Raw genomic sequence first — 72,089 nt, forward strand, 5'->3', positions numbered from 1 at the left:
ACATGGATAGATGTGGTTATACACAATTCTACATATATATAAGATCATAAGGATGATGTCAATGAGCTCACAAAATCTTAGGTTGCAGGTGTGAAAAAATTGTGAAGAATACGAGTGAACAGTGTTATGCAATTATGAAAAGATGTAAAGTAACATGTATTATTTTATTTTGATGAGGTCTCATTGTTATTGTAAATTGGGAAAGCCTTGAGGCCACCTCAATTAATTAATTTGAGGACTTAGCATAAAGGAAGGTTATTTTCCTTGTGATTAGTAATAAAGTATGGGATACTTTGGAATATAAATTTTTTAGTGTAAATAATTAATTATTATTACACTTTACTTAAGTTTACTTTGGAATATGCATAGTCATATGAGTTGTCTTGGTGACAACACAAGAGTTAGCAACTTATTAGAGCACATGATGTCTACAACATCTCTTTATGAGATGCACCTATGTAAACTTATCCTCCCATCATCGCACAAACTTCTATGCTCAATGGAGGATAATCCACCTTTGGTGGACATGTGTTGAGTTGTAATCCTTATCTCTTGTGTGACTTCTAGACATATCGGTTGCCCTTATATAAAGGCACCCTCTATGATGTATTTATGCAATATCCAATTATTTGATATCCTTCATCATTTTGATTATTATTGAGATTCTCATTTGATCATCATTAGTCTCTCTTGTGCTATCTATTGAGCTTCTTGATCTTGGTGTTGAATTATTGCCATAGGAAAATTATTACATGATATCTAGGGTAAACTTTAAGAAACTCCTCTCCAAAAAAAGATATAAATTATTGGCAAATCTTTTGTTATTTTGAAAACCCAAATTATTTTTATCCATTAATCTCTAATTTTTTTTAATTTTAAATATTATTTACATTGGCAATTATTTTGGAATCATAATTTTTTAGTAGAAAATATTGGCGAACCTCAATAATAATAGGAAGTTTGCTAATCGTCATGGAATATTACAAATCAAAATTGAACATGTTTTATCTCATGGAAATTATGAGAATAATTACATTATATTTTAAATGAATAGTGAAAACTAAATATTGGTGATATATCCCTAAAGTAGCCAATAAATATGATAATTATTGGTGAATTAATTTTAATTTCTTGAAAATATATAATATTTAGGTGAATCAAATCTAATCATGTATTGAATATTTTGGGGAATCTTTGAGTTTAAATTTTTTAATAAAATAAAATATTGAGCAATTTTAAATATTTTAGAACTAAATTTAATAAAAATGTGGCGATTTAAGTTGCATTAAATCTTAAATTATTAGCCAAATTACTTGTAAACTTTTTTTAAAATTAGCCAATTTATGAATATTAGCCACTAAAAAATATCTTGATGGTATCAGAGCTATACCAAATTCTCACATAGTATCAGAGCTATACCAAATTCTTACATGGTATTAGAGCCATAGAAGTTTCATTGCATAGCCATTGCAAAGATTTTTTTTGTAGATCAAGATTACAGCTTGCTGGTGCAAATTAGATATTGGTATCACATTCAAAAGGTCAAAAAACCACCAAATCGACTTTTGTTTCATCAAAATTGAACATCTGGTGTGGAATCTAGAGTCATTTGTTTTTTGGAGGTGCGACAGTGGTGATTTAGGAAAAATAATTACATAGGTGATTTTCAAACAATGATATCTCCCTCATATGGACTCCTTTTTTTGAGCAATTTTTTTTTTTTTTTTGTTTTGGGGTAGAATTTCATGATCTACACATTCGTGTAGGTTGTTTGAGATCTCTATTCTTGATTTTTTTTGAAAATTTCCAATCCTGATTTTTGAAACTTCAAAAGCTTAGTTCAGCCTCATTTGGACACATATTCAAGTGCTATTTTTTGAGAGTGCATGATTTTTTGTCTACTTTCTAGATTTGGTATCATTTTAGAGTAATTTTGAGTAGACATAGTACTTTTAATTTTAGTCTCATTTTGGCCTATTAGCACTTTTAATTAATTAGATCCTTGAGAGGTCTTGAGTTTTATCTTGTTGAGTCTGATATAGCTTCATATTTGTTGTTGTAACCATCAGAAGTCCACCCTAAATTGACAAGTGGCTATTGCAATCACACTAAATATAAAGTGCCAAATCATGCATTAGGGGGGTTTCTTTGATTTTTTTTGCATTTTGGGGGTGCATACATTATTTGATCTCATGGAGTCATGTCAAAAGTGTCACTTTGGTTTAAGATTCAAATTGACAAAAAGGAACTATTAGAAATGGAATGCTTTGATGATTGATCATCTAAGAGAACATAAGGAAGTGTTTTCTTATCTATACTTGAAGATATTTCCACTTAATAATAATCGGGAACATCTTTCTCTTCTTCTTTGCTTTATGTATAATAATATGAGTAAGGAATATTTTGCTCCTCTTAGTAAGGCAAGTAGTCCTCATGATGTTTAGATGTGTCTTTGGGAAGCATATGGAGATCCACGAGTCCCTCCATTAACAGATGACATTCTACCTCAAGTCACTCTAGTTGTGGTACCTACAATCAAGTTGAGATCATACCTCCTGATGCTCCTATTCCTTCTACTGATCTAGGTCTGGCCATAGATGATCCTGATTCAGTGCAGTGGGAAACACCATGTCTTCCTATTTTAGTTTCATGGGATGACTTCCTTCCAGAAATTGTAGTTTTGTTTGTGGAGTCTTACATTGAAGATGTGGGAGAGATTATTGATGACATCCATCTTCTCTTTGTTGAGAAAAATTCCCCTTCACTTGTTGCGAGGGAAAATTTTGACCCTCGACCACTTGATCTTTCTTTTAAGACTGACATGATTGTGGAAACTTCTTTTTAGCAATTGGAGGAGGACTCTTTTACTTCAAAGGAGACATGCCAATATTTGGAGATTGTATTCTAGTTTCCTTAGACATCATATCTTTTGAGGATTCTTCCTACTAGCTGGGGAACCTTCTCTACTACATCTATGGTACCACTTCTTCCTATAAGGAGGAACATCATTTAGTTTTCAAGGTGTAGCTTCTTTATTCATCAAGGAGATTCTTTCATGAGTTTGTATTCATCATTGAGAGGAGGCTACATTTCTTCTCTTCCCATATCTTCCTATAAGTATGATTCCTTATCTTTGGAGTTTGATTCACTTTCATACATGGACATGCTACCTTGTTTTCCAACTTCTTTTGGATATCCACCAGATTTTCTTGTGGCATCTACATTCATCAAGAACTTGTCAACATATGAGTAGACTCCAGAGGAAACATTCATAACATACTACATATAGATTCGTCATCCATCTTCCTATCCTTAATGGAAAGTATACTTGCACCTATACTTGGTGTATCTTCTTCCTAAAGAGAGAAATGTCATTTGTAGTCATTGGATACTTTTTTGTCTTCATGACATCCTTGTAGGAGATTATTCAATATGAGGGGATAGTAGTTGGGACCCACATTGCATCTTGCATTTAGCTTTGTGAGCTTAAGTACATTCCCCTAAGTTGCACTTAAGGGGGGGTTTTAGTGTAAACAATTAATTATTATTACACTTTACTTAAGTTTACTTAGGAATATGCATAGTCATATGAATTGTCTTGGTGACAACACAAGAAACTTATTAGAGCACATGGTGTCTACAATATCCCTTTATGAGATACACCTATGTAAACTTATCCTCTCACCATTGCACAAACTTCTATGCTCAACGTAGGATAATCCACCTTTGGTGGACATGTGTTGAGTTATAATCCTTATCTCTTGTGTAACTTTTAGACATATTGGTTTCCCTTATATATAGGTACCCTCTATGATGTATTCATCCAATTATCCAATTATCTGATATCCTTTAGCATTTTGATCATTATTGAGATTCTCATTTGATCATCATTAGTCTCTCTTGTGCTATCTATTGAGCTTCTTGATCTTGGTGTTGAATTATTGCCATAGGAAAATTCTTACATGGTATCAGAGCTATACCAAATTCTTACAAAAGTGAGTAATAATGTGAATTATATGTAAGTGATCTAAGGAATTATTGTGATGTGAGTTTACAGATATAGTATTGAGATCTAAGAAGTATTTGGTGTACCAGAGACACAATGAATGAGTGAAGTGATTATATTTTGTAAAAAGTGATAGTGGACAATCGATCATTTTATATTATTCTAAAAGGAACAATACATTAGCTAGTTGAATAATGAATTTGGTAGTCTTTCCCTTGAAGCTTTTTGGCTAGTGGGTCCTTCTACCTTCCACAACTCCTAATAGGGTTGGAATCTCCTCACAAGGATTCAAAGTCTCCTAATAGAGATTGATATGTACTAAATGTATTTTATTGGCTCATAATAGAGATCATCCTCTTACAAGGAATTTATATATTATTACATCATTTTGTGGGTACCATCTCCACTAGGGTTTTCCCTGTAATCAAAGGTTTCCCTAGTTAAAAAATTTGGTGTTATTGTGTATTGCCATCTTCTTTTGGTTATTGTACTTTTTGATTACATGTTTTAGTTTTAATAAGGATAATAGTTTTATTTATTTATTGTATAATTGATTCAACCCTCCCCTCTCAATTATCTTGGTGGACATTACTTTCTAACAAATAAATTTAATGGTGATCGGTATCTCATGATGAGAAGCTAGAGAGATTTTACTCATTGTGACATTGCAAATGAATGACACATTTCCTGGGAAGCTAGTTCATAGGTGTGGACAAATATAGTAAGAAGGAGATAGATCTATGGCTAGCGTGATGTCATGATAAAAATTTGGAAGGTTTTTATCCATCATGAGAATGCAATTGATAGAAGTGTGTCTTGGATGAGACCAAATGATAGTAATAGAAGGGTAGTTCCATCAGTGACTCAATGAGTTCCATGTGTCACATACCTAGGTAGTATATTGAGACACAAGAAGAAAGTAAAAGGCTTGATCTTGAGTATCCAAGTAATTTTGACTTGACGGCCCATGTGATGTCACAATCAAAAGATGCAAGATTTTTATCTATCGTGATATTGTGAAATTTTGAAATGCATCTAAGGTGGGGCTAAAAATAGAAAAGATAAGGTGGACCTTACAACTAATAAGAAGCTACCACATATCACATATAAGGTATTAAGATAAGCTATGAAAGATAAATAAATTGGATATTCCTAAGAATGAGATTAGATCAAATCTGAGGGTGGTCATGATGGTGCAATCAAAAGTTGCAAGTATTTCACTCATTACAACATTATGACACATGTCAAGGTTATTGCGAGGAACAAAGGGTGGGCCAAGGTGGAATATAGTTGTCATTTTCTATTTTGTTTGACTTCCTCATCACCAAAGAAAAGTGGACTCAACACTAGAGGACTAAATTTGAACCACTGATCCATGCTTCTATAAAAATTAATCAACAACCTAAGTTCAAAATCAATCTATGGTTCCTTTCACCCATTGTCTCCAATTTTTTAGGAGTTAATTCAAATTCGTGTGACCATTGATGATATAAAATTACTCTTTGCATAAGATTTGACTTGTCATAAGTACTTCCTAAGCTTGTAGTGTGATTATGGAAATGAGAAGAAGGCTCTCTTAGAGTAATTAGATACTTTCTAATTAACTCTAGTTTGCTTAAGCTAAACTTTAATAATATAATAATTAATTCTTTTATTAATTATATGATGCAACCTAGGTTAGACCTTTTTAGGGTTTTGATCTCCTTTATAAGGATGATCTCTCTTTGTAATTATTAATTGATTTATTGTTGATAATATCAATTTCTCTTTTTTCTCATCAAGAATGTCTCATCTATGGATCTAGGAATTCTAGACTCCATAGCTTTTTCTTCTCTCTTTCTGTGATAGATGTTTGCATGTAGGTGATTCTTGAGAGCTATGAGGTTGATCTTACATCAACTCCAAAATGGTATTAGAGCTTCAGATCTTAATGCCTATGTTCTATTCTTGAGAGATTTGGCATCAATTTTTAACTATGAGCTTTTAGCAATTTTTTACTAGATTTGGGAGATCACTAATTTTCAAGGCACTTTGAGCTAAAACAAACATCACTGTTGATCTCAGAGTGCTCAAAAATCTTTATTTCTATATAAAATACATCCAATTTGGACAGTGTTGAGATATGTGGAAATTTTTTTCACCCAAGTTGTTTTGATTGAGGCACACAAATTGAGAAGACAATTTTTTTGAAATTTGTTTAATCAAAAAATATTCTACCATACTTTTTGGTTAAAGAAATTAAAAGTTCATGGTGTCAGTTTAATGAAAAATCTCAAAAGTATTTTTTTTCAAAGAGTGCATGTGTTAATTTTTTAAAGAGGGCATTGGTTTTTCAAAAAATTGGATGTTAGGTATGAAAGATCTTGGCCCTCACTACAAGGACAATGCTTTTTTGTCAAATCTCCATGCACTCTTGACAACTCTCCTTCAATATTGCTCTTCTTTTGGTTATGCCTATGTGACTAGTCTTTTGGTTGGTTTGTTGGGTGCAATTCAGTGGATTTTTGGCAGACTTGTGGTGTAGATTATGAATCATTTATGGTGTTGAACCGTCAAAGTGCCAAGAACAAGCCCTTGACCCCTGTGCTACCCAAATTGTTTGTGTCATGACTTGTACTACAACCTCCTCATTCTTCACACATTTTTTAGATCTTGTCTTTGAGTTAAGGTTACAACTTGGTCTTCAATGATTCTTTGTTGATATTGACAATTCCTTTTGTATTTGCTCAGACTGACAAATTTTTTCTGCCATTGGTGAAGTCTCTTTGTGTTGGGTGTATGGAATACATTTTCTTGGTCTATGTTTCATGAAAGAGGGTGACATATTTTTGTGCTCCAATAGTTCTTTGGTATCATTTGGCCACTATTGCCATTGTGGATGTCCATATTTATGCATATAGACCCTACCTTGACCTCTTAAAGCCTTATGCACCTTGGATCAAAAGTCTCTAGAGGCATGTCTTTGGAAGGATAGGTTCCCCACCAGTCCTCGAGCTGCACCTTTTTGGAATTAAGGGAGGCTTAGGGGTCTTATAAGGAAGAAACACTATTTACTCTAGTGCACTTACTTGAACCAAGGTCACATCAACCCATCTTTTTCAGTTCACATCTGCCATTTTGGAAACTATTGATTCAACATTAGCTTTTGTGGTATTTTGGGCATGGGTATTTTCTTCTCCATGAACCTAGGACACATTTTTTGGCATGCCTTCTGAGCTACATGATGGCCTACCCTCAATCACCTAGCCACCTTAGTGTGTAGGCCCTTTTTTGTGAAGTTTAGAGTTTCTAAGGTGGTTTCAAGCCTTTGAAGGAATTTTTTATTTTTTAAATAATGGTTGGGAAATTTTTTTTTGGAACTGTGGTTTGAGAAGATTTGGTGCAAGACGATGTTCATGGGAGGGTGAATTAATGTGCTTAATGTTGGGTATGAGAGGGTAAGTACCATATTTGGTTTGTTTTGCCCATATTTTTTGAAATGATCTATTGTTATAGTCCAAGGTTCACCTATAGGCCTTCCTTTCTCACTACCAACCATTTTAGTGGCCCCAACCAAGGTGGATTCATAGTCAGAGGACCCTATTTGCTGGCTCACTATTATTGAGAATGAGCACTCTTATTTTGGCAATTTCATGACATTTTTTTGGGCCTTTCCTCTTGTAATTTTTGATGTTGAAGGAGGTTTGGATTTTTTCATAGATGCTTGATCATTTTTTTCTTAGTGGCAACTTGAATTTTGGCATCTCTCTTGCGAGTTGTTGTGATTGGCATTGATTGTGTGCCCCTCTCCCATATGCCAAGTACATAGGCCTGCATGGCAATATGTTTTTCCAATCTTTTGAATGTAGGTTCATATTTTTGGCACATGCTTTATTGGCCACCAGATTTTTCTTCCAACATAAGCCCTCTGATCTAGTGACAGACCTTTTTCAACATCCTATTTTTTTTTGCCGATTGGATTTTTTTTTGACAGGGCTCACTTTTCAGGCATTTTTTGCCTCTATGTCCATTTGACCATCAAATTCATGTTAGAAATAGGAATTACTAAGAGAGGGGGGTGAATTAGTAATCTACAAACTTTAGTCACCAACTAGATATTATTTCTTACTTTAAACCATACATAACAAAGTAATAAAGTAATGCTGAATAGTAACAACAACCATGCACAAAGATAACTCACAACTCCATATTTTGTTAACTAGGGAAATCCTGGCCAAGGGAAAACCCTAGTGGGGATGATATCCACAAGATAATATAGTGATATATAATTTCCTTGTTAGAGGATGGACCCTATTAGGAGTCAATGAGAAAATTTAGTATAGAGAGTCCTTTTTAGGAGACTTTGAATCCCTATTGGGAGATTCCAACCTTGTTAGGAGTTGTATTACTGTAGATGCAAGATGATCCCAGTGCCCAGACATGCACTTCTAATTACAAGAAGAGCTCACTACCCAAACAATTAATTAGACCTTTGGAATATATATTCTTTCTTAGTTCGATCTGAAATCACCAAATAGCTTCACAAACTTCACATATATCGCTTCCAAAAAAGTTTGCATACAATTTCTCAACATAACAACTACACCTTTCATTGCAAAATGTCCTTTGCATAAATACCATGCCTTTACACAAATTGATTCTAGGTTGGATATGACCACAATACACTTATTAAACTTAGAGTAAACATTTAGGATGTTGGCCCTAATTGGAAAAGTAATTATTTTCTAAACAAAATAATCCTTTCCTTTAACTCCATTGTCCTATTTCACTTAAAACATGAATATCTATTTTCTGTATAGTTTATACTAAAATTTGAGGTTATAAACATCATCATCAACATGTATACTATCCCTATATAACTTTTCTATTCATAATATGATATCAGAAACAAGTTATAAATAAAATAATATACTATTGTATACCAAATTCATACTTAAGACAATTTTCTGATTACCAAAAGCTAAGTATCTTTATTTTTGAGGTTTCCTGTGAGCATGTACATCATGTGCTTCCATAAATGACAATAAATACATATCTCCATTAGCCAATTGTCAACAATCTCCCCCTTTGGCATTGATGGCAACAAAATAGGGAAACTTGGCTAAGTATCAAAACTTAAAATAAACAACACATTCACATTTCATTTATTACAATTTTGTCCATCTTACTTAAGCTCCCAATTACAATATACTTTACAATATTATTTTCTCCTCTTTACTTGATTAAATTTTTTCCATTGTATCTCCCCCCTTTGACATAATGACAAAGGTCAAAATGTTAAAAAAACTATTCAAAAACTGTCCATCTATTGTCAAAAATGTCATCCTTCTATCTTAAGCTAATAGAATCTTCATGAAATCATCAAAAATTTCCTTAAGACTATCCATACCTTTAGTCCATGTCTCCTTGGTATATTTAGTAGAGGTGATAATTGCACATGAGGCATATGATTCAATCTCAACTGTATTAAGGTTTGAATAAAAAAAGTTAGAATAAGTTTCCTTGGTCTTGACACATTGCTCTAACTATTACTCAAGAATAGATATTTCAAATAAATAAACTCTCTAAAATCTGACACTCTCTTCAAAAGTTGTTCCTTCCAAAGTTTTAGTTTTTCGATATCATTGTGAATACTGGCCAATTGTACTTCAAAATCATCAATCTTACAAGATGGATGTTGTATCTGGCTAGTTAGAACCTCTACCTCATCATCTTTCCTACAATCTAACTATCAATGTCTTTAGTCAATTTATGAGATATAGTACACTTAATGTACATTATCTTATAATCCTATTGGAACTTTTAGTGTTCCTTGATACAAGTATCAAGACTTATAAAATCATTCTTAATATTTTGACAGATGGTGCTAAACAAGTTAGCACCATGTGAAATTTGTGCCTTTGCTTCTACAATACTCAAAAAATTACTAAATTCTTCATCAAATGAATTTAGCACTACTTGTGGTCTTTATTCTGGATCTACCTTTGTGTGCTATAATACCAGAGTACTATGTAGTTTGTCAATAACCTCCATTAGGGTTTTCTATAGGCTCCTCATGGTTCTGTTCTTCTGAATGAGTTTTGATAGGGATGAGATCAATTCAGATTGGTTATCATCATCAGTTGCTAGGCTGGCAACTGAGAGTAAAGTAGATGAACTAGAAGGTTTATTGTCATCCTCTATTTGCTTCTTGGCTGCCTCTTTAACTATTCTCTCTTATTCTTCTTTCTTTTCTCTTTCCTTCCTTTCATTTTCTCTCTTCTCTTCCTCTTCCAATCTCTTCTCATCTTCTTCTATTTTCCTTCTCATTTCTTCTTCTTCTACTATTTTCTTTCCTCCTCTTCCTTTCTTTTCATCTCATCCTTGTTGAGATCTGATTGAAAAAGATCATTACTAAAAGAGATTATTGAAAGAGGAAGATTGTTGAAGTAGAAAATGTGTTTCAATCATTGTTTTTTCACTCATGTCAAACCTACTATTTGCTGGTAAGAAAATTTCTTATAAGATTCAAGTATTATCACTTTGTTGATTGATGAAGAGGATTTAATCAATAAGATGTAACAATAGCACCTAGAGGAAAGGTTGAGTTATGGTTATGTAATGAAGTAAAAGGATCAGTTAAGACAATGATGAAATGATGTATTGATAATCTACTTAAGGTTACAAGGTTGGCTACACTTAAAAATATTAGAAGAAAAAATTACACAAAGATTATCTGCCAAGCTTGACTGAGTTGATAGTAGGTGCTAAGCAAAGTTAGTGCAAGCCAAGTAGAAAATCACTTGGAGTTGAGTAAAAGAAAATTCTAGTGCAAGCTGAGTAAATTAGTTGATACCAAGCAACACTGTATGTGCCAAGCATTAGTATAATTTAGTTGATGCCGAGTGAACTCATAGTTAATGCCAAGCAACACAATATTTGTTAAGCATTAGAAGATTGATAATGCTGAGTAGTTGCATTATTAGAAAAGTCAAAGATTCACTGAATCTGACCTAAAAAGTTTGTTTTCTTGAAGTCTATGAACCAAGTGGAAGATAAGGTTGATGAGCTGGTGGCATGGAATTTGAGGTAATTCATTTCTAGGAGAATTCAAATGGATTCTAGGAGAATTTTCTAGAATAAAGATGGAATATGAGGTAGATACATTGTATCCTACCTAATCTATCCAAACCCTAAAATAGATGATGAAAAATGATGAAGTATCTTAATTTTCTAATTATATGAATGTCTATTCATGAAGAAAAAAAAAGGAGAGGAGAAGGTTAGAAGATAAGGAAATAATAGAGAAAAATATGAAGTCAAGGACTCTACTTCATCAAGTGACCAAAAGATGACTGCATTGGCAAATTAAGCAAGAAGGGTTAAGGAAATATATGCTTGAAGGGTGAACAAGCTGTCAGAACTAAAAAGTATAAAAGCAAAGTAAAATTGAGAACTAAACAATAATCTAAAATTTGCAAGAGAAGTTGTAAGTTGTATCAGATCAAAGCTCTATTGTTACTCTCTAACAACTGTATTAGTTTGGGGTAAAATCCTTTGGACTAAGGTTGACTTAACAGTCATTTGAAAATTGTTTAACAGGGTGACATTCCAAGTGAATGGCCTAAATTCCTCTAACAAGGCCCACTTTTAATAGGGTGATTGAAATCCCTTAATTGGGTCACATTTAATAGTGTGTGTTGTAACCTTTAATAGGGTTGGTCTTTCATAAGGCATCACTTTAGAAGAGTGAAAAGGAGTAGCATGTTACTCATGGTTTTTTCCAAATTGGGTTTCCACATTAAATCACAGTGTCAAGTGTGTTGATGAATATTAATGTTTCATGTTTATATTTTTGCAAGTTGATTTAATGGTAACCGAAAAGTTTTAGTGATAAACTTGGATGCATGCACAAATATGAATTTTTAATGGGTTTACTAAGCTAAGTGAAAAGTTTTATTTGTACATTTGGACCTTGAATAACTGATTCACCCCCATCTCAGTTAGTCTAAAGAATTCTAATAGTTGGTATTAGAGTCATCTACTAAATAGGATTAGTTTGAAGGTACTAGAAGCACAAAGATCAAGATGTCCAAAAGAGAAGTACCCAAGCTCAACAGAGACAACTTCCCTGCATGGAGAAGTCTAATGAAGATGCATCTTGGAGGAATGAGAGATCATGCACAATCTACCATCTCAGTGGAATATGTTGATCCTATTGGAGTTCCTACTACTGAAGATATGAAGAAGAAGAAATAACACAATCAGGTGATGTTGGAGATTGCCTCTACCCTAAGCTATGCAAAATTTGAAGACATCAAAGGATTTGACACTACAAAGAAAATGTGGGATGTGTTGGTGTTTGAAAATGCTGGAGGGTTTTCAATTATCCCAATGAGAATATGACATATCTAGGGGTAACTAACTCCTATTTTCAAGATGCCATTTCAGACATCGAGCCAACTATAAGGCTTGACCCTTCTTCTACTTTAGACTCTGCAAAACGTAGGAGGGTGGACCTTAGATTCAATCAATATCATACCAGTGAAAAATATATCCCTGAATCTAACAATGCAGATAAAAACCCTTATATCTCCTAATAACTCATGCAATTACACAGATCCATAGTAGCAAATTGAAAATCTAGGAAATTCACAAGCTGAGGGAGGGTTAAACTATTCTAGCTCTTCAACATAAAATGTAAAGATGATTTGAATTTGATTTGATTTTATGTTGGTGGAGAAAGCGGATGAAAACCAAGTATAGAAAAAAAACTAATGATCCTGTAGCTTATCAGTGCTTGATCCATTGGGCAATTAATGAATCTCCCTCATGCATTTTTGATATCTGATACTTATTCATATATTCAAATATATGATCTATCCATTCATCTTGTAAATAGACATCAATGTTCGATCTAAATCTCATTCTTACTTGATATCCTCCTCAAAAAACTTGCAACCCTGTTGAATCTCTGAAGCATTTACATAATTCCTTGAATTACAAGCAACAATGAAGCAACATACAACCTTAATGGACTACAACCATGACCTAGGATCTTTGTTCCAAGACCATAAAACATCATAGCTCAATTGAGAAAGGAGACAAGATTTAAACTGAAACTAAACACTTGTTGTTCCTTGTATTGATTTCCTTGAAATAATACATAAAAATGCATGAAATTACCTCACAAAGAAGCTAATAAACCAGACTATACAATAACATATACTACCATACAAGAGAGAAAATGGCAGCAATGAGAAACTGATGGGATGGGAAGGGAGTATCATAGCCAAAGAAAAGCTTCATGGTCTGGAACCAGCACATCCCAGATTTTCCATTTAGAATTCATCAATTCCAGGGCTAGTTCTACTAAATGCCTTCATTCCAGAGAAAGCTTTCCAAAATTCCAACCCCTACAATGAATGGATGAAAGAAAGATATAGTAAGGAGTGAATTCCTAGATTTGTTATGCAATTGACACCTGTCCACTTGAAATTCCTTCTCCCAACAAAGAAAAGACTCTCTCTAATCTCTCTCTTCCATGGGTGAATCAAATCCCACAATTGCTAATCATATCCTTTCTATTTTTCCTTGCAAAATATCTCAGAAAAAGACAAAGATCTGTTAATGAACCCGAATATGTGCCAATTTATCAAATTGAAGCCAAAACATCACAAAAACTCAAAATAATCTAATACCAGAGTCACTGAATACTTTTATGATGTTTTTCTGCTGAATTCTACAACAGGTGACTTGAAACATGTGACAAAACATGTAGATCAATCTCTAAGAGAAAATCTCCTGTAGCATGAACTAGTAGCGTTACTCCAGAATCAGAAAGTTTGGTCTCTCATGGTTTCGACGATATATAACATCACATATCTAGCCTTCCGAAAACCCCCTAAAAGCTAGTTTGAAAAATACTCCTCTGGTAGAAATGTCAGGTCTGTCACTTTGAGAGATTAAATATTCAAAAATTTAATTCAATCCTAAAGTTCAAACTTTATATTGAATACTCTTTTTGATTTAAAATGATGTCTATTTCATTTGAAAAATACTTTAAATTCTGACATTTAAAATATTTTATTCCTTTTCCCTCTCCCTTCAAATTCATGGTCAACCCTCTATTGATCGACTGCCATGTGGCAGTGTTTGATTGGCTACTTGATTCCTTATCGTTCATCATGTCAGCACCACTTGGGACCTACACCACATGTCACCATCCCACAATTCCATATTATTTAACCTGTGAGCACTTTCCTTTTGTGGGCATGCACCCACCATTAGATCTGCCATGTGGCAACATCTTGTGCATCCATGTTGATCTTCTCGTTTGGCACCATCTCATCGTGTGTAGGACCTTCTTGCCACATGTCAACTGCCTGCATTCCTACACTTTTTATCCTTCGCTCAACTCCATTTTGTGGGCTTGCACCCACTGCATGATCAATCCACATGGCACCATCTCACACGATCTCTGTTTTGCATGCCATGTCATTGCTCTTGCTTTTTCATTTAAAATTTCTTTCCACATGACCCTCCAGCTGTTGTCATCAAGTAGGTCAGCTATAGGGGCCCACACATATGAGTGCTACCTTTAAAAGGCCATTATCTTCAAGAAAACTTACATGTTGAGTGCTGGGGTATTTAAAATATCAAAAAGTCTATTACATGAGCAATGTGGGATTTACAAGTTTCAAGTTTTCTTCCTCTTTGATTGTGTTTTTCCTAACATTCAATCATGCCTGCGGCCTCTATGGAGTTCATATCTAACTTATGAATATTCTTAGATTTGTTCTTCCTTCCTTTCAATTTCTTCCTTGACACCCCACATGATGTACCATCTACATAATCTGATCCACATGCTTCCTGCTTAAAAAACATGGGGCTCTAGTGTTCCCTGTGCGTGGATCACAAATTTTCCATCACTCATTCTGTGGCCCCCTCCTATGCATTGATTCCTTTATTATGTTGGGCTTCTCCTTTATCAAATGCTAAGTGTGGTTCTTCCTTGCAAAGAAACTTTGCAATTTGTGTGAATGTTTTGACTCAACCATCGTGCCCTCTTATCCTTGCATGGTGGCTTTATTTTGTAGAAGCTCCTCTGTTAAAACGTGGATTTCTTCCTTGGAATTGACTATTGTGTGCACTATCTTTTGTGCAGGTTTCTCTTTATGGAACCTTTCATTTTCTGAGTGCCCTGGCATGAGGGACTCCTCTCTGTAGCGGCTGGGGCTCTTTTTTTATATTGGGCGGTCTTTATTACATTGCAGCAAACTCTGTCTTTATTGTGGTCGACTTCTTTGCTTATACATGGGTTGCTCAGCTTTCTTTGTCAATAAAATAATCTATGTGAGCAATGTTCTATGTCTCAACCATGGAACAGTCCATGCCTGAGTTACAAATTGATCCTGTACAAGCGCTATGTTCTTTGCCTCCTGGTGTGTGCATTCTTTAATGTGGTATTCCTCAACTTTTTGGCTTCATTATTGCCCCAATCGAGCTCCGCACAAGGCTTGACAGAACTTCAATCATAAATGAAACACCAATGACTTTCCACTACACCAGACTGCAAATTTTATACATCACAAAACTATATTCTGATGACAACATGTCACTCCAAAATGGCACGCGCCTTTCTCTAAATAGCTCCCCTATTTTGCACAAGTTTATTTGCATCTTTAAGACTTGCATATCTAGGTCCACTTCCAACATGACACCCAATTTTAACCTTCTCCCCAACTTTAGTTGCAAGAGATTCAATTGTTGAGGTGACTTTTGTTAACGCACTAACCATGGTCAACTTTTGGATTTTCTTTATTCTTAGGTTTTTCTTACACAAACATCCATATCCAAATTTTTTAGGCAGTCACTAAAATATCATTATTTTTGAAATTAGTATATCCTCCTTGAGACATTATTTTAGATGTATCAAGTGCTTTATAAATGTGACAGGAATACCCAAGCTGTGGAATTAATGATTACATCTCAAAATAATATCTTTTACTCAAACATTGGCATCTATTTGGTGTCTTCTCAATGTCATGAAACTCGAGAATCAATACCAATAACAATTCCACAAAATGCAAATATGCCTGACCATGCCTTTGCATATCAATGTGATAACTCAAAACTAATCCCTTTAAAGATGGCATGTCATTTAATCAGTAAAATGGCACATTTATAACCACATTTTCACCCCTACCTTTTCTATTTAGTCTGATGCAATTAGTTGGGCCCCAAAGTGGGTCTGGCTAAAAATATTTTGTTTCCCAACAACTGAACCTTCAAACTAGCCCGTTGATTGTCTTGAAATGATTAGAATCAAGTTAGATCATTGAACTAACAATTAAAGCTCATTTTATCACTTTCTGTAAACTGTCAAATTTGCATCAGGAGGTCCACTGACTAGCCTTAAAAATTGACCCAAACACCTGACAGAGCTCTGAAAATTGGCATACTAATTCTTTGCTCCACAAACTTGCACCATGTCAGATCTCGTTTGGTGATGAATTTGACGTCAAAATAAATTCGCTGTCAAAGTTGACCTCTCAGAACTACCTACAAGAAAACATGTCAGAAAGCAATAAACTGTGTTTAGATTTGGCCTTGAAAACTGGGTAAACTGACACTTGGAAGATGAAAATTGGGGCATTGGTTCTCTATCATGACGAGAGTATGAATCTGCAATTTGGGCTCATGAAGAATAATTGGGTGCAAATGGCGAATAGTTAAAGTAGGCTACTTGGATTTTGCAGACTAGAAACAATGGTAGAAAGTGATTTTTTGTGAATGGAATTGGCCTGGAAAAGTGTGCAAATGGATTCGTCATGACTTGTAGATTGAAAAAATTGAAGTATATCAGAGAATAACATAGTGGTACAATCCATTTTATTTGACCTATCACAGATTAGGAGTTATAACATCATGAACAAGGGTTCCAACAAATCTACAAATGTTGACACTAATAAAAAATTATAAATTGCATTTGGAATCGCATTTGAAAACTGATCAAATGGATTTGTCATGAAGTGAAACTTGAAACATAACAAGTTTTTGACATCTATAATGCAACAAAAAAATAATTTTCACATTTTGGTCAATTGGGTCAAAGTTATAGCTCGTCAAACAGGACTTCCCAGAATTTAGAATTAATTATAAAAGCATGAAAACAATAACTGACCAACTTTGAGGGATTCAAAACCTAGTCAAATGGACTCAAAATAACTTGAAATGTGAAACATAAGTTCTCAAGTATGGATACTAAACACTCTCAAAGTGGCAAGTCACAAAATATTTTTGGGTGCGAGATATTCAATGAAAAACATGGCCGTCTGTCACTGTTTGACACAGGTGAAAATGCAGATTTGGAACTAGCTCAAAACAAGACTTCACAAAATGGCTCGGAATGTCAATTTACCATCATGGAATATGTGGATGGGCTAAATGGAAAGTTTTAGAAACATTGAACACCTCTTAAGCCTCAAAGGTACAACCAAGTACAATTACATCAAAAAACATTTATAGGGCTCAATTTTCTCAACAATACTCAAAATTGACCATGCAAATTTTTAGTCCCAACAAGATGCCTTGCACACCATCTATGGAGGAGAAAAAAATGTTCAAAGAGCCAAATCTGAGAGCCTTAGAGGTAAATTTGATGACATGAAAATGGAAGAAGGTGAGAAAATTGCTCAATATGTTGATAGAAATAAAGAAGTTGTTAGTGCAATAAGAGAAGGTACTGGTCATATAGAAGATGATACAATTTTAAGAAAAATCTTAAGAACACTACTACCTATTTATGCTATTAGAGTCTCTGCACTCCAAGAAATGAGATGTATTCCAGGAAATAATCTAACTCTTAAAGGTCTGGTATGTAGACTCACTACTATTGAGCTATTTAACTTTGACAATTACAAACTAGAGAGTCTTGAATCTACTTTCAAGGCTAAGTTGCTATTGAAAGATTTTGATGAGAAGAAGAAGAAGAAGAAAAGAACGATAAAACATGGTCTAGTGACAGTGATACTGATGAAGAAGATGTAGAACAATTGGAAGCACTATTGGCAAGAAGATTCTACAAAGGTAAAGGCAAGTTACCCATCATTTGTTTTAATTGCTATGAGATTGGTCATATTGTTGCTAGATGTCTAGAAAATAAAAAATAAAAAGGAAGTGACAAATACAAAGGTAGAAGAAATGAAGACAACAAGGATTACAAAGACAAAGGCAATAAGTGCTACATTGCTGAAGAGGATGATTTTGATGAACATGATGATGAAGTAGTTTATGTTGTAATGAAGGATAAATCTGATGAAGATGAGGCAACTGCACTTGTGACTTGTGTGAACAAAAATGCTAGATGGATCATTGACAGTGGATGCTCACATCACATGACATGAGATAAAAACAAGTTTGTTACCTTAAAATATTATGATGGAAATAGTGTTAGATTTGGTAATGATGCTCCATGTTTAATAAAAGCAAAAGGTTCCATCAAACTCAGAGAAAAGATCTCATGTAAAAATGCTTACTATGTTGAAGGACTGACTTATAATCTATTGAGTGTGTCACAACTAAGCAATTTGGGATGCAATTTTCAATTTGGAAACAAGACTGCTAAAATATATGATGCAAATGGGAAATTGATAGGAAAAGGGGATCAAACTAGAAGTAATCTTTTTGACCTTGATATAGAGGATGCTACTTGCCTCGTTGTGAAATTTGATGATGTATGGAAATGGCACAAAAGTTTATGTCATGTTAACTTTGATAACTTGATTAGTATCAGTAACATGGAGAAAGTTAGAGGATTGCCCAAGTTGAAAAGGCCTAATAGTGTGATATGAAAACAATGTCAACTAGGCAAAATGACAAAGTCAAGCTTCAAGAGCAAAACTTATACCTCTAAAGAGATACTAAATATTGTTCATACTAACTTGTGTGGACCAATAGAAGTTCAAAGCTACAAGGGAGATAAGTACATAATGTTATTTGTAGATGATTATTCTAGAATGATTACAATCATTTTTCTAAAGAAAAAATTTGATGCTTTTCAAATGTTTAAATGGTTCTTGGCAAGAGTTGAAAAAAAAACTGGTAAAAGTTTGAAATGTTTGAGATTAGACAAAGGAGTAGAATTCACATCAAAAGAGTTTGAAATATTTTGTAATGATAGAGGAATTAAAAGATAGACATCAACACCTAGAACCCCTCCACAAAATGGAATTGCTAAAAGAAGAAATAGGTCAATAATGGACTATGCTGAGACACTTTTGATGGAAAAGAATGTTGCTCTGAAATACTGGAGAGAAGCTATAAGCAGAACTGTCTATACCCTAAATTGAGTGCAAATCAAGAAAGGTACTCATTCAACACCTTTTAAATTATGGTATGGGTACTCACCCAATGTGAAATAATTTAAGGTATTTCAGAGATAATGTTATATTCTTAAAGATGTTAGAAATGGAAAGCTTGATGCAAAAAGTGAAGAAGGTATATTCCTTGGCTACTCCACAAGAGGCAAAGCATACAAGTGTTTGAATATTAACACTAACAAAATTTTGGAAAGTGCAAATGTAAATTTTGATGAATATATAGAAGTTCATGATGCTAAACCTATCAAAATTCCAAAAGAATAAAAATCATTTGTATACTTCTATGAAGGAAAGCCTACTGAGGAAGATGTTGCAAATCAAGTTGAAAAACAAAAACAAGTTTCAACAACTATTGAGTCATAGCCTGTGAATGCTGAATTGAATTCAAGAACCGAGCTACATTCAGATGCTGAGTTACATAATGAAAGAATTACACATTGTGATTTTGAGGTTAGTGTACATGAAAGAGATGCTGAGATACCTAAGAAAAATATACATAGTGACTCTAAAGATGAAAGGCAAAATGAATAAACAAGAACTATGCCAAGACTGTCCAAATATCTTAGAAGACACCATCCTACTAACCAATTCATTGGATACAAAGATGCTAGACCAATGAAAAGAAATAGACTAAGAATTGAATCATGTTTCCTGAGCATGAAATAACCCAAGACAAAAAGATGCATTAGTTTTGGAATTACAAATGGGAAACATATACTTCTGAGACGGGGGGTGTGAATTAGAAGTTCAAAATTAAGCGCTTAAAACCTTTTCACCATTCATTAGATGTATGCAATAAACTTAAATGAAATGTAAAGAAAATGCATCAAACATATAAACATACACACATTTGACACCTGATATGATTACCAAGAAACCCTCCAATGAGAAGGTAAAACTGGGGTGGGGATGACACCCACAATTCTTCATCACTATAGTAATAAAGTGTCACCTATTAAGGTTACAAAAGTGTTGACTATGAAACATGATCTGTCCTATGAAAAGCTTTCCTTGTTAAAAGCTTACAAGAGACTATTAAGTCCCACCCTATTAAAGGATTATAACACCCCATTAGACGTGCACCTGTTAAAAGGACTTTAGAAAATTCACTTGGAATGTCACCCTATTAAAGGATTTTTCAATGATTGTTAAGTCAACCTTAGTCCAAAGGATTTCATTCTGTTGATACAATTGTTAGTAAGTAACAGTAGAATGTGTGATTTGATAACTTACAACTTTGTCTTGCTAATTTCAAATCTCATGTCTGTCCTACTTGATCCTTTCTAATCTGATATGTAAATGTTGTATCTTTGATCCTTTTTTCTTCAAACTACTTCTGCAATTATTTCACTCTGCTAAGTCACCTTGAATGATCATTGATCAGTTCACCCCTTTACTTTCTTTTTCTCTTTTCTCGCATGTATTACATTCCCTTTTAAATTTTGGGGCTTCATCTTCCTTATAAAGACTTTGGTGGCTTAGGATTAGGTATGAATCTAAGATTGAGATTCATCCATTTTTTAGCTTAATCTTTCCAATTTTCTCATTGGCTGCATGATGATTACATAGAGAATCCAAATAGATTCATCCTTATCTTCAAATCTTCAAGATTCATCCATAAGTCAGCATAAAAATGGTTTACATAGTTGTTTGTGCCATCACAAACAACTAGGTCCAATCTGTGTTGCTTGACACTTGATAATACTGATGCTCAACATTTATTGTAATTGTGTCTCTAGCTCGACATCTAAACTTGCTCAACATCAACTATATGCTTAGTACTTGAATCACTTAGCATGGTATATCTACTCAACACTTGAGAGACACGGCATGTGAGTGACTCAACACTCATTACAACTCGACATCTATACATATTATACTTGGTATATATTACTAGCTCGACATGAACTTAGTAAATAACTTAAGTGTGCTCATCCACTCAATTGTCAAAATCAATCTAAGATGAATAATCTCCCCCTTTTACATGAGTGTCAAAAATACTTAAATGTACAAATCTAACCTCCTTGAGTACAATACATTGACAACTTGATATATATACAAAACTTCAAAATTATTAAAATTCTATAATAGACTATATACCTCAAAAACTTTGTAACTCTCCCGAGTTTATGGGCCTATTTTGTATCCAAAATCTATTCTCCATAGATTTGTCTCTTGTTGATGTTCTTTATACTCTTTGTCTTCAAAAAATACTGATACACTTTATCTGACATGTACTCTATTTCTGTTGTTTTCTTTTACTCCCCCTTTTTGTGTGCTCTCCCACTTTTTAGTTATCTCCCTCTATTTTTTAATCTCCCCGTTACATGTTTTATCTCCTCCTAATCTTTATCTCTCCCTTTTTGACACTTATGTCAAAGAGTCTATATACTAATTGTGTATTTGTCCAAAAAGTTCTTGTGGACTTCCATTATGATCTTTAGAGTAGGATTCCAGTTGTCTAATGCAACATCTAATGATTTTATTTGGATGGCTATCTCTGCTACAAGGTGAACTAGTCCATCTAATGTTGAGAGATTAGGATCTTTCTTTAACATTTTTTATACATATCCTAGTTCCTTGTGGAGTATCTCCATGTGAGGGGTAAGGGAGGCTTGAATGTTAATCAACTTGGCTCTTACACTAGCCTCTTCTGTTGTTAACACAACTAGTTGAATTTGTGTTTGAAGAAATGAATGGAAATGCTTCTCATTTTGAGTTGGGTTATTAGGTAATTGCATACCTGAGAGTTTAAAATTGTTCTCTGGACTTAGAATTTTATGGTTAGTTTCTTGTGTGAAGAGTGTAGGATCACACAGTTTAGTATATAATGAGAATATGTTCTCAAGTGTCTTCTTCACTTTCTCAATTCTTGTAGCCAATTCAACTTGTGATAGTGCTATATCACTGGATATCTTCTGATTGAATTTTACTTGAAATTTTCTTTCTAACCATTCCATAATTTTTACATTGGTTTCCTAGTCTTCATTATTCACCTATTCTACAAATTCTAATTATTGTTCTAATATTGGTTTTGATTCATTAGGTGTTTGCAAGCTAAAAGAATTTAAAAAGATGTCTTTAATATCTTGTAATGTTTTCCTTTGTTTGTACTCCTTTTTGAGTATCTCTTGTTTTTCTTCTTCTCTAAGGCTTCTTGCATTATTCTTATTTGTTCAAGTGCCATGGTTGCATAATCATATCTAGGTATCAATATTTATTCATCTAGAATTGCATCTCCATAGTGAAACACCTTGGCAACCTTGGATGAGCTAGAGCTTGGTGCTGAAATCTGCAATGGTATTACATCAATGCTTGGCCTCTAAAGGACTTTTTTTGGAGTGCCAGATGTTGGTAAATTTACCAATTTATGTATGGATTTTTGCTCCTTCTCCTTTGGTATGTCCTTTTCATTAATTCTTCCTTGATCAATTACAATTATTTGACCCACTCCTTGTGTTTGTGTATCAGGTATAGATACATTAGTCTATCCTATTTGTGCTTCTGTGGCCTTCTCTTCTTGAGCAATCTGAGTTTGTTGTTCAACCATGAACAATTTGACAATTGTGTCAACCTTTGCAAATGTATAATCTAATGTTTGCACTAGAGGTTGAGCACTAGTATCTGGAGGGATGGAAAAAGGTGGTTCTTGTGTATTCACCTTATCCCTTGTTATATCAGCTTCTGCCTTCTGAAGCTCTTCAACACTAACCAATATAGGATTCCCACACAATCTAGCTTGCAGTATAGATTGGTTAAGGATATTATTAAGGTCCTCTATAGTTAGTGGATTGATGTTTTGAGGTGAGCTATCAAGAACATCTTTCACTGTTATGGTTTCTACAGATTTGTTTGTATCATGTGGAGGGCTCACGTTGTCATTTGTGTGTCTTTCATGCTTTGTTCTTCTTGTTGTTCTTTAGCTGTAGCCATTTCATCTAGTTTCTTTTGTGTCTCCTCCATAGTGGTGTATTCCCTTTCTTTTTCTGTCTCTTCCTCCTTGTCTTCCTGTTCATCTCCATCATTTATTCCCTTAAAGGGATCCTTTTCTCCTACTTTGACAGTCATTAAGCCATATATCAATTTCCACATTAGAGTGGATTTCTTTGCAACATCTTCAATGTTGTTTTGAAGTATGCTGAATGCCTTGTATTTTGGTAAAAATCTGTTACCATACTTCTTATTTGCCTTGACAATTTTCCCTTTTTCCTTGACAAAAATGACAAGTGGGTTTGGAGTTCTTACATTTTTCATTCCTTTCTTTAGTAGTCTTGGATGATTCTCTTTCTTCAATGCTTGTGTAGCCTAGTCCTGATGTATCATTGTTAGATCTAGTGGATATTAGTAGTTTCTCAAAGTACTTGATGACTTTATTGGGCTTGTTAAAGATTTCAACAATCTCTCTCTCTCTCTCTCTCCCCCCCCCCCCCTCTCTCTCTCTCTCTCCCCCTCTCTCTCTCCTCGGATTATTTTGCAATTGTTCATTTTGCAACTTTAATACAGTTATCTCAATGTCTTTGACATTCAACTCATGATGAGCATTCATCATCTGGCTTAGGGTGTCCAATTGCATGTTGAAGATTTTGGAAAGCTTAGTTGACTTTTCTTCTAGTCTATTTGATTGGTTTCTCTTATCTTCTTCAATCATGACCTTGTCTTCTATGGATCATTTCTTTTGTTTAGTCACTTCAGACAACATCATGGCTTGTGTTTCTTGCTCAATCTTGAGATTTTTGATCTCCTCAGCTTGTATTCTATTCTTTTCCATCAGATATGCAATTTCTGCATCAAACACATTTGAGTCTCCATTAGCAAAGAACTTGGTGGTATCAATCTCTTTGTACTATGTGTCATTCTTTGCAATGACAATCTCTTTCCTTCTCTGTAAGGATTTCCTTAACTCATCTCTGGCTTCGTCTAGTGAATGCTGAATGAGTTGGATCTTAATTCCTTGGTTCTCAATGATCCTTCCCAATTTGTAGACCTCCATCTCAAGATCTTTTCTCTAAGTTGTAAGGCTTTTCCTAATGAGAACTTAGCTTTGATACAGATTGTTTGAATTACACATGGGAAACACATTTTTTTGAGAGGGGGAGCGAGTCAAAAGTTCAAACTTAAGCACTTAAAACCTTCTCACCATTCATTAGATGCATGTAATAAAATGAAATGAAATATAAAGAAAATTCATCAAACATATAAACATACACACATTTGACACTTGATATGATTACCCAAAAACCCTCTAATGAGAAGGTAAAACTGGGGTGGGGATGAAACCCACAATTCTTCACTACTGTAGCAATAAAGTGTCACCTATTACGATTACAAAAGTATTGACCATGAAACATGATCTACCCTATGAAAGGCCTACCTTGTTAAAGGTTTACAAGAGACTATTAAGTCCCACCTTGTTAAAGGAATTTAACACCTTGTTAGAAGTGTTCTTGTTAAAAGGACTTTAGAACATTCACTTGTAATGTCACCCTGTTAAAGGATTTTGTAATGACTATTAGGTCAGCCTTAGTCCAAAGGATTTTGTTCTACTGATATAATTGTTAGAAGGTAATAGTAGAATGTCTGATCTGATAACTTACAAATTTGTCTTGCTGATTTTAGATCTCATTTTTGTCCTGCTTATTTTTTCTAATCTAATATGTAAATGTTGTATCTTTGATCCTTTTTTCTTCAAACTAATTCTATAATTTTTTCACTCTGCCAAGTCACCATTAATGATCAGTGGTCAGTTCACCCTTTTACTTTCTTCTACTCTTTTCTCACATTTATTACATTCCCTTTTAAACTATGGGGCTTCATCTACCTTATAAAGACTTGGGTGGATTAGGGTTAGGTATGAATCTATGGATGAGATTCATCCATTTTGTCACTTAATCTTTCAAATTTTCTAATTGGCTACATGTTGATTACATAGGGAATCTAAATAGATTTGTCCTTATCTTCAAATCTTCAAGATTCATCCATAAGTCAACATAAAAATGGTTTACGTAGTTGTTTGTACCATCACAAACAACTAGGTCCAATCTATGTTAGTCGACACTTGATAATATTGACGCTCGACATTTACTATAATTCTATATTTGGCTCAACATTTGAACTTTCTCGGCACTTGAATCACTTGGCATGGTCTATCTGCTTGACACTTGAGTGACTCAACACCCATTGCAACTCGACATCTATATACATTATACTCAGCATATATTACTAGCTTGACATGAACTTAGTAAATAACTTAAGTGTGTTGACACTCAATTGTCTAAACCAATCTGAGATCAGCAATAAAAAGATAATGACTAGTGCAAAGCCATGGAAGAAGAAATTGAATAGATAGAGAAAAATAAAACTTGGAGTCCAGTTCCTAGACTAGAAGACAAAAATGTGATTGGCACCGAGTGGGTGTTTAGAATAAGCTAGATGAAAATGGTGAAATCACAAGGAACAAATCTGAACTGGTTTGCAAAGGATATGCACAAGAGGAAGGAATTTACTATGGAGAGACGTTTACTCTTGTTGCAAGAATGGAAGGAGTAAGAGCTCTATTTTCTTATGCTGTAAACAATGGATTCAAAGTCTATCAGATGGATGTTAAGTCTATATTTCTGAATGGCATACTAGAATAAGTTTACATGGAAAAACTAGAAGGATTTTTTGATGAAAACAATAAGAATATGGTATGTAGACTGCACAAAACTCTTTATGGTTTGAAACAAGCACCAAGAACATGGTATGAAAGACTTCATAAGTATCTTGTGAAGATTGGATTTGAAAGAACTGATGATAACAACAATCTGTACATAAAGATAGAAAAAAGCAAAGGTATTCTATTATCTAAAAGTTTTGTTGATGATATAATATTTGGAGGACAGGATGCTTTATGCAAGGATTTTTCTAATAAAATCAAATATGAATTTGAAATATCAATGTTTGGGGAGATCAAATTCTTTGTGGGACTACAAGTTTATTAGCTGAAGTATGGTATATTTATCACCCAGTCAAAGTACATCAAGGAAATATTGAAAACATTTGGACTGGAAGATTCAAAACCATTAAGCACACCAATGGTAATAGGACACAAACTATCAAAGAATGATGATTTTTCTGAAGTGAATCAAACACTATATAGGTCTATGATTGGAAAACTGTAACATGTTGTACATAACAGACCTAATAAAATCTTTATGGTTTGAAACAAGCACCAAGAACATGGTATGAAAGACTTCATAAGTATCTTGTGAAGATTGGATTTGAAAGAACTGATGATAACAACAATCTGTACATAAAGATAGAAAAAAGCAAAGGTATTCTATTATCTAAAAGTTTTGTTGATGATATAATATTTGGATGACAGGATGCTTTATGCAAGGATTTTTCTAATAAAATCAAATATGAATTTGAAATATCAATGTTTGGGGAGATCAAATTCTTTGTGGGACTACAAGTTTATTAGCTGAAGTATGGTATATTTATCACCCAGTCAAAGTACATCAAGGAAATATTGAAAACATTTGGACTGGAAGATTCAAAACCATTAAGCACACCAATGGTAATAGGACACAAACTATCAAAGAATGATGATTTTGCTGAAGTGAATCAAACACTATATAGGTCTATGATTGGAAAACTGTAACATGTTGTACATAACAGACCTAATATTGCATTATCTATAGGGATAGTTGCAAGATTCTCTACAAATCCTAGGGAGAATCATTTAATGGCAGTGAAAAGAATAATGAGATACTTGAAAGGAACATAAGAGTTTGGCCTATACTACAAGAAGAATGAGAAGTTTGATTTGAGAGCCAACACTGACATTGATTGGGTTGGCAATATAGATGACAGAAAAAGAACTAGTGGAGGAGCAATTTTTTTAGGCAAGAGACTAGTTAAAGATGAATATGTTGCTGATACCACAAACTGCACAAACATTGTATGGATCAAACAACTACTTAAAGGAATGAGGGAAGAAATAATAGAACCTATGATACTTTATTGTGATAACACTAGTACCATCAATATATTAAAGAATCCAATGATGCACACTAAGACAAAGCACATTGCAATCAAGTATCATTACTTCAAAGATCTAATTCAAGATAAAGAAGTGAAGATGGAGTATGTCAACTCAAAAGAACAAATTGATGATATCTTCACAAAACCATTATCTAAGGATGCACATGAATATCTAAGAGGTAAATTAGGGGTGATACCCCTATCAAAGGCTACCTGTGTAACATGAGCACTTCCCTACATCAAAGAAGATGAATTCCAAATGTCACAAATTGATGCATAGCATCTTTCTTTTGGTGCTTCCCGAAGTAATCAAAATTTTGAAACTCCAAAATAATCACAAGCAAGGTGATAGAGAGAGAAACTAGAGATACTGCAAAATTCTATATCTATATGTTGAGATGAAAAGATGATGTCTTTGGAATTGTTGTCAAAGAGGGAGAAAGAGCATTAAATTGATCATCATTAGAGAAAGAGCATTCTAATCATCATCAGAAGGAGAAATAGCTATTCTATTGATCAGAAGGAAGAAAGTATATTAGAGGAAGATATCAAGAGATTTCTATCTTATAGGGAGTTAATTGCTGGACAACTCGTAATCTACCTAGTAAGAGGGAGTTACAAGAAGAAACTTAGAGGGATTCTCAAAGGGAGTCATAAGAAATAATATTTGTAACCTAATAGAAGCTACTGATAGAGGGAGAAATTTTGATACAAGTTTTTATTTTTGGTATTATCTTACTATTTTAACTTAGTTTGGTCAAACAAAGTGTTTTACCACTCAGGTTACTTAGTTGATCAATTTGGTTTTCCATCAATGCCAAAGATGGAGATTGTTGAGATCTAATTGAAAATATTATTTCTAAAAGAGATTATTGAAAGAGGGAGATTGTTGAAGTAGAAAATGTGTTTCAATCATTTTTTTGTCACTCATGTCAAACTTGATATTTGCTATTAAGACAATTTCTTATAAGATTCAAGTATTATCACTTAGTTGATTGATGAAGAGGATTTAATCAAGAAGATGTAACAATTGCACCTAGAGGAAAGGTTAAGTTATGGTTATGTAATGAAGTATAATGATCAATTAAAACAATGATGAAATGATGTTTTGATAATCTACTTAATGTTACAAAGGTTGGCTACACTTAGAAACTTTAGAAGAAAAAAATACACAAAGACTGCTTGCCAAGCTTGACCGAGTTGATAGTAGGTGTCGAGCAAAGTTAGTGCAAGCTGAGTAGAAAATCAGTTGGAGCTGAGTAAAAGAAAATTCTAGTGCAAGACAAGTAAATTAGTTGATGCTGAGAAAGATAGTATGTGTCAAGCATTGTTAAAATTTAGTTTATGCCGAGTGAACTCATAGTTGATGCCAAGAAATGCAGTTTGTGTCAAGCACTAGAAGATTGATAATGCCAAGCTGCTGCATTATTAGAAATGTCAAAGATTCACCGAATCTGAGCTGACAAGTTTGTTTTCTTGAAGTTTGTGAACTAGGTGGAAGATAAGGTTGATGAGATGGTGGCATAGAATTGGAGGTAAATTATTTCTAGGTGAATTCAAATGGATTCTAAGAGAAGTTTCTAGAATAAAGATGGAATATGAGGTAGATACATTGTATCCTACCTAATTTGTCCAAACCCTAAAATGGATGATGGAAAATGGAAAAGTGTCTTAATTTCCTATTTATAGGAATGTTTGGTCATGAAGCAAAAAAAAGGAGAGGAGAAGGTCAGAAGATAAGGAAAGAATAGAGTAAAACAAAAATTCAAGGACTCTGCTTCATCAAGTGACCAAAAGGTGACTGCATTGGTGAACTAAGCAAGAAGGCTTAAGGAAATATATGATTGAATGGTGAACAAGCTATTAGAACCAAAAAGTATGAAAGCCAAGAAAAATTGAGGACTAAACAGTGATTTGAAATCTACAAGAGAAGTTGTAAGTTGTATCAGATCAAAGCTCTACTATTACTCTCTAACAACTGTATCAGTTTAGGGTAATATCTTTTAGACTAAGATTGACATAACAATCATTTGGAATTCCTTTAATAGCGTGGCATTCCAATTAAATGGCCTAAATTTCTCTAACAAGGTTCACTTTTAATAGGGTGATTAAAATCTCTTAACCAGGTTAGAATTAATAGTGTGTGTTGTAACCTTTAATAGGGTTGGCCTTTCAAAGGGCATCACTTTAGAAGAGTTAAAAGGAGTAGCATGTTACTAGTGGTTTTTTCGAAATCGGGTTTCCACTTTAAATCACTTTGTCAAGTGTGTTGATGAATCTTTATGTTTCATGTTTATATTGTTGCAAGTTGACTTAATAGTAACCTAGAGGTTTTAGTGATAAACTTGGATGAATGCACATATATGAACATTTAATGGGTTCACTAAGCTGAGTGAAAAGTTTTAATTGTACATCTAGACCTTGAATAACTGATTCACTCCCCCTCTCAATTATTTTAAGGAATTCTAACAATCCTCAAGAAATTTTTGATTGACCTCTTCTACTTTCCTCTTCTCTTCTTCTATTAATCTCTCCTCTTCTTCAATTTGCCTTAGTTTTTCTTCAATATCTTTGGTATTAGGTTCATTCTATTTGGAAATTTCAAAAGGATTAATTTCACCAATGTTAATGGTAACATTGGTCTAATCTATCTACATAGTGTCACTACTTACTGATTCTTGTAAGGTTCTAGGTGTAGGTGAAGATGTTGTCTTAGACTTTGTCAACATCTATCTTATTGTTTCCATAGTCTCACTTCTTAACTTGTCTATCTCACCCACCATAAACAAAAATGGCTTTAGTTTATTTCTTAGATAAGGTGCAAGATTATTCAATAATATCTTAATTTCTTCTTCATCATCAATCTTGCAAATAGTTCTTAGCATAGACTTCTGAAGTTATAAATCTTCTTCTCTTATTAGTGCCTTCTTCTTAATAAATCTATCATATAATTTCTAGTTTACTATGCCCTCAATATCCTTCAATTTTAGATTGTTAGCTATAATGTATCTCATAGTAGAGATATCAATTTGATCTTTCTCAAAATTGTTATACCGATCATACAATTTTTTCATCTAAACAAAGTTACCCTCAATAGCAATAGCTAATTTTATCTTTTCTATCGTTAGCTTCTAGGGTTACCAAGATTTTCATGCCAATTGCTTTGACATTGTCACCTTCTCTGCTTGCTTAACTTATTCTTCTTCTCCTTCTTCATCACTAGACTTGACAATTTCCAATAATGTCTTTTGTCTCTTCACTTGTTCGATGGATTTTTTCTTGATCCTTTTAGTCTTTTTGGTCACTGCTTCCACTAATCTCTCAAATTTTATCTTCAGTTCACTAAGTTGCACATCTCATACTACTGCATATAAAATTCTTTATTTTGAAGATATCTCTCCAAGAGATACTGAAAAGGGTTGTATATTCAGTATACCTTGCTTCATGGTTTTCCTAAATGCCTCAGAATCACTCTTAGTCATACTAGCCTCTGATAAAGATTTTTTCGTAATAGTTTCTATTTTCTTGTGATAAGCCTTCTCCAAGGATGCCTAATGAGATGATTGGGTAATCTCATCATATGTTCCAAATTTTTATTTAGCTTTGTCCTTTTCTAATTTCAACAATAAATCGATGTATCCAACTATTGTTTCATAATTCAATTCATAACCTAAGGGATCAAGAAATGTTTCTTCAGGTTCTACTACTTCTATATAATATCAACCATATCACAAATGTCTTCCTTAAATCTTTCTACTATTGCAGGTGCAATTATAAATCTCTATCTCATTTCATTATGAAATGTCTTGATTATTAGGTTCCCACTATCCAATATCTTATCTACAAGATGTCTTCTACATGCTTTTGTGATCTTCTCCATTGCATATTTATCAATGCTTATTATCTCTATGAATCATAAATATGGAAATCTTTTAAGCACTTGAAAGAATATATGATTGATTAGTGACTAAATTCTAAACACACCATTCTTAGTCCTCTTGATCTTTTTAAGGTTTTCAAGTAGTTGCATTCTCATAATTTTATTGACGTTTACTTATTCTTTCTCTATACATATTTTGTAGGCTACATAGATGAATTTGGCTGAAAATTCATCAATCTTTGAACTTGAACATATAGAATAGGCAATAATTCTACTTAGAAATCTTACATCATCTTTCTTAATGGTGTTGATCAGTATGGCCTTTCCATTGTGCACTACTTTGGTATAGCTTTCAACTATCTTCTTATCCATTTTCTCACTTATAGGTACACTGCCTTGTTTTCTAAGACTAGTTACCATATGAATTAGGTTGGTAGAAATATCAACTACACTATTCTACGTTCATAGTTTCCCATCATGTATTCTACTTAATATGATTTGTGTCCACTCATCCATGTCCAATTCATGATAGAAATGATATTTGAATAGGTCTAGTTCCTTCAAGTGTTCAAATCTAGGTTTCATAGTCATATCATGACTAAAAACTAATTCGATATCCTTGTTCATGTATTCACTCCTAATAAATTTAAATTTACTATTAATATAACTTCCTATGTCTTCCAAATATACCACATTGTTTAGAGTAATCGATAATGTTGAGTTAGGGTTTCCTTCTATAGGTTTCATGAAAACAACTTTCAACTTAGGTCTATCCTCATTCTCAACATTATGCACTATTAACATATCCATGATTCTATCAAATATGAACTTTTATCAAATAAATTCTATTTAAAAATGATAAAATACCTCTTTTAGAAATAAGGTTTGCTTCAAAATCGCCTTGACAAGTCACTTTTGAGTGCTTTTTGCTTTGGATGTATTCATATTGAAGTGAAAATCAAGTCTATACTCCATTTATTTCATCAACTTGAACTTTCATTAATTACGTATTTTATAAATATGAAAAAAACTATTAATTACATATTGTAATCAAATATCTTCTCAAGATCATCTATCCAATCTTCAAATGCCACCCAAGGTTTACTGTAGCCTCCTTTTATCTCGACAATGTTCCATAAAACTTCACTTTACAAAATTCTCTATAATAACATAGTTTTCATCTTCTGCTATAGAATTAACTTTCTCTACAATGTTAATAACTCTTAATTCCTTTGTAATTTGTTTAGATAAGCTCCAAATTAGCAGCGAGCTTAGGTATCATCTAAACTTATCTCGATGCACCTTTTCCCAACTTCACAACCTCTAATTTGATTTTTGAATGAAGTTTTCAAATTTTGGTATTGTGAACAAGCTTAAATCAACTTAATTGTATCAAACTCAATAACTAACTTTGATCTTCATGTCTCATAATCTAACTTATCCTTTGAGATGTCCAATCCTTTTACAAATGCCTCATTGAGTTCTTTACAAAGTTCATTGACTATATTCCTTTGTTCCTTATTGTCTTTTTTAGTTCCAAATTTTCTTTCATGGCTCTTTCTATCATTTCTGACATTTCTTCCATCATTCCTTCTATTTTGGAAATTTCTTCCATTATTCCTTCTATCTCCAAAGTTTTTTTCCATTCTACAATAATTTTTTGTATTTCCAAAGTTGTTACATAATTGACATACTGGTGTTCTACTTCCAGGATTCTTCTGATCATCAGGTGCATGAAAATTCTAAGCTATGTGTCCAAAGTTGTTACACTTATAACATACAATCTATCTTCTGTCTTCATAAGGTCTTCCTTCTCTCAGTGTTCTTTCATTAGATCTTCTTCTATCTATAGGATTAGTATTTCTATACATTATACTATTTCTTATATCATTATCATATTTAAGTTTCCTACCATCAATTGCTTTATAAACCATACCATGGAAATTATGACAATAAAAATCCTTAACATGATTAAACGACTTATTTGTACATTCTCTTTTCACATGACCTATTTAGTTACATGAAAAATGCTTACCTCTAAATTCATACCTAGTTTCCTTAGGAGATTCCACCTTCTTTGGTTGATCCAATATTTCAAATTCCTTATATTGGCCAACTTCTTTAAGTTTATTAGAAGATTGACTAGATTCAAACTTATCACCAAATTTACCCTTTTCTTTTTGACCTGATCTAATCTTAAGTTTCTTTGCAAACATGTTAAATAGATAACTAAGACCAAACTTATCATAAGTAGGTCTCTCTATTGACATTGAATCGTCAATCTTTTCTCCGCTAGAATAAAACTTCTCAAGTTGTTGCTTGCACTGAGTTAATTCACCTTTTACAATAGTATTGTATTTATGATGTTCTTCATGATATTCTTTCAATGTTTCAAATTTAGATGCCTTATTTGCCAGACTTTCTCTTAGATCTACATTTTTAGTCTTTAAATTAGACTCAACTTTTGTAGGATCATTTCTCAAAGTCAACTTTAGATTCTTAATTTTGATGTCATACTTAACGATCTTGTATTCTGTCTTTAGCTTTGAATAATCATCATCACTAGTTTTATATTCATGAGATTTAGGCTTGGATTTGAGATGTTCAATCTTTTCCATCAATTTTCCTATGTATACTTTGGAGTCTTCATATCTGTCTTTTAGCTTATCTCTTTCTTTAGTAAGGAGATCCATTTGTTCAAGTGCCTCTTCAAGGTTCTTTATCAACTATTCCATATCCATAGGGATCTTACTCAAGTTGTTAAGACTCTTCAGAGTTATTGTACTCGGATAACAATTTTTTCAAATAGGGATTATTGGGTGGGGGGTGAATCAGTAATCTACAAACTTTTGTTGCCAACTGAATATTATTTATTACTTTAAACCATACATGATAAAATAATAAAGTAATGTTGAACAATAGTAGTAACCATGCACAAAGATAACTCATAACACCATATTTTTTTAACTAAGAAAACTCCGGTAGGGGGAAAACTCTAGTAGAGATGATACCCACTAGATAATATACTGATATATAAGTTCCCTATTAGAGGATGGACCTTTTTAGGAGTTAATGAGAAAATTTAGTATAGACAATCCTTGTTAGGAGACTTTGAATCCCTATTAGGAGATTCCAACCTTGTTAGGAGTTGTAGTACAATAGATGCAAGATGAGCCCACTTCCAATTACAAGAAGAGCTCACTACCCAAACAAGTAAATAAACTTTCGGAATATAGATTCTTTCTCAATTCAATCTCGGATCACCAAATAGCTTCACAAACTTTTCATATATTGCTATAACAAAAGTTTGCATACAATTTCTCAACATAACAACTACACCTTTCATTGAATTTTTTTTTTTGCATAAATATCATGCCTTTACACAAATTGTTGCTAGGTTGGCTAAGACCACAATACACTTTTTCAACTTTGAGTAAACATCTAGGATGTTGGCCCTAATTGGACAACTAATTATTTTGTAAACAAAATAATCCTTTCCTTCAATTCCATTATCATGTTTCATTTAAAACACAAATATCTCTTTTTTGTAGATTTTGTACTAACTTATGAGGTTATACACATCATCATCAACATGTATGCTATATTCATCTAACTTTTCTAGTTATAATATGACATCAACAACAAGTTATAAACAAAACAATACACTGTTGTATACAAAATTCATACTTAGACAATTTTTTGATTACCAAAAGCTAAGTATCTTTATTTCTAAGGTTTCTTGTGAGCATGCACATCATGTGTTGCCATGAATGATAAATATTACATATATCCATTAGCTAATTGTCAACAACTCAAGCTTGTGACTTGTTGATGTCAGTGCCATGTTAGTACTACATAAATATATCTTGTCACCTCTTTAGGCTTTGTTTGGACCTACCTTGGAATTTTTACTCATATCTCAGGCATACAAACTCCATTTTACAAACAATATATCTATAGAAAGCTAGTTTCGATCTTGTCATAGTGGTATAGTTGGTTTTAAGTTTTTATGCATTTTTTATGGCATTTTCTACTATAAACTTAGTGGTACAATTTTGTACTCTAGGAAACATATCTTGAGAATTTGATCTTAATTTTGGGAATTCTTTATATCTTGGAAAGGTATTTCTAAGATCTTTCTAGTGATGTTGTTTGTGTTTCCAGATTATACTCTAGGTACATTCTATTTAATCTTTTTGATTTTTTCATTCTGGTGGATATCTTGGTTGTTTTAGCTTTGAGGATCAATTTCTTTACTTCTGATGATTTGTCATGACTTGTAATATCTATTATATTAGTCTTATGTCTCTTCTAGTCTATTTAGACATCATTTGTATGCATTCTTGCAAACACACTGAAATAAAGTGCCATATTGCATGTATATTTTTGTTGTAGTAGTTTTTCCTTGTTTTGTCTTCTAATTCAAGTAGTATCATCTGATGACACTCATACATACTACTATATTCTTAGGATTCATCATGTCTTGTGCCTTATTATAAATGCACTACTCTAATTAAAGTGCCATGGGGGGTTGATGTTTTCCTTTGTTTTCCATCTTCCTTTGTCTAGTTATTTTCTCTTGTGTGACATTTGCCTCATGACATGTTTGAGATTGCCCACCTCAGTACACACATATGTACTATTTTGTGCATCTTGATCTTAATTCCTTGAAATGCAATTATTTTGGCCCACTTTTCTAGTTTCCTGTCACCTCTCCCTTATCTACAGTATGGGAGATTCTTCTATTATTTCTCATGCTTCCTTGGTTTGATAGAGTAAGCTATGTATTCAATATTTGTTCCTATGTACTAGGTAGATGTAGTGGTTGGATACCTCTGCATTTTGGTGAGATGGATCATTTACCATATAGTTGTTTTTTTATTCCTACTTTGGTTGCAAAATTCCATGCTTGATTGATCAAATCTTTAGGCTTTGATGTTTCATGCCATTTTTATCTTTGAGTTCAATTTTTTTCCTTTGTGTGCCTCCTTATTTGATCTAGATTATAGTCTTCTCTACTCGTCCAACTTCTATTTTAGTGGAGGCTCTTTAGATTAGCAGTTACTTTTGATAGAGATTTGCAATTTCTACATTCTTTAGTGGTGTTCTTCATGATAATATTTTGTTCCTATCTTCTGAGACATTCCCTAGTTTGGAGGCTTCTTTAGTCCCTCACTAGTTCCGTTCAACATATTTTCCATCTCTTTTTGGAGTAGGGTTTTTCCCATGTGGTTTTTTGTATTTCTGCACTTTGTAGAGATTTGGTTGTGCTTGGGTACCTCATTAGACCTTGTTTGTTAGGATCCAAATCTACTTTCTATAGTAGTTTCTAAGTTTTTAGCTACTACCTAAGTTTATCTTAAGGGGGGTTGTTAGAGTAATTAGATACTTTCTAATTAACTCTAGTGTGCTTAAGCTAAACTTTAGGCATCTAATAATTAATTATTTTATTAATTATTATGATGCAACCTAGGTTAAAACTTTTTAGAGTTTGCATCTCCTTTATACGGACAATATCTCTTTATAATTATTAACCAATTCATTGTTGATATTAGAAATTTCTCTTTTTTCTCATCAAGAATGTCTCATTTATTGATCTGGGAATTTTAGTCACCATAGCTTTTTCTTCTCTCTTTTTGTGATAGGTGTTTGCATGTAGGTTATTTTTGGGAGCTATGTGGTTGATCTTTCATCAACTTCAATAGGCACTATGTGGATAAGTTGTAGAAGACTAGGGTTTTCACAAGAAGATATTGCAAGCAATTAGGAGCTCAAAAAAGTAAGTTCTTTTTTCCAGCCTATAAAATTTGTGTTTGCAAAGAATTAAATTGTTAATTACCTATATAACTATATTATCATAAATCTTATAGTAACACTTAGGAGGTATTTTACCAGTAAAAATAGATTATTAGGAAAGGGTTGTGTGTGATGATTTTTTGGAAAAACTAGACATGTCTACTAATGATTATTCAAAAGGAAAAAAGTTGTTTCCTTCTTCACCTCATCTCAAGTTGTTGAGGGTCTATATGGGAGAAAACTAGGTATATGATGCTCAAATAATGATAAGTAGTTGGTAATTATTCAAGCACTCATTTTCATATAGAAATCCATTTCCCCCATACAATAATGTTTGGAATTTTGATTTGGGGAAACTAGTTGTACCTAGTGTTTTTATGGATACATACCTCTTAACCCTAATTACAAAGAGATATGATCTCATACTTTGATTTTTTAAGATAATAACAAGAACTATTTCGTAAATATTATAGTGGAAGAGATTTGTAAGTTTTTTGGGTTGGATCCACCTTTTGATTTCCATGAGCGGATCAACTTTAAGAAATTGCAAGAAGTGTATGAAGCTCAATGGGTTTATCTTAGAAATGGACCTTTGAAGAAACATTTTACAATTTTTGGGGATTTGACTTTGGTTGCACCATCTACCTCTGAGCCATTCTTATAGAAATATTTTAATTTTCATGCTCAAGTTGTCTATCTATCTTTGTGTAAGGCTTTTAGTGAGGATGAACAAAATCCAATGCTTGCCCATTATATGTACATGATGGTGCAAGTTATTTATTATGGTGTTGATGTAATTTTTTCTTTTGCCTCTTATATTTATAAACAAATACACCATGGCCTGGTGGGAATTGAGAAATCCAAGGTTGACAAACTTTTTTGGTGGTACTCTATGCTTAAGCATATGTTCCTTTTTAAAGGATCATCTTATTTTTGAAGAGAGATAGAGATAAAAAAGGAAATGGATGGGGAGGTATTACCTATCCAACTATGGAGTGTAGATATGTCATGGGATTGGGAAGGTTCTATTTTGTCAAATTTGATAAATACTTTTCTTCCAAATTGAGAGTATTTGTTAATCTCATATTGGTTTTGACAAATGAGTATCTATACACTTAAGTCATTTACTTAGTTTATGTTGAACAAGTAGCATATACCAAGCACAACATATAAGTTAGTGCATGCCATGTAAATAGTGAGTGTCAAGTCACTCATATGTCGAGTCACTCAACTATCGAGTAGATAGTATGTGCTAATTGATTTAGTATCCGATAAAGAAGTGCATGCCAAGTCATTCAGGTGCTAAGTGAAAGTATTAAAGTCATAGTTAGTGCCGAGCATCAGGGACTTTAGATGTTGAGTAACATAGTTTTGATATAGTTGTTTGTATTAGCACAAACTATTATGTAAACCATTTTTGAGCTGACTTAAGGATTAATTTATGATATTTTGTTGATAAGGATGAATTTTAAGAGAGAATTCCTATGTATTACATGCATCCAATTAGGTAAAGGGAAGGTTAAGTGACAATATGGGTGACTCATAGCTACTAATTCATACCTAACCCTAAGTCACATAGGTATTCTTGAGGACAAACCCTAAACTTTTTATGAGGGAATGAATGAATGATTAGAGAGAGAGAAGGAGAGTTTTCATGTACATATAGGACATTCATGTTGACCAAGGTGTTATGATCTAAATTACATTGCAAAATTAGTTAAAGGAGAATATAGGAAGGAAAAAATGAAAAATAGAGAGACATTTGATCAAGAAGGATCAAGTATACATCAGTATAGAGGTGACCTAACATCAAGCAATAGAGGTTTAATTGCAAGATCATTGCCGAGACATTCTAATAGGTGAATCAGTTAAATCTCTTAAAAGAGTAGTCCAAATAGGCTATATTGAAATCCTCTAACAAGATGCTTACTTAATTGTGATTGAAGTCCTTTAACCATGCACACTTCTAGTAAGGTGTTGAAATCCTTTAACAGGGTGAGACCTAACAGTCTTTGTAAGCCTTTAATAGGGTAGAGCTTTCACAATGTAGATCATGTTTCATGATCAAATATTATAACCTTCATTAAATACACTTTATTATTATAGCAGTGAAGATTTATGGGTGTCACCCCCACCCCATCTTTACCTTCTCATTGGATAGTTTCTAGGTAATCATATCTTGTGTGATATATGTGTGAATTCTTACTTGTTTACATACTTTAGATGCATATGCTTTACATGGTATTTTAGTTTACTCATTGAATATGTGAGATGGATGTGTGGTGAATATTTTTATGTGTTAAAGTTTAAAGCACTGATTCTCCCCACCTCAAATTTCACCTTTCCTATTATAATTCGAACAATTGGTATTAGAGCTTTGTTTTTTGAAAGTAAAGCTTTACATCTTTGAGGAAAGATCTTGGAAATGGAAGTCTATAAGTTAGAAAAAGTTATTGAGAACCAAGAAATTGAAATACAACTCATTATACATCAGTTGAATGAAGTAAGAAAAGATCTAAAGAAATCATTGAGAAGAAGGAATGAAATTTTAATTGAGGAGAACGACACACAATACCAAGAGATGGTAACTACCAAGATATTTACAAATAGAAAATCCAATGAATTTGATGTAGTAGTTGCAAATCTAATGGAAAGCACTAAAACCCTAGTGAAAGAGATCAAAAATCTTAAGATAGAGGAAGAATATCAAGCCATATTACTATGTGAGGTGACCGAATAGAAAAAGAAAGCTATGGAAGATAAAGTCATGATTGAAGATGAAAAAAGAGTTTTGACCAATAGAATAGAAGAGAAATCATTAGAAGTAAATAGGATCACTCACATACAATTGGAGACAATGAATCAAGTCATTATTTCTAATCATGAAATAAATAGTAAAGACATTGAGATCACAACACTAAATTTGCAGAATGAACAATTGAGAAATGATCTGAAAAGGGAAAAGGAGTTTGTAGAAATTTTCAATAAACCAAATGAAGCCATCAAGTACTTTAAACAATTGATGAGATCTTCTAGATCTAACAATGATACATCTAGACTAGGATACACTAGTACTAAAGAAGGAGAATCATCCAAAAGTGATGAAGAATGAAGTAACAAAGGCAAGAACTTCAAACCTACTTGTCATAATTGTGGTAAGATAGGAGACACTACTAATGTGTGCAGGAGAAAGAATGTTAAGTAGAAGAACATGGGTCACAACCATAAGTGCAACAAATAAGTTCATCAGACACATGGATGTAGAACCAAGACCATGTACACTTAAAGATTTGAAGGATACTATTATAAATATCAAAAGTATGGACATAGAGCTTTCCAATGCAGATCCAAACCCAAGCAGTCATCAAACAAGCAAACAAAGGTAAAGAACAATGACAACTCTTATAATTGGGATTATAATACAAGGTATAGTTGTCATTACTATCAAGAGTATGGACACATTCCTAAGAATTTTATTAGAACACATTTAAGAAGTAATTACAAAAGATGGTTGAGTCAAACCACATGTTTTAGCTATTTGAAGATTGTTCACATTAGTAGATATTGTCCAACAAGGTCAAAGGCACCAAGTTGTGAGTTAAACAAAGGCAAAGGCAAGGAAGATGTTAAGAATGTTAGAAATGAGATGAACAAGACATGGAAGAGATAAGAAGATTTCAACACATCAAGTGTATATTGGATCACTTCACCCAATGGGTTAGGTGATCACACCTCATCAAATTAAGCAATCAAGAGGTATGTGGGACTGATATTTAAAAGATACACCATACATTAGTTACAAGGATCCAATTTTGAAAAGATTACATATGCGTAAATAAACATGCAAAGTGTTTTTAGAAATCAAAGATAACTTTTTAAGTTTTGACAATTTTTCATGTTACTATCGAGCATGAAATAGTTTCATATGCTTGTTGAGAGAAATGTAGTGGATGCCAAGTTGGAAAATTTTCTAGTTGAGACTGAATTCATAGTGGTTTCTAAGCTTATTGAAAGACATGTGGATACCGAGTGAGCCAAAAATCAATTAATGCTGAGCTTACTGTTGTATAAGTACTTAGCATTAATTGTAGTAGTTTAAGGGATATTTGATTGATTTCTACTTATTTAACATTATTTGAATTCAAGAAAGAACATGAAGAGATAAAGGCAATTTGGCAAATTTGATCTAAGCATTTGCAAGAGATTTGAATAGATGTTCAATACCATTTTAGTAGGATTTATAAGGTATTTATCATGTGCCGAGCTATACAATTTCAAATTTTGCAAACCCTAGATATATGTAATGGAATCTAGTTCTTCTAAAGAAAAAGGTGTAGAGGGAAAATAGGTTTTAAATTTTTAGTTAATTAGCAATGAAATCAAACAACGTATTTTCAAGGATATTCCATACATAGCTTATAAGAAGGATCCCTCTAGTGCATTGTCTATGATACCACTACGAGTCTTGATGATTTAAGATGTCAAGAATTGCTAAACATGTAAGATTGGAAGCATAAGAGACATGGAAATTAGAGAAGAATATGGGAAACTATTCAAAAATGGAGCATTAAGGGAAGAATACAATATTGTTGAGAAGAAAGGGTTAACTCATGCCTTAGATTTCCTCAACATCTTCAAAAAAAATTGGATTAATATTGTCTTAAGAAGAATTCATGATAGCTTTGTATGGTTAGAAAATGGGCTAGTTAAAATCTCAAAGAAGATTGTTCATAGGGTAATAGGGTATCCGACCCTAAATTTTCCAAAGACCATGAAAATTGAGTCAAAGGAAGTTATTGAAAAGAATATAGGGGCTATATGGAATAAAAGGGGAATGACCATTGACACTATCATAGATCCCTTGATAGCTTTTGTAGTGAGGGTGAAAGCACACAAGTTTTATCAGTCTAGCAGATTAAATAGTGTACCCTACATTGTAGTGGAAATGGGCTACAAAATTGCAAAGAAGGATCATACTTATGAACTTGTCAAGTTGTAGTTGCAATAATAGATTGAAATTTTGGGAGCTATAAGGAAAACCAAGAGTGCTCAATGTAAATTTGGATATATTCTAGTATGTATTTTTTTATGTGTAGAATACATTTCCTACATTTGGTAAGGTTGCATAGAAGGTGAATAGATACGTTGTAGTTTAAATAGGATAATTTATTGAGAAATTAAGTGATAACTTTGAGTTAGTGATGACTAGTTATTTTTAATATTTTAAGCAAACCATGAAGTAAAGACTGAGGATACCAGTCTCACTAGTGAAGAAACATTATGATGATGTTTGTTTCCTAGTTGATACTGATTACACATATGTACAAGAAGCAATATCTACAGTGATATGGCTAAGGCTATTAGGTTATGAGATCAATATTGATGAGGCCTCTACAGTAATCACACCATTACTTGTAGAAGAAGTCGATAAGAAAGCCAAAGCATTTGGTAATTATGACTTGGCCAAATCAAAGATCATTATAGATTTGATGAATACTTTAGTAATGAGGAAGAAGAATAAATTGGTGAAGAAATTAAAAGAAATATTAGGTGAAGGAGTTGAGGAAGAAGAAGACGAAGATGATGATGAAGAAGAAGACACATAGGCTTAAGCACCATTGGCACTAACACAAGGTCAGTGAGAAGATCAACAAGAGAAGGAAGTAGAAACTATAGAAGGTGTCAAGGAAGAAGAAGCTGGTGAAGCATCTTTATCTACTAATAAGAAGAAAAGAAAGGAAAAAACTCAAGCAGTTAGCAAAACAAATAAGGTTGCAAAACCTAGTCAGCCCAAACCAAAAACACTTACCACAAGGGCTAGTGCAAGAGTTACTGCACATAAGGGTAAAGAAGTAGCTGAATTTAAAGAGAAGGAAGTTGGAGAATAGAAGAAACTGAGGAGAAAGTATGTTTCCCAAGCTGAAACTAATGAGGAGATGGCTGAATCGAATGACGACAACCAATTCCAAGTAGTGAGTTATGATCCATCCTTAGATTGAGACAATTTATGTGAGAATGTTAGAAATAATGTTGTTTTGTTAGGTTTCTCTCACATTGAGTTTGATAATATTGGAAATATTGAGAGGAGACACGTAGAGGAGATAGTATATGCCATGATAGTTACATTTAAAAAGGCTCATCTAGAAATTTCCAACTCCATACCTAAGAGTTTATATGATAGAGTTGAGCAAAAATGACACTATTGTTTAAACACTGAAAGAAAAATTAGGGAGACGTATCTTGCTCAATTTATGCTAGAAATTAGTAAGGCTGAAATTTCTAAAGCCATTAAGAAGTATGCTATAAGATTTGTACCTAAGTATAGGTCATTTATCTTATTACAAAATAATATAGAGGATGTTGTGAATAAGTCCATACAAATGTGGAAGCTAACATATAGACTAACAACATCAAAAGAGGATGATTAGACACTTATTGAGGTAGGAGAAGATGAAGAAGATAAGAATGAACAAGGCATAGAACAAGGAATAGTTGAGAGAGGCACTAATATGAATATTGATGATTAGGCAACAACTAAGGAATAGCAACAACTAGAACAAAGTGTACAAGATACATAAATGTCGAGTGCCAACATGCAAACACTTAAACTATCAAAGTAAAGGATGTTTATGATACTACTATTTAAAAAATCAATTCCCTTACAGAGAAAGATTTGAAAAGGATATTTATCTAGTCCACTCTCTAGGTCAAATTATGTGACAACCTTTTACTGGTGAGTGTAGATGAAATTTACACAAGAAAGACTATAACTATAGGGGAGGAAGTGAAAACACAAGAAACACCTATAATCACTACTCAAGTTACACATGTACAATCTTAACAAACCTTAGTTTTATATCAAATGAAGGAAACAACAAGTTGTACTATCAATACACTCATTGAAGGCATTCCAGTCTCAGAAAAATTACAAGAAACTAAAACAAATACAGTTGAGATAGTTGGAGAAGATAAGATGAAAACACCAGTAAATGAAGTGACACAAAGCCAAATAGGTTAGGTAGATACACTTGCACCTATAGCACAAGATCAAGGTGCAAGTGAACCCAAAGAGATAGAAAAGGACAAGCATGAATAGACAAGTTTGACACCCAAGCCAAAGGAGTTAGTAGTAATCCGAGCACTGGTGACATTACCAAAATTTGGTAATACTTCTAGTCAAACTCTTCAGAAGTTGAGCACAGTTGCTACACCATTGAAATTCTTAGTACCAAGTCCTAACTCATCTAAGGAAGAAGATTTAATTACTCCTAGAGATGTTAGCCTGGATAAAGAAATTGTATTTCCAAAATTTGATTATGTGGTAATCACAATTGAGTAGATTGGTATACTACAAGAGGCCCTAGGAAAGAAGAAACCTAAAGAACTACTTAGAAGCTGGCATAGGTAGAAGCAATCTTTGAATAATATCAAAGATATTTTCTTAGATGCATTGAGTCTACCTACTCTAGATGAAACAAAGCCAATCATTGAATAATTGACCAATATAGTGGAAAGAGTTAGTGACATAAACCAGGATACTAATTTCAAACTATTAGAATGGTCTAAAAAGAAGTTTTAGAACAAAGTAAATGAGAAGATATCTAGTGATATTGCATTAACACAAGTTATGTTGGAAACTAAGATAGATAACTTGTGAAGAAGGTACAAGAGAACATTTTCTCTCTATACACCAAATTTTGTATTCTACACTCATCACATAAGAGATAAGGAATCACATCCTAAGTTTGGAGAGATAAATGCTGTCATTTGGTGCAAAATTTCCCAAGTCTCCAACTCAAAGTGGGAAACACTTTAGGGCCCTATTGCAATGTTAGAGTCTGTTAGCATCGTTACAAGAAGATGAAGCCAATATAAGGGCTGAACTGATCAACATTCAATTGAAATTGACTCCTCACGTGGAGATTTTACACAAGGAACTAGGCTGTGTAGAAAAACTTATGAAGAAAGACCCAATCTTTCTACATTAGATGACTTAGTCCACCTTGCTACCAAGCTGGCCATCCAAAATAAGTCTTTGGAGGTAGCTTGTGATAATTGAGATGCATCTCTTAAAATTATACTTGAGGTCCATAAATCTTTTTCAAACAAATAGATTATTAGTGTATAACCCATTGACATCAATGTCAAAAAGGGGGAGTAAGGGAAAAGGGGGAGCAAGCAGAGAGAAAACAAAGAGCAAGCAAGAACATCAAAATGCAAAAATTAGTTTAGACAGAAAATAGAGAAAGAGTATCAGTTGATGCAAATCTACTCAGTAGGAGAAAGATCTTGATACAAAAATATAGTTCAAAATAGATCAAACAACTTAGGGGAAGTTAAAAAATTTTGAGGTATAAATCATATTACAAAATTTTGATATTTTTGAAATTTTGTATATAAGCCAAAAAACCATCTATGTTATGCTCATAATAATAAGATTATAAATGTATGACCAAGTCTTTTTGACACTCATGTCAAATGGGGAGATTTTTAATCTCATATTGGTTTTGAAAAATTAGTGTTTATATAGTTAAGTCATTTACTTAGTTCATGCCAAACAAGTAATATATGCTAAGCACAACATATAAGCTAGTGCATGCCCAGTAAATAGTGAGTGTCGAGTCACTCAACTACCCAATAGATAGTATGTGCTGAGTGATTTGGTAGCTGAGAAAGTAGTGCATGCCAAGTCATTTAGATGTTGAGTAACAATATTGAAGTCATAGTTAGTGTCGAGCACTAGGGACTTCATATGCTAAGTAACACAATTTTGACATAGTTGTTTGTATTGGAAGAAACTATTATGTAAATCATTTTTGACCTGACTTGAGGATTAATTTATGATATTTTGTTGATAAGGATGAATCTCAAGCGGGAATCCCTATGTATTACATGCATCCAAATAGGTAAACGGAAGGTTTAAGCAGCAATATGGGTGAATCATAACTATTGATTCATACCTAACCCCAAGTCACCTAGGTCTTATTAAGGAGGACAAACCCTAAAATTTTTATGAGGGAATGAATGAATAAATGATTAGAGAGAGAAGATTTTGCATGCACAAACATGAAATTCATGGTGATAAAGGTATTATGATTTGAATTACATTATAGAATCATTTAAAGAACAAAGGAAGGAAATAGTAAACAACAGAGAGACATTTGATCAAGAAGGATCAAGTATAAATTGGTATAGAGGTGATCTAACATCAAAAAACATAGTTCTAATCATAGGATCATTATTAAGACATTCTAACAAGTGAATTAGTTAAATCTCTTAATAGAATAGTCCTAACATTCTATATTGAAATCCTCTAACAAGGTGCTTAATTGTAAGTTGAATTTATTTAACCAAGCACACTTCTAACAGGGTCTTGAAATCCTTTAATAGGGTGAGGCCTAAAAGTATTTGTAAGCATTTAATAGGGTATACCTTTCATACAATAGATCATGTTTCATGATCAAACATTGTAACCTTCATTGGATACATTTTATTACTACAGTAGTGAAGATTTGTGGGTGTCATCCCCACCCCAATTTTACCTTCTCATTAGAGGGTCTCTAGGGAATAATATCTCGTGTCATATATGTGTGAATTCTTACTTGTTTACATAATTTATATGTATATGCTTTACATGGTATTTCAATTTACTCATTGAATATGTGAGATAGATGTGTGGTGAATTCTTTATGGGTTAAAGTTTAAAGCACTAATTCACCACCCCCTCCCCACCTCAACATTTACCTTTTCTATTGTAATTCCAACAATATTATTACCAATAGATAAACCAATAATCCCAAAAGCACTTCTTGAGTTCATTAGGAAAAAGGAATTTTCTAAGGATTTGAAGGTTATGCATTATTGGGGTGACATCATCCCTTACACTATTTCTATAGTTTTTAAAGTATATGGTTTACAAGGGACTCCCCATGTATTTCCTTATTAGGTACCCCTCAAGATTGGTGTTGAAGAAGTCTTGTGGAAAATTGGTGGTTTGTAGGAAGCAAAATTAATAGGGAGATCAAGAGGTACAAATTTTCCTTCCTTCGTTATTCTACATCCATTTATAATCACAAAGAGAGGATGAATTTATTTGGATAAAATATTGAAACCATATAGAATGACAATATCTCATGCCATGTTATCTGATCCTAAGGGGTTTTAGGAAAAGTTCCAAAAGAGGACTAAGGAAAGGGCATAATCATCAATTTTGTTATCCTAAAGACATAGTCAGAAATCAATTTTCCTTGCAAGAACAAGAAGTCAAGAAAGAGAAATGGAGAGTCTATAAAAAAGCCTAAGATTTTGTAATTTTTTTTGTATAAATATTATAATCCTCAAGAGGATGGAAGGACATTTGGTGAAAAAATTAATAAATTGATGACAAATGTTGGGGAAATTATAAAGGTTCTAAATGAGAAAAGAGTTATGGTGAGTACAAACCCTGATCAAACAAAATAAATAATAGAAATCATTACACTTACTCTTGTCTCTCTTGGTAAATACACACTTTAGAGGAAGACATGGTATATTATTGTAAGCTAAAGTGAGGGAAGTGTTGGGAAGGGAAAGGAGTGAGAAGCTAGACCCTTACCACCCGATTCAACAAATTCCCTTCTTGCCATAGCTTAAAAAATGCCTCCATTTGAGATTCCCCATTGGAATCTAGTTCAAAGAGGCATAGGGTGGAGGAAACAACTTCATTAGGTAAAAAAATATATTCAGCTTCCCAATCCCCCATGCATTTTGAAAATGAACAATTGGTTGTAGAATAGTTAGTGAAAATGGGTAACCAAGGAGGCATAGTTGTTACATAGGTGAAATAGAGGAAGAAGTGTTAGAGGAGCCTACATCACCAATAATGGACATTATTGTGGAGGATTTTATGGAAAAATAGGTGGACCTTTTTGTTGAGTAGGAATTTAACAAAGTTTTATTAGATGATAGGTTTATTAGGTCTAGGGCCTTTATCTAATTTATTTGGAGGTTGAGTATTTTTAATTTTGAGGCTAGATGTAAGAAGAGAAAATTAGAGAAACCTAGCAAAGAGATTCTTGTCATAAGGGAGGAAATAAAAGAAGAAATGATAGAGGAGTTTGGAAAAATTACTCCTGAGGAAGGAATAATGATGAGAAGAGAAGGAAGATTGTTGACCCTTCCTAAGTGGGATATTGTAGATGCCACAGTTTTTGATGCTATTAGGAAGGAAAAGGTTCTAAGTGTAGAACATACGAAGAAGAAAAATCAACATCTAGAGTCATAAAATATAATGAGGATCATGTCATCTTGATCATGTGGTCATTTCAAAAGATACATAAATTTAGGCAATATAAATTCTCTGATGGAAACTAGGTAGGGAGTTTAATGGTGTGAATAGTGGGTGAAACTTCAGGCATTGAAGAAGAGAATTTGAGCCAAGAAACTATAGTTTTTGAACTTTCCACTACTACTAAAGAGAAAAAAAAGATGGATTCATTAAATCTTGGGTAAGAAAAGTTCCTGGAGGCTGTTGATGTAGAGAGAAGAAATAACAATGAGGTAATGCAAAGACTTTCTATGTGTAAAAATAAATAAATTGGACAAATGAAAATAGGTAAATCTTCTTAGATAATGATAGCATTGTCACTTGATCCACTACCTCATACTAGTACCATTATTAAAATTCCTCAAACTCTATTGCAACCTAGAGATAAATTTAATGAAGGAGTGGAGGATGAAAAGGAAAAGCTCAAACCCTTTCATCTAAATGTGGTACAATGATATGAGGATAAATTTTGAGATACATTGATGTAACTACTAAGTAATGTTAATACGAGATTGTTCCATTACTTAGTATAAAATTTCATGCACATTGGATTTTATTTGGTAAAAATGAGACTATGTTAAGATAGATTTTGGATAAATAGATAAGTAGGGAACAACAGCTAAGTGGTATTTACTTAGCAAGAGGGAGAAATCATAGGATGAGCAGTTGATTGAAAAGATATATGGTCATTTAGTAAAGTTTTTGGAATTTTATATAAATAGGGAATTATTGAAAAGAAGGGTAATGTTTTATCTTTTCAAATATTTTAATAAGGTTTTTGACCTTTTCCATTGTGCTATAAAAGGTGCAAATAATATGATAGCTCAAGACAAATGGGAGGGAAGATTAAATGTTGCTACAAACCATAGGATTCATGACATAATAAATAATGATGAAAGAAATTTATTCACATGAAAAATTGACGAGATTATAATAGCTAAGATATTTTTTAGCTTCTTTATTTATGATGTAAAACAGTTGAAGGAAAAGTGGAAATATATTACAATGAAATAAAAAATATTTTTTAATTCAATTGGCATAATGATACTATTCTAAATGAGTGGGTAAAAAAAATGGTCCAAATTGGGAATAATCTGAAGGGGGTAATTGATGTTTAAGAGCATGACAAGATAGAAGATAGTGTGCTACCACCTGGAGCATATGACCTACCATCATCTAGAGATAGTTAGACATTATACTGGAATGATCATGAAAGCTAGAAGAGGGAAGTCATTTATCTGAATAGGCTATCTTAATTTTTTGGTCCACCTTCTATGGATGCACCTACATTGCAAATAAGGAAACAATCTTGAAAATATGAGCTGCTAGTTGTGCAAACTTTCAACTATCTCTTTCTCTATTTTCTTTGTTTCCAAAAAGATTGATGTTGACATTTTGTCTCTTATGTAACAATCTTGTTTGTCAAGTGAAAAGGTGACATGCTTAATTTTTTTCTAGCCTAAAGCTTGTTGCAATCCTTGTCTAAAAAGGGATTTCCAAAGTTTGGAACAAGAGTCCAAATTTCAAAAATTGATGAATGTGATATTTCATGTTGATTCGATCCAATGCTATGTATGCCTATATTTTGATTTTGGATCATGAATGGAGAATATAGAGTTGCAATAGTTTGAGTTCGTTTTGAGTTTTTTTGGTTCATAGATCTGATAGTTTAATTGTATTATCTCAAGAAAATTGATAAGAATGGAGAATTTATTGGAGCTACCCAATCTAGATATTTTCTATTTTTGTTTTTTTTTTTAAATTTTCTATGATTTGATAGCAAGTAAATTGAATTATAGTTTTAATTCATTTATAGTTATATCTTATTGCACTTTTTTTTTATTAATTTAATTGATTAAGTAAATGCTTAACATTTTATGGGATAATTAAAAAGTTTCATGAGAATATTTTGATAAGAATGAGATCCTGATTGTGTGTTTATCTTATTTACAAAGTGAAGGAATATATTTGAGATTATAGTGTCAGATTTGTAACTTAAAAGCCTAAATGGATAAAGCACTGGTCATAGTGTCAATTTGAGAAGATATCTATGCTTGCACACCCTCAAAATATTTAACAAAAAAATTATTTATGTTGTGTTGAACTATGGATCTAAACAAATTATCCCATACTTGACTTAGGGACCATTAGATATGAATTATCAACTCTCTTTCATTATTTTTGTTATCCTATAGTTGGAAGAATCAAAGGGCTATTGTCTTCTTTAGTGGTGATTAAGAATGAGTTTTTAATTTGATGAAAATAGAATTAATCCTAGGTATAGTTGCCTAAAATTTGCAAAGTTCAAAGGGAAGAAGGCTTTAATGTCTTGTCAATTGGTAGTTTTGGTATTCCATGATATATATGTCATGATTTATAGCTAAATCCTAGGTATTTTCCACTTTCCAAAAGGTGATTGAAACGTTGAAAAATTTAGATCCAACACTAATAATGGTTAGGGAATCCATTCTTGGACTACACTTAAACTATGCATATTTGGGAGTTACTAGTGGACTACTATTTCATGCAATCTATTCTTTATTTAATACAAAGGATCCCTACAACCATAGATAGATAAATTGAAACATAGATAGAAGGGCCAAGAAAAGAGGAAAGGGAAGCAATCCCAAATGAATGGGTGATAAAGTGACAAGGTGTCACAACATATGTGAGACTTGGTCCCTTTTATAAAATATGAGGCTTCACATTTGTAAGTCTATAAACTTTACTATAATCACATGTTTATTGAAATTTACTAGTTGTATAATTGATTCAAATTGTATGTATGGGTGTTCCCAAAGGGGTCTCCACTAGTGTCAAGGATTTCCAAGGGTATACTAAATATTTTAGAAAGAAAAGAGGTGCAAGAAATTTAGAATAGGTGGTTCAATTTGAGTGAACATGAATGAAACATTAAGTTTACTAGAATAGGTTCAAACAAATTGAGCCTCAACGAATTTTGGGACATATTTATTTTGATAGGATATATATCATTTATAACCCTATTTTACTATGGACATGGATAATCTTAGAAAAAATTGACCATTGATCAAAATTTTAAAAACTCAAAAAATAACAGATTTTACAAAAAAAATCATCATTTTTTTCTTCACAATTTGCATATTTTTTGGTAAAAAAAAACAAAAAATTTGAGAAAAAATCACTACATTTTTGAGAATATTTGAGTAATTTTTTCTTTTTTCTTTGATGTATTTTGTCTAGAGATTAGCTAACGTTGTTTGCAACTTATGTTTCCTACTATACCAATTTTACTGGAAATGAAAATTAGAACCACCAAGAAATATGCATTATCAACATTATAGTTAGATAGGTGTAGTTTGCAAAGTTGAAACTTTAAAATATATAAAATGATCCCCATCCTTTGTTCACTGTCTTTAAAGCTAATCTTATCAATTCAATAGTACATCACAAAATCATAGTTTTTATAATGTCAAGAATCCATGTAAAGTAGTATAGAAGCTCTTAAATGTTTAGATTAGAGTTTCAATTACAAATATAGACTTTGGGAAATCTATAAAGAAAAGTGAAGAAACAAAAAGTATCTTTGGTTGTCATGTGAGAGAAGGATCTCATTCCTAGTATTAGAAAGATATATGTTAGAATATTTTTTATTGTTAAAGCAACAGTTTTAGTGTGACTTTTATCTTTGCAATAGCTCTCTTTTTCTATAATAAAACTATCATTTGTAGTTTAGAATTGGTTCTTATCTCATATAGGATGGCTTCAATGTTGTGATGCAGAGCCTAATTAGACTCAGAGGTTTATTCAACGTGATTTCCCCCTAGATTATTTTTATAGGGGTTTAGTGGTAGTCTCCTCAAGAGGGTGTCAAGGGGTAGCATCCATTGTAGGGTCCTAGGGTAGTGCCCCATGTGCATTCCCTAGCATAGTACAGGGTGGGGTGAAGGGGAAATGCACCTATGGGTTTTTTTTGGGAGCAACACCCCCTAAGCAAAAAATGACTCACTATTGTAAAAGACATCAACTATTATTTTTTATTAGCATAAATGCTGATGTTATGGGGGAGCATTGAAAAAATTGTTATGATGTATTTATAATTGTGGTTTTCATTGATGACAACATACTAATTATGAGTTTGTAAAAGATTGATAGAGTAGTAGATTGTGATTTCTATATTAAGGACAATACGTTACTTATCTACTTATGTGTAGTTACCAACACATACTACATTATGTATTTGTTACTTGGGTAAGTGCATAGAACCTGAATTGATAGTGTATGGAAGATATGGTTGATATAAAAAGAACCACATGGAGACAAAGCATTAGGAAAGTAGTTCCTATTGCATGATTGATACATCTCATTGCACTTGAAATGAAAGGTTGCACAATTAACTGGAGGTAGTATACTAACCACTAATTATGTTAGAGAGTTCGCATGTACAAAAGTCACATGTGTGAAAGTTTATGTATAACTATGAGCTGAAAACATTAATTAAATGTGTATTAGCATATGATGATAAAGTGTGAAGCTGACTCAATGATTTATTATTGAGTGTGGTATAAAGGAAATATGTTTTTCATGTTTCAGAAATGATGATTGAGATTGATGAGTAGAGAAAACTTGTGAATTACTAAGCAACAAAGTAGAGTGAATTACTAATGCATATAAGTGACTTTAAGGGTTACTATTTCTAGATAGATGGTTCTAGATCTGATTGCATGATCTGAAGGTGAAGAAGTCCGATGTACTAGATAGAGGAAGAAGCAAAGATTTTTACACATCTATTATTTTGAAAGGAATAGTATTGAGATCAATTGGATAGTGGGTTCGTTGATCTGATCTTGAAGCTGCTTGGATAGTGGGTTCAACTACCTTCCACAACTCCTAACAAGGTTGGCACAACTCCTAATAGGGTTGGAATCTCCTAATAGTGATTCAAAATTTCCTAATAGGGACTCTTTATACTAACTGTTGTAATAGACTCCTAACAAGGTCCATCCTCTAAAAAGGAATATTCATATTAGTACATCATTTTGTGGGCATCATTCCCACCAGTGTTTTCCCTCTAATCATGGGTTTCCCTAGTCAACACATCTGGTGTAATTGTGTATGTGCATTTCTTTATGGTTGCTATTTTACTTTGGTTAAAAGGTTAAGATTGTTTAAGAGGATAAATGTCTATGATTGTTACATAACTGATTCACCCCCCACCCCCACCTCTCAGTTATATTGGTGGACTATTATTTCTAACAATTGGTATCAAAGCCTTAGGTCCTTGAAGGAAAAGTTTAACAACTTTGGGATATCCATGGAAAATTTTTTTAGAAAGGAAATTCCAAAATTTGATGGCACAAATTAAGACAACTGGAAGGATAAAATGAAGACTCATCTTTTGTGCATGGGTCCAAGATATTAGCTTGTAATGAAGGCATCTAAAAACATTGAAGAAGAAAATAACCTTGAAAATTGTACCAAGGAGTAGAGAGAAGTATTTATGTGCAACATAAGGGAAAGAGAAGTGATATTGTCAACTCTACCTCAAAGTAAGTACAATTGGGTAAAACAACTCAAAACATCTCATGAAATTTGGAAACCTTTAGAAGCTAATTATGAGGGTGATACACATGCAAAAAGGGGTAGATTACAAAATTTTCATTTCACATTCCAAGCTGCTAGAATGATGGAAGTTGAATATGTAAGAAGCTATATTGGCAGAATATCTGAAATTATTGCAGGAATCACGTCTCTTGATGGAATGAAATCTGATGATGAAGTGATATGGAAGATATTGAAAAGTATGACACCAAATTTCAATACAGTAGAATAGATGATTTAGCTAATGATACCCTATACTACTAATTTTACCAAAGAAACATTGTTTAGTAGATTGGAAGATACAAAATTTGATCTAAAACAATTTGGAGAATTAACAAAAGTTGAGATGACATTTAGTGCACTAAATATTAAACCTAGTTTAGCAAGGAATACAAAAGTGCAAGAAGACATTGCTAGAAACAACAAGTCTATTTAGAAAAAAGATCAAGGAAGGAGTGGCTCTTCTTGTGGAAAGAGAAAAAGATGGTAAGAATATCTTTAAATGTTGGACATGTAATGAATATGGTCATTATGCATCTAAGTGTCCTAAAAAAGAAAGAAAGTGTAAGGAAGATTCAAATCTAGAAGACCTAGAAATTTTTTATATGCTAATGAAGAAGAAGAGGAAGAGGAATATGATAAAAAAAAAAGTGAAGATGAATTAGGATTTGTCGCTATAAAGGAGGAGATCAAAGAGGAAAGTGCACTGATCTCACAAGTTGAAAAGAAATATTGGATCATTGATAGTGACTATTCACATCACATGACTGGTGATATGAGAAAATTTGTCAAATTTAGAAGCCATGATGGAGGAATTTTCAGAGTAGGGAACAATGTAGCCTATCACATTAAGGAATTGGATCTATCACACTAGATGGTAAAACAAATACTGATGATGTTTATTTTGTTGATAAACTAAAACATAACTTGTCAAGTATCTGACAGCTTATGGACAAAGGTTACCAATTATAGTTTGGTAATGACACATACATTATCAAGAAAAAGGAAGGAAAACTACTTGGTACTAACACAAGAACTAGAGGTAATGTATTTCAATTGAACTCCAATGAAACAACATGTTTGGTAGCTAAAATTGAGAACAATTGGTTATGGCACAAAAGATTTTGTCACGTTAACTTTGATAACATTATGAAAGCCAGTAATACACTTGCTATGAGAGACTTACCTAAGATCACTAAGCCCACTAACATTATTTGTAAGGAATGTATCTTGTATAAGAAGAAGAAAGTCTCATTTCCTAGCAAGAATTTTGGTACTACACAAAAGCTAGAATTGGTTCATACAGATCTGAGTGGTCCTGCAAGAACAAGAGGATCCTATGGAGAAAGGTACTTTATGATTTTTGTTGATGATTTTACTAGAATGATGTGGGTAGCTTTTCTTAAGGAAAAATCATAAGCATTTGAGAACTTCAAGATATTCAAGAACAAAATAGGGAATGAATCTAGAGTTTAAATCAAAACCTTAAGATTAGATAGAGGAGGAGAATTCACTTCTAGAGAATTCAATATCTATTGTGAAGAGCATGGTATCAAGAGACATCTATCCTCACCACATACACCTAAGCAGAATGGGATTTCTAAAAGAAGAAATAGGTCAATTGCAGAGGCAGAAAGAGCTATGTTATTTGAGAATTATGTGCCAAAGACCTTTTGGAGAGAAACAATCCATACAATAGTATACACACTAAACATAGTGGATATTAGAAAAGGTATGGACAAAACACCCGATGAGTTATGGTTTGGTTACTCATCATTAGTCAAATATTTCATAATATTTGGAAACAAATGATACATTAAAAGAAATGATGATATTAGTAAGTTTGATCCAAGGAGCAATGAAGGCATGTTTCTTGGCTATTCATTAAAAAGTAAATCTTATAGATGTTTCAACTATAGAAAAAAAAACTATAGTAGAGTGTGCAAATGTAAGAATAGATGAAAATTTTGGCACTAAAGAGAAGATGATGGATTATAACTCTGATGAAGATTCTAGAATGACCAACAGAAGTAATGAATTATTTCTCAAGATGAACAATGACTTATAGAATAATGTGCAAATTAAGGATGTAAGAGAAGAACATAACATAGTGTCTGAAATAAGAATTGAAGTAGCAACTCCTATCCCAAATAGGAATATGATAAGAAATCATATTACTGATCAGATAATAGGAAGTAAAGAAAGAGGAGTAATGGCAAGAAGCATAATTAATGAAGAACTATGCCTAATATCTCAAGTAGAACCAAAGAGTGCAGATGAAACAATCAATGATGATCATTGGATAAAAGTAATTGAGGAAGAACTTCAGAAGATAATAAAAAATGACATATCGGAATTAGTTTCTAGAACAAAAGATAAAAATGTGATTGGCACAAAATGGGTATTCAAAAATAAAATGAATGAAGAAGGAGAAGTAATAAGAAACAAAGCAAGACTTGTATGCAATGGCTTCTCTCAGAAAGAAGGAATTGATTATGAGGAAACATATGCACCTACAATAAGAATGGAAGTAGTTAGAATGTCCTTAGCATATGCAACAAATAAAAATTTCAAGGTATATCATATGGATGTTAAATCAACATTCTTGAATGGAGAACTTGAAGAAGAAGTTTACATTGAGCAACCAAAGGGCTTTCTTTTGATAGAAGAGAAGGATATGGTTTGCAGATTAAAGAAAGCCTTATATGGAATGAAACAAGCACCTAAAACCTAGTATACAAGTTGGATAAATATTTAGCATAGCTTGGATTTGCTAAAGGAATAGTAGATAGTAACTTGTACTTGTAAGAAATAGAAGATGGCTTGCTAATAATTATTGTATTTGTTGATGATATCATTTTTTGAGGAAATGATGAAACCGCTAAAAAAATCTCAAAAGATATGAAGAATGAATTTGAGATGAGCATGATAGGAGAAAATAATTTTTTCTTAGGATAGTAAATTGTTCAAAATAAAGAAGGAATATTTATTTCCAAGACAAAGTATTTGGAAGATTTGCTAAAAAGATTTGGTCTAGAAAACTGTGAACCTATTGGAACTCCATGGTAACTAGTCACAAGTTATCAAGCAACGATGAGACACCTAGTATTGAACAAAAGAAGTATAGATCTATGATTGGAGGATTGCAGTATCTGACTCATAGTAGACCTAATATAGAAAATGCAATTTTAATTGTGGCAAGATTTAGGCTGATCCTAAAGAATATCACTATGCAATAGTAAAAAGGATATTCAGGTATCTAAAAGGGACATCTAATTATGGCATTTGGTATGATAGAAGTAATGACTTTACTCTTTGCACTTATACTAATTTTGGTTGGACCAATGATAGGGATGATAGAAAAAGCACCAATGGAGGAACATTCTTTCTTGGTGGAAGATTGGTTTCTTGGCTTAGCAAGAAACAAGATTGCACCTCACAAAACACTGCAGAGGCAGAATATGTTGCAGCATTGAACAACTATAATCAAGTCATATGGATGAAGAAGATGATGAAGGATATTGGAATTACATTCAAAGAACCTATTATCATTTAGTGTGATAATACAAGCATAGTTAACATGTCTAAGAACTATGTTTTGCATTCTAAGACTAAGCACATCTACATAAAGTATCATGTGTTGAAAGAGATAGTTGTAGAGAAAGAAATTGGAGTACATTAACACTAAGGAATAGATTTTAGAAATTTTCATAAAAGGCCTTATAAAATAATACATTTGAGTACCTAAGAGGTATGCTTGGGGTTATGCCCCTACCTAGTTTAGGATAAAAGATGCGAAAGTATATTAGTCCAGAGTATATAACATAATTGTAAGACTAGACTGAATGCTGATGCTTCCTCAATGGGAGAGTGTTTGTAGTTAACAAAGTCAACAAAGAACTCTTGGTAATTGGTAATTGGTATACAATAGTGTCTTTAGACACTTAATTTATTTATGGATTTATATACAAAATTGTAAAACAATAGACTGACTTATGTCATGTTGATTAAATGTTCAATAAAATTGAACAATTTATGTACTATCTTTGACATTGATGTCAATGGGGGAGAAGTATGGCATGAAAAACATTGTATTATGTGGGAGAAGTGTTGCAATAAAGGATTTGCATGAAGCAAAATTTTATTGATGAAGAGACTTGTTGGTATTCTTGGAACTAGATGTTTTTCATCTATGTTGTCATCAATGCTAAAGGGGAGATTGTTAGCATGAATGATGATGCTATGGAGGAGCATTGAAAAAAATTGTTATGATGCATTTATAACTATGTTTGTCATTGATGACAATATAGTAATAAGTTTGTAAAAGGATAACAAATTAGTAGACTGTGATTTTTGTATTAAGGACAATACATTACTTATCTGCTTATACACAGTTACTAGCACATACTGCTATATGTATTTGTTACTTGGGCAAGTGTGTAGAATCTAAATTGACAGTGTACGAAAGATATGGTTGAAATAAAAAGAATCACATGGAAATAGAGCATTAGGAAATAAATTCCTATTGTATGATTGATATAGCTCATTGCACTTGAAATGAGGGGTTGCGTAGTTAACTGGAGGTAGTATACTAACCATTAATTACGTCAGAGAGTGTGCATGTATGAAAGTCACACATGTAAAAGTTTGTGTATAACTATGAGCTAAAAAAATTAATTAGATGTGTATTAGTGTATGATGATAAAGTGTGAAGCTAACTCAAGGATTTAATATTGAGTGTGGTATAAAGAAAAGATGTTTTTTCATGTTTTAGAAATGATGATTGAGATTGATGAGTAGAGAAAACTTGTGAATTACTAAGTAGGGAAGCAAAGTTAATTAATAATGCATGTAAGTGATCTTAAGGGTTATTGTTGCTAAATATAGAGTTCCAGATTTGATTGCACGATCTGAAGGTGAAGGAGTCTGATGTACTAAATAGAGAACGAAGAAAATATTGTTACACATCTATTATTCTGAAACGAATTATACTGAGATTAATTGGACAATGGGTTCATTGATTTGATCTTGAATTTTTTTGGATAGTGGGTTCAACTACCTTACACAACTCCTAAAAGAGATTCAAAGTCTCCTAATAGGGACTCTTTGTACTAAGTTTACTTTGGTTAAAAGGTTAAGATTGTTTAAGAGGATAAATGTTTATGATTATTACATAACTGATTTTTTGACTATTATTTCTAACAATTTTTATATTGGATGCGTTATTCTAGCCCTAATTTTATAAGTGACAAAAGCTTGTAAAAATGGCTTAAGGTTAGGGATTTTATAATGTATGGTGATATTCTAGGTTCTTGCAATGGTATTGAGTTGTAAAGGATTGCAGATTGTAATCAGTAGATAATAATGCTATTGGATTTGTTGTTAGTGGATGTAGTCCAGGGATTTGGTGAACCATGTTCAATCCTTGTGTCTTGTGTTCTCTTCTGTGTGATTTATTATTTTCTAATATTGGTTATATTTGCATGCAATTATTATTTTTGTTCATGGTTAATCCTAATAAGTGGTATTAGAGCTAGAATATCATCATTATTTTTGATTTGACCATCATAATTTTTATAGCTATTCTCTATAGGAAGGTCTCATGGTTGAGTGAAAGTCTCATAGTTGAGTGAGAATGATGGAAGATGAGGGTAAGATGAAGGTTGAGGAGTTTAATTGGAAAAACATTTAGTTATAGAAAATGCAAATGGAGGAATATCTTTATTAGAAGGATTTATGGAAGCCATTGAAAGGAAAAACTAAGAAATAAGGAACTATGATAAACGAGGAATAAGAAATTTTAGATAGAAAGGAAATTAAAAGTATTCAATTATGCTTGGCACCATCAATGACATTTAGGATTACAAAAGTGAAGATGATGGAAGAGTTGATGCAAACCCTAGCGAAATTGTATGAAAAGTCCTCTACTTCAAATAAGGTATTTCTTATGAAGTGTTTATTTAATATGAAGATAGAAGAAGGTGGATCTATTACAAATCATTTAAATGAGTTTAATATACTTACTAGTTAGTTATCTTCAGTGAGTGCCATTTTTTCTGAATAAATTAGGGTTCTCTTGATTTTGTGTTCTTTCCCTGAAAGTCAGAATGAATTGTTAATGGTTGTGAGTAATTTTATTTGAGTAATGCATAAAGTTGTTAGTTTGTGCTGATTGATCAGAGAAGTACTATACATACTCCAAATTCTTTGAAATTTTGGGCCAACATGTAATTATTAATGATGACCCTAAAGTGGTAAAAATAATTGTATAAAAGAGCTTAGGTTTAGGGGTTTTCATAGTGTGTGATGCAAAAATTGCTTCTTATAGTGGCATTAAGCTATAAGGGATTATAGATTGTAATAAGGTTGTAATCACTAGATCATAATAATATTGAACTTGTTGTTTGGTGGAAATAGCTTAGGGTTTGGGTGAACTGCATTAAATCTTGGTGTCTTGTGTTCTCTTCTATGTGATCTATTATTTTTTGATATTTTTTATATTTGCATGTAATTATTATTTTGGTCTATGGTTTAAGCCTAACAAGTGGTATTAGAGTGAAGTTTTTTTTTTAAAGTTATCCTCTATAGGAAAGTCTCACAGTTGAGTGCGAGTCTCACAATTGAGTGAGACAAATGGCAGATGAGGGTAAGCTGAGGGTTGCCAAGTTTAATGGGCAAAATTTTTATTTATGGAAGATGCAAATGGAGGACTATCTTTATCAGAAGGATTTATGAAAGCTGTTGGAAGGAAACTAAGAAATAGGAAACTGTGACAAATGAGAATTAGGAGATTTTAGATCCTGGCACCATCGGTGATATTTAACATTACAAAAGTGAAGATGATGAAAAAGTTGATGGAAATCCTAACAAAATTGTATGAAAATCCCTCCACTTCAAATAAGGTATTTCTCATGAAGAATTTATTTAGTATGAAGATGGTAGAAGTTGGATCTATTGCAGATCATTTAAATGAGTTTAATACTATTACTAGTTAGTTATCTTCTATGGGTATTAATTTTGATGAAGAAATTAGGGCTCTTGTGATTTTGTGTTCTTGGCCTAAAAGTTGGAATTTCTTGATAATAGCTATGAATAATTATGTTTTTGGATCTAATACCCTAAAATATGATGATGTGATTGGTGTCATTTTGAGTGAGGAAACTTGTAGGAAAAATTTAGGTGGATCTACATCAAGAAGTTCTTTGAACGCACAAAGTAGAGGCAAAATGATTGAGAGAGGAAATAATTCTAGAAATTGTGGGAAATCAAGAGGAAAGTCAAAGGGGAAGAGGTCTCAATCTAGAGGACCAAGAGATTACTGGTACTATGGTAAACTAGGGCATAAGAAGAAAGATTACTAGACTCGAAAGAACAATGAAAGAGATAAACTAGAAGGGAAGAAGGAGGCAAATGTGGTAAGTAAAAAATTCAAAGAGGATGCTTTTCTTCTTTCTTTAGAAAATATTAATGAGTCATGGGTTTTAAATTTTGGTGCTTCATTTCATACTACACCTCATAGAGGTTATTTTATTGATTATGTCCAAGGGGATTTTGGGCTTGTTTATTTGGAGAATAATAAACCTTTTTAGATTGTTGGAAAATGAAAAGTTAAGATTAATTTGTAGAATGGGAATCATTGGTTGCTACATGAGGTAAAACATGTTCCAAGGTTGAGTAAAAATTTAATTTTAGCAAGAAAACTTAGTGATGGGGGTTGTGTAGTTACTTTTAATGATAAAAAATGGAAAGTTTCAAAAGTTTCCCTTGTAGTAGAAAAAGGTGTGAAAGTAGGCACCTTATATCTTTGTACAAGTCATACTTTTCCTTCTACTTTGATTGTTTTAGAGAAAAATAAATGTACAAGAATAGTTGTTGTAGTTGAGCAAGGAGAACAAATAGTTGTTGTAGATTTTGATATAGTGCTATGGCACAAAAGACTTTGGCACATGAGTGAGAAATGTATGAAAGTACTTCATTCAAATTTTTTTTTACTAGGTCTAAAATATGTTAATATAGATTTCTATGAAAGTTGCATATATGAAAAACAAAAGAGAGTGAGTTTTTAGAAGAGTGGGAAGGAAAAGAAAAGTGAGAGATTAGAGCTTGTGCATATATATGTATGGGGACCAGCTCAGGTATCTTCCCTTGGTGTCTCTCATTATTATGTTACATTTATTGATGATGCAAGTAGAAAATTATGAACTTATTTCATTAGACATAAATATGATGTATTTCAAACTTTGAAGAAATGGAAATGCTTGGTTGAAAATGAGACTGGTAAGAAATTAAAATATCTCAGATCTAATAATAGTGGTGAGTATTGCAGTCATGAATTTGAAGATTATTTCTCTACTAATGGTATTCATACATAGAAAATTGTTCCAAGGACTCCACAGGAAAATGGAGTGGCTGCATGCACGAATAGGACTATAATGGAGTATGCAAGGAGCATGAGGTTGCATGCGGGGTTGCCCCTAAATATGTAGGCAAGGGTTGTCAATATAGATGTATAATTGATAAATAGAGGTTCCTATACTCCTTTGGGCTATGGTATTCTAAAGGAAACATGGATTGGTAAGAAGGTGAGTTATTCTTTTCTCAAAACCTTTGGTTGTGAAGCATTTTCTCATATAGATTCTGAAAATAGTACCAAGTTGGAAGCTAGGTCAAGGAATTGTGTATTTGTTGGATATGACATTGATGAATTTGGTTACAGACTTTTATATTTTGAAAATTGTGAAATTTTAAGAAGTAAGGATGCCATATTCAATGAGAAAGTGTTGTAGAAAGATTTGTTTTAGCAACATGAGAAGAAAGAAGATGATTATGTAGTGTTGGATGATACTCTAAAAGATGATGTTCCAACAATTCCTCATTATGTGCAACAACCGTAACAAAAAATACCACACACCCCAGTGAATGTTAGATGGTCAATAGGGCTAAGTAGACCTCCAAAAAGATTTTCTCCTTATTTGTACTCTATTTTACTAAAAGATGTTGGTGAACCTAAATTTTATGATGAAGCTATGCAGGTGGATACTAAAATTTAGTGGGAGTCTACAATGAAAAATGAAATGGACTCTTTGCTAAAAAATAAGACTTGGAATTTATGCAAGTTGCCTATAGGTAAAGGGCTTTACAGAACAAGTGAGTTTATAAGTTGAAATAAGAGGATGGAGGTAAAATTTTTTTTAAAGCTAAGCTAGTTGTAAAAGGATTTCCACAAAAAGAGGCATTAATTTTGATGAGATATTCTGTCCTATTGTTAAGATGACTTCTATTCACACTATTTTAAGTATTGTGCCTACTGAAGATTTGTGTTTAGAGCAGCTTGATTTTAAAACATGATTCCTTCATGGTGATTTGGATGAAGAGATATATATGGCTCAACTATGAAGGATTTGGGGGCAGCAAAACAAATCCTTGGTATGAAGATTTATAGAGATATGAAGAACATGAAATTGACATTATCTTAGGCTAATTGTATTATGAAGGTGTTGCAACATTTCTCTATGGAGAATGCTAAAGGTATCAACACACCTTTACCTAGTCATTTGAAGTTGACTAAGGAGATGTGTCCTAAGAAAAAAAATGAGGAAGATAAGATGTCTAAGGTACCTTATGCTTCAGCTATTGGAAGCTTGATGTACGCTATGGTATGTACAAGGAAAAATATTGCACATGTAGTGGGAGTCATTAGTATGTATATGAGTCATCTAGGGATTGAGCATTGGAATGTAGTCAAATGGATTCTCAGATATTTGAAAGGTACATCTAGTAAGTGTTTACACTTTGGGGGCTTTACTAATAATTTACAAGGACATGTTGACTAAGATCTAGTAGGGGATATTGACACTAGATAGAGTACTATAGGTTATGCATTTGCTATTGGTGGGGTACCGGTGAGCTAGGTTTCTAGGTTATAGAAGGTTAATTCTTTATCCACTATAGATGCAGAGCATGTTGTTGCTACAAAGGTAGCCAAGGATATGATATGAATTTAGTTCTTCTTAGGATAATTTGGACACCCTCAGAAGGATAATTATTTGTTTATAGATAGTCAGAGTGCCATTCATCTTGCAAAGAGTTTAGTTTTGCATTCAAAGACAAAACACATTCAGCTGCGGTACCATTTCATTTAGTCAATTTTGGATGATGGATAGTTAGAGCTAGACAAGATACATACAAATGAAAATTTAGTAAATATGTTTACAAAGGTAGTGACAAGAGAGAAGTTGAACTCCTCTTTAGCTTTGGTTGGTCTTCTAGATTAATCAAAATAAAATAAAAGTAGAGTCCATGGTGGTTTGATCTAGTGGGAGCCTCATGGAGTAGCGACATAGCTACAAGATCAGTCTCTAAGTGTGAGATTGTTGTCTAGTGTAGAACTCGATCAATCTCCAAGTGGGAGATTATTAGTTTGACTGATTAGGAAAGTAATAAACATACTTCATAATCCTTAAAATTATTTTGGGCACTATTTTATTGGGATTTTGGGCTGACCTATAATTATTAATTATAACCCTAAAGTGGTAAATGTTCTTGTATAGAAGAGCTTATGGTCAAGGGTTTTTCATAGTGTGTGATGTGAAAATTGCTTCTCACAGTGCAATTGAGCTATAATAGATTATGGATTGTAATAAAGTTGTAATCAGTAGATTGTAATAATATTGGACTTGTTGTTTGGTGGATGTAGCCTAGGGTTTGGGTGAACCATGTTAAATCTTGGTGTCTTGTGTTCTCTTTTGTGCGATCTATTATTTTTTGATATTGTTTATATTTGCATTTGTTGGAAATATAAGAGGAGTAACTAAGAGAGGGGTGGTGAATTAGTTACTACTAAAATAAATCCCAGATCCCTTAGATGTCAATAGAAAATTACTATCTAAAAACTAAATGTCGTTGATGCTTGGTAAACACAAAATGTTGTAACTTAGTAATTGTAGAATGTGTTAACTTAGAAAATCTTAAGATATTGTTAATGATTACTTAATCTTAATTGTAAGCACAGAAGAAATAACATGAACACATATGACACTAGGATTTAATGTGGAAACCCAATTTGGAAAAAATCACCATGTAACTAGTTACTATTTTTCACTCTTTTGAAGTGAGACCTATTATGATCGAACCTTGTTAAAGGTTACACAACACACTGTTAGCCGTGACCATATTAAATGATTTAATCACCCTATTAGGAGTGGCCTTGTAAGAGGTCTTGAAACAATTTAATGGAATTTCCACCTTGTTAGAGGATTTACAAATGGCTATTAAACCAACTCTATTAAGAGATTTTAGATCACTGCTACAATGGTTAGAGAGTAAAAATGAAATGACCTAATTGAGATACAATTGAATTTTTGAATACAAATATCTATTTTTACTTGTACTTAATCATTCTTGATTGAGTATGGATTTTCTACACCATAATGATATTATGTTTATCCTTCAAATTCGCTTCCTCTCTTCATCTCTTGTAATTCCTTCATACAACTTTTACACTTTGAAATCATAGTTTGACCTTTTACTTATACCTTCCAGACTATCAAGTCAGCTCAAATCCAAACTAGAATAACCAATATTCATCACCATAGTCATCTAGAACCAATAGGTAAAACAATTAAGCTTCACATGACAAAATAAGAAAATCCTTTGATAGCCAACCTTGCTCGGTAAAAACTACCTCTAAAGCAATTCCCTGTGTTAACCAATAGAAGCTTGGTTAACACTATGAAATTTAAAAAATCCTTTGGTAACTGAGTAAACATTAACCAAGTGAGCTTGGTTAACACTCTTTTCCTACATAAATTCCTTTCAATGCCCAAGTGAACTCAATAGACACTATTTTCTGCATAATACGCTTGGTAGACAAGGAAAACTATCTTCACTGCTCAAGTGAGCACGACATGCACTGACTATCAACTGATATAACATTTGTGTAACATCAAAGACAACACATAATTAATAAATTATATCCAACAACATGTAATTGTTATTTATATTTGTGGTTTAAGCCTAAAAAAGTAGAGGCAAAATGACTGAGAGAGGAAACAATTATGGAAATCATGGGAAATCAAGAGAAAAATCAAAGGGGAAAAGGTCTTAATCCAAAGGACTGGGATATTTCTAATACTATAGGAAAATAGGGCATATGAAGAAAGATTTTTGGACTCAAAAGAATAATCAAGGAGATAAATTGGAAGGGAACAAGGAGGAAATTGTGGTAAGTAACAAATTCAAAGAGGATGATTCGCTTCTTTCTTTAGAAAGTGTTGATGGTTCTTGGGTTTCAGATTCTAGGGCTTCATTTCATGCTACACCTTGAAGAGGTTATTTTATTGATTATGTCCAAGGGGATTTTGGACTTGTTTATTGGGGGTTAATAAAACCTATTAGATTGTTGGAAAGGGAAAATGATGCAGGAGCATCCAAAGGTATAAGGGCAATCCTAAAAAAGAAGAAGCACCTAGACATAGTTTATGTTTCATGTGTTTTCATTTCTGGATAATTTGGGTCAAATAAAATTTCCAACTCTCACAGTTTCACTATCAGTGTTCTGGGTTAGAGTATTTAAGCACCTTGGGATACATGTAAATGCCAAAAAATAGGACTATGTAATTGAGCCATAATTATAGTGAATCAGAAGGTGTAAATTGGAGGGAGGATTAAAATTGTAATTTAGAACATCCTAGAAAAATAATCAGGTCAAAAGGCTACACGGTTTGAAAGTTATCGTAATTTTTCAATTTTTGGAGACCTCCTAAGAATGCTTCAAAGTTAATTTTGAGGCATTAAATGACCATGTATAGCCCAAAAAATGGGGGACAAGCAAAGCTGGTCCATAGGGCTATAGAGCACTCCGAGAGCTTTTTAAAAATGTAAATGGTTCGTCGATCAGAGCTACGGTTCAAAATTTATGCCTCCCAGAAGTTTGACTACCATTTCTAGATTCTTCTAATTTCGTACCGACTTCTAAAGAGACTTATAGAGCCTTCTATTTTGGCAATGGATGCCAACTAGCACTTTCTAGAATGTATTCCTAATCCTTAACCCTTTGGGGTCTATTTAAGGACATTTCTAGCATTTTAAAAGGTAGTTTAGAGTGGATTTTGAGAGAAGGTACTAGGAGAAGAAATTATCTCCAAATTTATGCTATTGTAAGCCCATAGGGAATGTTTTGGAGTCTATTTCTCTGCACTAACTGTACTAGCATATTTTTATAGTTAATAAAATTTTCCCCTTTTCTATTGTGTCCATTTTGTGTTTGAGTTGTGTCTCCATCAAGTGGTATCAAAGTAGGTTTTCCTGAGTGTGTAGACAAAGCATCGACTATGAGGTAGGTTACACCAGGACTATGTGGTTGTGGGTTTGAGTTAAGATGATGCCTCCATAAAGAGAGTGTGGTGGAAGGGCCAAAGCTATTAATCCTAAGGAGGTTAGAGCCTTCCAAAGGAAGGTTCAAGTGTTGTAGGAGGAGCTTCGTAGAGGAACAAATGTTGCTATAGGTGACAAAAGTAAGGATGAAAATGAAGAAGAAAAAATTGGACCAGAAGGGGAAGTTAAAGGGGAAGTTTTGAATTAGGCAGATGAGAGGCTTTTTAGGGCCATTACTAAGTTTGGGAAAAGACCTACAATTGATGTGGCTGTATTTTTAGGAAATCTGAAACCAGATGAGTTGATCAACTGGATCAATGAACTAGAAGAGTACTTTGAGTACGAGGATATTAGGGATCCAGATAGGGTTAAGTTTCCAAAGGCCATGCCAAAATTTGGTGGCAAGAGGTTTGATTGGAAAGAAATAGAAGAGGAAAGGAGAAGATCACAAGGTGGGATCACATGGTGGAAAAACTAAAGAAGCAATTCATTCTTGTTGACTACGAGCTTGATTTGTTTAAGAAGATCCATGGGTTAAAACAAGCAAGAAAATCAGTCCATGAATATACAGAGGATTTTTACCGACTTCTGATTAGAGTAGGGCATGTAGAAGAAAATAAGGAGAAGGTTGCTCATTATATCAGTGGGTTACAACCTAGCATCTAGGAGGAATTAAGTCTAGTAAGAATGACTAGTGTTGAAGAGGCATACCAGTTTTCCCTATGAGTTGAAGATAAGCTAAATAAAAAGTTTGAAGGGAGACAAAGAGGATGTGGTCAAAGAGGAAGGGGTAGTGGTAGGTCATCTAGAGGTTGAAGTGAGACCCAAAGGAAAAATGAAGATGTGGGTACTAGCAGGAACCAGAGGAATGAGGATTTCAACTGCTCCCATGATCAAAACTTTGGAGATTAGAGAGGAAGAGGTAGAGGACGTGGACAAGGTTTAGGAAGAGGAGGTTTCTGTGGTACCTATTTCCATTACAATGAACAAGGCCATCATGCCTTTGAATGCCCTCAATAACAAGGAAGGACAAATAGCAGAGTTGAGGGCCAAGCTAGGGTTTCTCATGTGGATGAGGATGCATAGTCGTCACATTCAAAGGATGCAGAAAGAGGAGAGACTTTAGTAAATGAAAGGGTCCTACTAAGTGGTGAGATTGAATTGGGACAAAGGAGGAGTCTATTTCATACCAGATGCAAATGTGAGAATAAATGTTGCGATGTGATCATTGATGGTGGTAGCACTGAGAACTTGGTGTTAGAAGAGATGGTCTCTAAGCTGAAGCTCAAGAGGGAGAAAAACCCCCAGCCCTATTGAATCGCTTGGGTGAAGGATGATCATAAGGTCCTGGTAAGTGAACAATGTTTGATGAAGTTCAAAATTGGGAGTTACCATGATGAAGTTCTCTGTGATATTATTCCAACGGATGTTTTTCATCTATTGTTGGGAAGACCATGGCAGTTTGACAGGCATGCAATACATGATGGTCATGCAAACACATACTCTCCAAAAAAGGATGGAGTTTTCCACAAACTAAAGCCCATGGTAAAGGAAGGTGAAAAGGTATGCAGTAATGCTAGGATCTATCTTGTTGATGGAAGAAAGTTTTTAGATGGCATAAAACATCAGTGTATGTGCTATGCTTTGATTCCTAGAAAAGATAAGGAAGGTAGTAGTGAAATACCACTTGAAGTTTTAGATTTATTAAGTGAGTTTGGAGATATCATTTCTGATAATGTTCTAGAAGGATTTCCATCAATAAGGAAAATTAGTCATCAGATAGATTTAATCTCGGGAGCTAGCTTGCCTAACAAGGCTGCTCATAGGATGACTCCTACTGAAACTAAGGAATTAAACAGATAGGTTTCGGAGTTATTGAAGAAGGGTTTGATTTGAGAGAGCCTGAGTCCATGTGTAGTACCTATAGTATTAGCACAAAAGAAGGATGGAGAGTGGAGAATGTGTACGAACTCTCAAGCTATAAATAGGATAACCATCAAGTATCAATTTCCTTTGCCAAGAATGGATGAGCTTATGGACTGCTTAAGTGGAGCTCAGTACTTCACAAAGATAGATCTCAAGAGTGGATATCACCAAATATGGATTCAAGAAGGAGATGAGTGGAAAAATTCCTTCAAGACCAAGGAGAGTCTTTATGAGTGGCTAGTCATGCCCTTTGGATTGACAAATGCCCCAAGCACTTTCATGCGGCTTCTGAATGAGGTACTTAAGAAGTTCTTTGTAAAATTTGTTATTGTCTATTTGGATGTTATTTTAATTTTTAGCAAGACCTTGGAAGAACATTTATTCCATATTTGTAGTGTCCTTGAAAGGTTAAGGGAAGAGAAACTATTAATTAATCTGAAGAAGTGTAGCTTTTCTAAAAAAGAGTTAGTCTAGTTGGAGTTTTTTGTATCACATGAAGGTCTCAAAATGGATCTAGAGAAGGTAAAATCCATCTTGGAATGGCCTACTCCAAGGTGTTCTATTGAGGTGAGATCAGTTCATGGTCTGGTTAGTTTCTACAGGAAGTTCATTAAGAATTTTAATGGTATATGTGCACCCCTAACTGACACAATAAGAGGGGATAGAAAAGAGTTCAAATGGACTATGATAGCTATGAGAAGTTTTGAATTGCTAAAGAAGAAGGTGATAGAACAACCTGTGTTGGTACTTCCTAATTTTAGCAAGGTGTTCCAGGTGGATTGTGATGCTAGTAGCAGTGCTATTGGGGTTGTATTAAGCCAAGAAGGTAAGCCTATTACATATTTTAGTGAAAAATTGAATAATGCAAAAAAGAAGTATTCTATTTATGATCAAGAGTTCTATACAATAGTTTAGGCCTTAAAGAAATGGAGGCATTATTTATTGCCAAAGGAATTTGTTTTATTTATTGATCACTAGGCATTGTAGTATCTAAATAGCTAAGGTAAATTGAATCAGAGGCATATGAAGTGGGTAGAGTTCTTACAGAGCTATACATTTGTGTTGAAGCATAGAAGTGGAAAATTTAATAGGGTTGCAGATGCATTAAGTAGGAGGTAGTTGTTGCTTATAGTAATGTAGGTTGAAGTAGTTGGGTTTGATGAACTCAAGAATCTATACCCTGAGGATCCTGATTTTACTGAAGCATGTAAAGCTTCTAAAGAACCTGTTACTATAGACAAAACTAAGTGGTTAGACTATCTGATTCAGGATGGTATGTTGTTCAAGGGTAGTCAATTGTGCATTCCAAGGAGTTCCATGAGGAAAAATTTGATTAAGAAGAAACACAGTGGAGGGATGGCAGGGCATTTTGGTTGAGATAAGACCATGGCCATTCTTAGAGAACATTATTTTTGGCCTCAGATTTCATAGAACGTGAAGAAGATTATACAGAGTTGTCAGGTTTGTCAAGTGGCCAAGGGATTTAATCACAATACTGGACTTTATCATCCATTGCTTGTTCCATCAAAGCCATGGGAGGACATAAGTATGGATTTTGTTCTTGGATTTCCAAGGACACAAAGGGGTAATGACTCAGTATTTGTGGTGGTTGATAGGTTCTCCAAAATGGCACATTTCATTCCATGCCATAAAACTCATGATGTTTTCCATATTGTAGACTTGTTTTTTAGAGAGGTGGTTAGACTACATGGCCTCCCAAAGAGTATAGTTTCTAATAAAGACACTAAATTTATGGGGTATTTCTAGAGAACATTGTAGAAGAAGTTGAGAACGGACTTGAAATTTAGTTCCAGACATCATCTATAGACTGATGGCCAAACATAAGTGGTAAACAAAAGTCTAGGCAATTTGCTGAGATGTTTAGTTGGAGCACTGGCAATTTGTTGAGATGTTTAGCTGGACAATAACTCTATAAATAGGAGCACTGGTAAATCAACATTCCAAATTGTATATGGAAGTAGCCCAAGGATTGCACCAGAATTGAGGAAGATTGAGTAAGGGGAGAGGACAAGTGCTAAAGTAGAAGAGTTTGCTGAACATATCAAGTGCCTTCATGACGAGGTCTAGGCACACATTATCAAGATGAATCAATAGTATAAAGCTAGGGCTGATCAAAGGAGAAGACATAAGGAGTTCCAAGTAGGGGATCTAGTCATGGTACACTTAAGAAAGGAAAGATTTTTAGTAGGTACTTACAACAAGTTGAAGATGAAGAAATTTGGACCTTGCAAAATTCTGAAGAAACATGACTCAGGAAATGCATATGAGGTGTAGTTACCAAATGGAATTCATATTTCTCCTATCTTCAACATTGCAGACTTGACAGAGTATCATGATGATGGTGTAGATGAGGAGCCAATATTAGAGCCATGTCCAATTCCTTTTTCTAAGAAGGAGGAGATAGAAGAGATTCTGGATCATTGTGTGGGTAGGAGTACCAAAAATAGGTAGTATGGAGAGTATTTGGTTAAGTGGAAAGACCGATTGATCGAGGACTCAACTTGGATATCAACAGCTGAGGTTTTCCATTTGGGATTTCCTCTACCATCCATAAAGTGCCAGGGTCACTTTTCAATCTACCCTGGGTGTCTGATGCAGGAGCATCCAGAGGTATAAGGGCAATCTTGAAAAAAAAATGTACCTAGACATAGTTTTTGTTTCATGTGTTTTCATTTCTGGATACCCATTTGGGTTAACTAAAGGTTCCAACTCTCACAGTTCCACTATCAGTTTTTTGGGTTAGAGTATTTAAGCACCTTGGGATACATGTAAATGTGAGAAAAATAGGACTATGTAATTGAGCCATAATTATGG

Source organism: Cupressus sempervirens, chromosome 8 (genome assembly GCF_028749045.1).
Source record: "Cupressus sempervirens isolate cs-2001-9-10 chromosome 8, ASM2874904v1, whole genome shotgun sequence".
Lineage (NCBI taxonomy): Eukaryota > Viridiplantae > Streptophyta > Pinopsida > Cupressales > Cupressaceae > Cupressus > Cupressus sempervirens.